This window comes from Hevea brasiliensis, chromosome 10 (genome assembly GCF_030052815.1).
Source record: "Hevea brasiliensis isolate MT/VB/25A 57/8 chromosome 10, ASM3005281v1, whole genome shotgun sequence".
Lineage (NCBI taxonomy): Eukaryota > Viridiplantae > Streptophyta > Magnoliopsida > Malpighiales > Euphorbiaceae > Hevea > Hevea brasiliensis.
The window spans coordinates 4,058,948-4,131,036 of NC_079502.1; the positions used below are offsets into that span (position 1 = coordinate 4,058,948).

At 31.6% G+C, this 72,089-nt stretch overlaps 2 protein-coding genes and 2 long non-coding RNA genes across 5 annotated transcripts in view; 1 reads left to right on the forward strand and 3 right to left on the reverse strand.

The window, feature by feature from the left end:
• Positions 1–20,474: 20,474 nt before the first annotated feature.
• Positions 20,475–24,992, reverse strand: LOC110645904 (protein DETOXIFICATION 29-like). Its single transcript, XM_058128960.1, has 8 exons — positions 24,524–24,992; positions 23,885–24,426; positions 22,489–22,575; positions 21,792–21,848; positions 21,312–21,550; positions 21,105–21,223; positions 20,837–20,923; positions 20,475–20,668 (listed from the first exon to the last, which is right to left on the reverse strand). Exons 1-8 carry the CDS (start codon positions 24,878–24,880, stop codon positions 20,603–20,605), a joined length of 1,554 nt encoding a protein of 517 aa, XP_057984943.1. The 5' UTR covers positions 24,881–24,992; the 3' UTR covers positions 20,475–20,602.
• Positions 24,993–39,005: 14,013 nt separating this feature from the next.
• On the reverse strand, positions 39,006–40,172 carry LOC131169693 (uncharacterized). The gene is made up of 2 exons (XR_009140585.1): positions 40,071–40,172; positions 39,006–39,149 (listed from the first exon to the last, which is right to left on the reverse strand). It is a non-coding gene; the product is annotated as an uncharacterized LOC131169693 (long non-coding RNA).
• Positions 40,173–47,811: 7,639 nt separating this feature from the next.
• LOC110645902 (protein DETOXIFICATION 29) lies at positions 47,812–61,125 on the reverse strand. Of its 2 annotated transcripts, XM_058128958.1 has the most exons (8): positions 60,517–61,125; positions 59,882–60,423; positions 58,683–58,769; positions 57,867–57,923; positions 49,200–49,438; positions 48,993–49,111; positions 48,333–48,419; positions 47,812–48,166 (listed from the first exon to the last, which is right to left on the reverse strand). In XM_058128958.1, the coding sequence occupies exons 1-8, from the start codon at positions 60,871–60,873 to the stop codon at positions 48,101–48,103; spliced, it is 1,554 nt and encodes a 517-aa protein (XP_057984941.1). In that variant the 5' UTR covers positions 60,874–61,125; the 3' UTR covers positions 47,812–48,100. The 2 variants fall into 2 exon arrangements, with proteins under 2 accessions (XP_057984941.1, XP_057984942.1); XM_058128959.1 differs by lacking the exon at positions 57,867–57,923 and having other exon boundaries at positions 60,517–60,958.
• Positions 61,126–71,307: 10,182 nt separating this feature from the next.
• LOC131169695 (uncharacterized) overlaps positions 71,308–72,089 on the forward strand; it is a 956-nt gene continuing 174 nt past the window's right edge. The window contains exons 1-3 of the long non-coding RNA XR_009140586.1: positions 71,308–71,540; positions 71,714–71,764; positions 71,895–72,089. The exon at positions 71,895–72,089 is cut by the window's right edge and continues 174 nt beyond it. This is a non-coding gene — a long non-coding RNA (uncharacterized LOC131169695). The remainder of the gene's footprint in view (positions 71,541–71,713; positions 71,765–71,894) is intronic.

Sequence of the window (72,089 nt, forward strand, 5' to 3'; positions counted from 1 at the left end):
TAGTCACTTTTTGGGCATGCTTCCTAAATGAAAATTGTGTCATTTAGTGCCTATTTTCATCCTCAATTGGTCCCATATCCATTGGACTTGTAAAATTTCATTTTTGATCCCTCAAAGTAGATTTTGGTTATGCTGCCAGCACATGACTTTATTCAATCCGAATTGACTTTTAATTCCAACACTTCTAACACACCTCATTTGGTCACAAATGATCATTTTTCACTTCACATTAGGTCAAAGACACCATTTACAAGTTTTTCATTTTTTTGGTCTCTAAACCCTAATGTCCAAACCCTAATTCACTAACCTCATGCATTTAGCTACCTTCAAAGCTTTTAATCCTAACCATTCAACTAACTAAAGTTCTTAAACCCATTCAAACCATTCAAATCATGCAAATCATCCTCGTAACCAAGCTGGCCAAAAATCAGTTTAGTCCCTCAACCAATTTTTCTTTTCATTTCAAGTTTGTTTCTATGCTCTTGATGCTATACATACACTAATTAAACTAAAAACTTGAAGTTTGCATTACTTACCTTGTTAGGTGTCTTTGAACTTTCACTTCCTCTCAATTTTCTTCAATTCTTTGATGACCAATCTTCCTCTCAAGTGATTAAATCAAGTTTTTGTGAAGCAAGTATGGGAGGATTTGGGGTTTAATGGTGGTTTCAAAGCTTGAAGCAAGCTTTAATGGAGGTTTACAATGGTGAGGGAGAGAGAAACGTAATTGGTGAGGAAGATGAGGCTTTTTACTTTTTTTTTTCTTTTCTTTTCTTTTGTTTTTATCCTTATGGAAGACTCAAAAATCCATTTAATTAATTTATTAATTATATGACTTATGGCATCATGCATGATATCATGCATGATGTCATCTTCCTACACATTTTTAACTTTTTCATTTTCTCTTCTTTTTTTTTTATTTTTCTATTAGTTCTTTAATTTAATTCTCGATTCCGAAATTTTCTTTTCTCCGATTTTATTTGACAGTTAGGTCAGGAGTCAGCTCTCGGGGTCAATTGACCAAATTGCCCCTCGCCGGTTCAACCCGGTTTGCAAATAATCCAATATTTCTTCCGGCTCCCTGGCCTAATTATTTGACTGGCTTAACAGTTCTTTTTCGTGATTTTCTCTTTTCCACTGTGTTCATAAGAGTCCTAAGGACCGCGGCGTCACATTTTACGGTTCGAAATTTGAGTTTAAATCGACTTCGCAGTCGTTCCCGAGAAGGTCACCCATCGCTGTGACTCTCGGCTCGTTTAACTTCTTATGTTCTATTTTTCTTGTTTATACTTAACTAATTGGACATTACTAATTATTTGTGTTTATGGTTTATCTAGTTGTCTTAAGTGTGGTTCTAATCCCTTTAACTGTCCAGACCGACACCGGTCACCGGAACAGTGAAATATACCAGGCTATGCAAATATGGGTGTTACAATTTTGAACCGTAAAAAGTGACGCTGCGGTCCTTAGGATCCTTATGGACACAGTGGAAAAGAGAAAATTACGAAAGAGAACTGTTAAGTCAGTCAAATAATTAGGTCAGGGAGCCGGAAGAAATATTGGATTATTTGCAAACCGGGATGAACCGGCGAGGGGCAATTTGGTCAATTGACCCCGAGAGCTGACTCCTGACCTAACTGTCAAATAAAAATGGAGAAAAGAAAATTTCGGAATAGAGAATTAAATTAAAGAACTAATAGAAAAAAAAAAAGAAGTTAGAAAAGTCAAAGGTGATGACATCATGAATGATGTCATAAAAGATTAATTAACTTATTTTATTAATTTGGGATTTTTGGTCTTCAAAAGGGATAAGATTAAAGAAAATAAAAGAAAAACAAAAATTATTTTAGCTTCCTTCTTCCTTGTTGTGCCGCCCCACCTTCTCCCTCTCTTCTCCATGAAAGTTTCTTCCATTAAGCTTACACTTAAGCTTAATTTGCTCCACTTAATCTTCATAAATCCCCTAAAAACCTTGTTAGAACTTGCAATCTCAACTTAAGCACAAGGATTACAAGAAGAAAGAGGAGTTAAAGATAGGGTTTGGAGGATTTAAGAAAGGTTAGTGTGCTAACTTTCAATTTTCTACTTCAAATGCATGTTTAGGTATTTAAGTGAGCTTAGAACTTGATTAAATGAAACAAATATGGGGAAGGACCATTGCTGAAATTTCGTCCAGCTTAGAGGGAGTATGATTTTGTATGGCTTGAGGGTTTTGAATGAGTTTAGGAACCTTACTTAGTTGATTGATTAGCATTAAAACCATTAGATGTAGTTAATTGCATGAAATGTATGAGTTAGGGTTTGAATGCTAGGGTTTGTGAACCAAATTTTGGAGAAATGCTTAAATGATGACTTTGGTCTATTATGAGATGAAAAATGGTCAATAATGACCAAAAGAGATGTGTGGGAATTGTTGGAATGAAAACCAAATTTGTAGGTCAAATGGTCATGCTGCTGGCAGCATGACCAAACCCACTTTAAAGGACCAAAACTCAAATTTTACAAATCCAATTGATATGCCACTAATTGGAGATGAAAATAGACATAAAATAGCATAATTTTCATTAAGGAACCATGGCCAAAAACTGACTAAAACTTGGTGAACCAATAGACCAAAGTGAAATGAGAGCAGGCTGCCACTGCACAAACTGACCAAATGAACAATAACTGTTTATTTGGTCATAACTCGAGCTAGACAGGTCAAATTGACCTGAAATTTGGCCACGGGTTAGAGGAGATATAGATCTAAAACTTTCATGAAGAACATCACCCCAAATTATGCCATTAACCCATTCAAATTATTGAGCAAAGTTGAGTTATTGAACCTGCAACTCTGCAGAATTGCCATTGAGCAGTAAAGTTCCAATGGCTATAACTCTTTCTAGAAAACTCCGATTTAGACGATTCTTGAACCGATGGAAACCTAAGACATAGTAGAACATTTCAAGTGAAGAAAGTTAGGCCAAATTATGAACTTAACTTGACCAAATTACTGAAAAAAGTTGGATCAAAAATGCGAACCCGGATACGGTATGAGCGATGCGTGAACAGTAAATTTATTTTGGCCATAACTTGAGCTACAAAACTCCGATTGAGGTGATAAAAAAATGAGAATACACTTAAGACGATAAAGAACATTTTCTATGAAGGAAGTTTTATCAAATTCCAACAGTAGATCGACCAATGGAACAGTGCAACTAAGTGCACCAAAACCAAAAATTGGCAATTTTGCCAAAATGACCTAAGCTTTGAGAAAATGACCAAAACCAACAAGTTTAATGACCAAAATGTGGTATGTGGGTGAAGTTGGAGTTCCCATACCTATTAAGCCTTAGAAAGTCAACTATTTGACTTAAATAGTGTAGTGAATAGTAACCCGAAACACAAAATTTAAAGAACGTCGAATTTAGCACGTTAGAACTAGGTAATTGTGAAGCTAAATTTATTTTGGATTTATTTTAAGTTCTAGTACTGAAACATTATAAAATTGTGTGTTTCAGTTGAAAAGAATATCGGGAAGGAACCCAAGGAACCTAGTCGAGGCTAAGGGACGACTCGTTTGAGGTTTGTGCACAACATCACTATGCTTTAAAATGTGTTGATAAAGTGAATGAAATATGTATTTTACATTTGCTTTGAATTATTGAGAATTTATTTGTGACATTAGTTATAATGTTTTGACTCAAATTATTGGAAGTTATTGTGTATATTTGAAATGACAATGTTTAACAAATTGTTAAGATAAGTTTTGAAACCACAGTATCATGACCATATATTTGAACACCTCACTAACACGATTAGTGGGGGTAATTAGTTTCGAATTTTGATTCCTTCTCTGGAGAAGTGTTGAGGTGTGCCAGTAAAAGAGGATGTGAATGGATATCCATATATTTGACCTAGCTAGCCTTGTAATGTGATTTCTCTTTAGCCTCTGGCTATTGAGATTCTATTTGTTTCGAATGGCATGATCTAACTGTGGGTTTTATGAAATGTGTTTTGATACTTTGAAATGAACCTGGTTTGCATTAAAATCTCATAATTTATGTTTTGTGTTTAATGCTTATGTTTAGTCAAATTTTTGAATAAATGTGATTTAAGTTTTACATAAAGATTATTTTAGTATATTGTGCACCATTGAGTCCTAGTACTCAGCGATAGCTTCTATTGCTGTCGCAGATACAGAGATTAGAGGAGCAGCAGACTGAGCTGCTGAGGATTAAGGATCGTTCTGCTTTGAAGCTATCGGGTATAATTTATACCCTGATCGTAAATATTTATTTTGATGTATGTAATGCACAGAAATGTATGGACATGTGAAGATGGGTTTTGAGCAGCTTGTACAAAATCTGTATAAAATTTGTAATAAACTTTAGTTTGGATTTTCTTAATGTAAATTTTTGTATGATGTATACATAAATTGTTATCTTTAAAGAAATATGAATGTATGAATTTGATTGATTGTACCTTGAGGACTATTGAATTTTGAACTTGAGAAATTTATTGAAATGATTGTGAAATTGATTGAGTTTGATTGTGAAACCGAAGTAGTGGTTGAGAAAAACTTTTAGAAGTGCTTTTTACAGGTATTTGAAGAACGGTTTTTCTCAAAATACAGAGGAAACTCTGTCAAAATTTTTATAGAATTTGCAGAAAACTAAAATGGACCAAAAATATTAACTAGTTTTAATTTTAACTAAATGTTTTAAGTACTTACTAGAAAATGCTCACCACTTGTCAAAAATAAGAAAATTGTTTTAAAATCCCTTGTAGGGTACCTAATGAGTTATTGGTAGGTGAAGTTTGGTAGTTCATTAGATATTCTACGGGATCATGTTATACCTTACAGAGGGGTAAGGTGTGACAACTCACACTCTCAAGCTTCAATAGGTGCTTGTACAACATCTCTTAAATACAATTTAATGTTTTAACACTCACTCTCACTCAATATAAATTAAACTATAAAGAAGAGATGAATTGATTTGCCAATGGTAGCTCAAACACTTTAAAACTCTTGAATGAAAGCAATAAATGAAAAATTAATATTGGAGTGCAATTGTAAGCTTTTATCAAAATGTAAAATGAAGTAAAAGTATATTTATAGTCCCAAATCATTTTAAACTATTTGAAACCTTTTTAGAACGTTATACATTCTGTTCTAGGCAAAATAGCCGTTATTTTGTCTTTTTATACGAAGTTGAGCAACTCTGATCATTTAGTAAACTAATGAAATTTTTGGCGACAGTAGTAAACTAGTTAGCAAACTAATATTTTAGCAAACACATTAGCAAACTAATATTTTAGCAAACAAGTTAGCAAACTAATTTATTAGATGCCTGTTTTAAATTGTAATCTTTAAAAATCTAATTTAGACCTTAAAAAAATATATATTCCAATAGCAATATCCAAGGTCATGATGAAAGAAAATTTTATAAAGTAATTGAAAGAAAAATTAATTTTGAGCTCCATTTGACTAAAACTTTCATCTATTCTTTTTACACAAGTTCTAAGACTCAATTTCGAACTCTATGACTTTCATACATTTACTTTGAGTTTTAGCTTTCATAATCTTGTTCTTTCTCAACTTTGATTCATCTTAAAATGCCTTTTAGTGCTCTTCCTCATTTGATGCAATGTCAAAGATTCTTCATGAATAAAAGAAAGAATCTACACATCACTTAAAATTGAGTTAGATAGATTCTATTTGAGTTTTGTTATCATCAAAATCAATGCTCATTTTGAGCTACACGGGGTCAACAATCTCTCTCTTTTTTATGATGACAAAACTCAATTGAATCATCAATCAAGAATAAATAAAAGTGTGCGTAAGTTTATGTATAACCAAGCATGTTAGTATGCAGGAATTGCTCCCCCTAAATGTATGCACACAAGTTTAAAAAGTAAAAGTATTAATAGCTATACAAAATTCCCCCTAAATTTATGCTACAAGAAATACAGTTTCAATATGCAAAAAGTTAAACTTAATAGTTTGCGCACATAAGCCACAATAGTTTGCATACACACTTCTAAAACATAAGCATACTTCCATTTTCAAAATATAAGCACACGTCCATTTTTCTAAAACACAAGCACACATCCATTCCATCCTCCCCCTTTTTGTCATCATCCAGAAAAGAAACAGGAGATATTAATCCAAAAAGAATCAAGTAAGCACAAACTGAAAAGCAATATGGTAAACAGTAGCAAACAAAAAAACCATTCAACAACAGTAGTAAACATATTAGTAAACTAAAAATCATTTTCTAAACATTAAGTCTTTTGCTCCTTCGAATAGCTTTGGAAGGCACCATCTTCTTCTTAGAGGGTTTAGCAGCAGGTGGCTGAGAAACTTGGTCAGCCAAAGGTTCATGCTCCCTGTGACTCATCCTCATCAGATGGGCTTTGAAGGGCAGCAGCCAGAGTCTGATATGGATTGGACACCGTAGACTTAACTCTTTTCTTGCTCTTTTTAATCTGAGAAGCTTCAGTTGCAGAAGGTTTAGGTGGAGCACTCTCCTGCTGATCCTTTAGAGAGTCTTCCTTCTTCTGTGTAGACTCAACTATAGGTTCTACAAGTTGTTCTCTCTCAATTTCAACAGTAGGCTCAACTACAGGTTCTACAACCTATTCACTAACATGCTCAACAACAGGTTCAACTGCAGGTTCTACAACCTGTTCACTTTCATGTTCTATAGCAGCAGTAGACTCACCAAGCCCAGTACCTCGACACTCAACATTACCATGATAAAAAACATGATCATCATGAGTAGAATGGTCACCTGCAGGTACATCAGTCTCAACTTTGGTTGCAAATTTAGTTTCCTGTGCTTGCTTAAGATCTGCAATCTGTTTCTTTAACTCCTCATTTTGAGTAAGTAAATGACTTACTTTGTAATCAATAATATCCACAAATTTTCTCAGAAGTTCAATAGACTGATTTGATGCACTGAATTTCTCATTAATAAATGTTCTTAGCCTTTGAAGCTCACTCATAATCTCACTTTGGGAATCTGAATCAACTTTAGCTTTAGAAGATCCACCTTTTTCAAAACGTTTCTTTCTTCCATCAGTATCAGAATGAATTTCTCTAAGCACAATTAAATCTGCCCTAGAACTCTCCTTAGAGATATTTATCTCCAATTCTCTAAACAAGGCAGTTAAGAGGTGTGCATAGGGTAATTTACCAATCCCATAAGCTGTACACATATTCTTAAAAATCAGATATGCCAAATTCATTCTTACTCTGTTAACAATATGCCATATGATACACATATCCAAGTAACTCAAATATCCATAGCTGCCAGATTTAGGACAAAATATATAATTCACTATACTATGAATAATCTTAATGTGCTGAAAGGCTTTAGTGCTAGTGGATTTTTCACTAGTGGCAGTGTTGGCAGGAAAAACTTCACTTTCAAATTCAGTTAAATTAAAACCTGGAACTCTAGCAACATCTCTATGAGCAGAGATTCTATTTCCATCATTCGGCAATTTTAAGGCTTTAGCAATTAATTCTACAAAAATGTCATATGCTCTGTCATTCAAAGAAACCTCAAATCTGTCTTCTTCATCAACTACTTTTAAAGTTCTATAGAATTCTTGGACTAGTCTAGGGTAGTAAACATCAGTGCATTCACAAACATTCATCCATTCTTCAAATTCAAAGTGTTCCTTAAATTGAAAATCAACTTGATCAAAATTGTCCCATTTAATGAACTTATAGTCTAGAAGTGCTTTGCCAACAACAGAGCCCGATGATTTTGAAGCACCCTTTTAGTGTTGAATGTCAATCCCACGCACTTTCCTTCCCTTTTTCTTTTTTGGTGTCCTCACAGCAGGTTCGACTTCCTCAGATGGGTCAGAGGATACACTATTGGACTCAGTTTTTAGTGTTGAATGTCAATCCCACGCACTTTCCTTCCCTTTTTCTTTTTTGGTGTCCTCACAGCAGGTTCGACTTCTCAGATGGGTCAGAGGATACACTGTTGGACTCAGTTACTGGTGTTTTCCTCTTTTCTTTCAATTTCTTCTTGAATGCGGCAATAGGGAGTTCTTCACATGAAGAAGAGGACGGCGAGGCTACAGCAACAAGGGTTTTTCGTTTGGTGTGAGCCATAGATGGTGAACTAGAGGCGATGGAGAATTTGGAATTTAAAATGGGTTATGGCGTAGTGAGGAATGAATGAGGGATTATAGTTTTAAGTGATGATTAGAGAGTGAGATAGGCGCTTTGATGAAAATGGGTCAGTGTTAATGATAAAAAACTTATAAGAGTAGTACCATGAATCAATGCAGAGGAGAGAGAGAGTCGGGTATGGTGAGAGAGAGAGAAAAAAAAAAGAGTGTTGATAGGTAAAGGTTTCGTGTAGCAGTGGGTAAGATTGATTTTTCTTAAGTCTTGCGCCTTCCCTCTTCTAATTTGTTTTATTTGAATTTTATTTTTATTTTAAATGTGTATATATATATGTATATGTATATTTGACACAACGAAGAAAATGTGAATGGGTAAGTGCATTGATTGGCGTACAGAAAGTTCAAAGCACAATCACTTTTTGGCTTAAAATTTCAACAGTACACGATACAACAAACTAATTTTAGGCACGCAACAGTAGCATACAACTTAGTAAACTAATTTCATGAGTACAAAAATAAGTTAGCTACTGTTATTTAGAGTTTTCTTAGCAAATTAATATCATAGCAAATTACTCACTCATTAGATAATATGCAGATATATTAAATCTATATGAATTGAATTTCAAGCAAGTGGTTCACTCATGCCAATTTCCCTTCTAATTTTGCAAAAAGTTTCTTCATTAAGTGGTTTTGTAAAAATATCTGCAAGTTGATTTTCAGAGGCAACAAATTCATTTTTATATCTCTATTTTGAACATGATCTCTAATAAAATGATGTCTGATCTCAATATGTTTTGTTCTTGAATGTTGGACTGGATTTTTGATCAAGTTTATGGCACTTGTGTTGTCACACCTAATTAGAACAAGATTATATTTTAAACCAAAATCTTCCAATTGTTGTTTCATCCAAAAAATTTGGTCAACACAACTACCAGTAGCCATATATTCAGCTTCAGCCGTAGACAGAGCCACTGAAGTTTGTTTCTTACTATGCCAAGAAACTAGTGCAAAATCAAGAAATTGACAAGTACTTGAAGTACTTTTTCTATCTAATCTACTTCCAGCAAAATCTGAATCACTATAACCAATAAGATTAAATGATTCACATTTTGGATACCATAAACCAATTGAGTGTGTGCCTATAAGGTATTTGAAGATTCTTTTAACTGCATTTAGATGAGATTCTTTTGGACATGATTGAAATTTTGCACACAAGCAAACACTAAAATGTATGTCTGGTCTAGATGCAGTAAGATACAAAAGAGAGCCAATCATACCTCTATAAAGCTTTATATCTCCTTCTTTACCTTTTTCATCATTGTCCATTTTAATTGTTGAACTCATAGGAGTGCCTATGCTCTTCAAATCTTCCATTTTAAATTTCTTCAACATATCCTTGATGTACTTTGATTGATTTATGAAGATGCCATCTTTTATTTGCTTAATTTGAAGTCCAAGGAAGAATGTGAGCTCCCCCATCATGCTCATCTCAAATTAATTCTGCATAATCTTAGAAAATTTCTTGCAAAGAGATTCTTTAGTAGCACTAAAAATTATATCATCAATATATATTTGCACAATGAGCATATCATTATGATGCTTCTTAACAAAAAGTGTTGTGTTTACTTTGCCTCTTTGGAAATCATTTTGTAAAAGGAATTTACTAAGCCTTTCATACCATGCTCTAGGAGCTAGTTTTAAACCATATAAAGCTTTAGTAAGTTTATAAACATGATTTGTATGCTCATGATTTTCAAAGCTCGGAGGTTGTGAAACATACACTTTCTCATCAATATAACCATTTAAAAATACACTATTGACATCCATTTTATAAAGCATAAAATCCTTGTAACATGCAAAGGCACACAACATTCTAATAGCTTAAATTCTAGCAACTGGAGCAAAGGTTTCATCAAAATCAATACCTTCCTTTTGGTTGTAGCCTTGACCCCCTAGTTTAGCTTTGTTTCTAATAACATTGCCTTTTTCATCCATTTTGTTTCTAAAAACCCATTTAGTACCAATAATTGAATGATTTTTGGGCTTAGGCACCAAATTCCAAACTTTGTTTCTCTCAAATTAATTGAGTTCTTCTTGCATGGCAAGAATCCAACTTTCATCATTTTGAGCTTTTTCAAAACATTTAGGTTCAATTTGTGAAACAAAGGCAACATTACAAAAATATTTTCTCAATTGTGCTCTAGTCATCATCCTTTGAGATGGATCATCAATGATGTCTTCTTGGGGATAATTTCTATGGAATCTCCATTCTTTAGGTAAATCTTCATGTTGGGGTTCATTCACTTGTAATTCTTTCAAATTTGGCATTTTTTCATTGATTTGATCATTGTTGGCATTATGGACATCTATTGTGGTATCTCCTTGAATTTCTTCATCTTTGTCATCTTGTTCCATTTATTGACATGATTTTACATTATATTTTCCAAACACCTGCTCATTATTATCATCAAAAACATCTTTCCTTCTAATAGAAGGGTTAGCCTCATCAAACAAAACATGAATAGTTTCTTCAATAACTAACGATCTTCTATTAAACACCCTATATGCTTTACTCTTTGTTGAATACCCAAGAAAGATTCCTTCATCGGATTTAGCATCAAATTTCTTCAAGTTATCCTTCTTGTTATTTAAGATATAGCACTTACATCCAAATGCTATGAAATATGAAATATTTGGTTTTCTTCATTTCCAAAGCTTATAGGGGGTTTTTTTCAAAATTGGTCTAATCAAAATTCTATTCAACACATAGTAAGAAGTGTTAATAGCTTCAGCCTAAAAAAACTTTGGCAAATTATTTTCATTCAACATGGTTCTAGTCATTTCTTGTAAAGTCTTATTTTTCCTTTCTACAACCCCATTTTGTTGTGGTGTTCTAGGAGCTGAAAAATTATAGTTGATTCCATGTTTATCACTATATTTCTGAAATAAATGATTTTCAAATTCAGTTCCATGATCACTACTTATAGATGTGATACAAAAACCTTTTTCATTTTGAACCATTTTACTAAAAGAGGTGAATTTCTCAAAAGTTTCATCTTTGTGAGCAAGGAAGAATGGCCATGTATATCTTGAATAGCCATCAATAATAACTAAAGCATATGTCTTCCCATCAAGACTAGTAGGAGACACGGGTCCAAACAAATTAAGATGAAGGAATTCTAATGGCCTAGTGGTAGAAACAATATTTTGAGATTTAAAAGATGCTCTAGTATGCTTTCCTAGTGCACATGCCCTACATTGAAATTCATTTTCATAGTTAATCTTTGGAAGACCTTTAACAAGTTCTTTCTAGGACAATTTTGAGAGTATATGCATGCTTGCATGTCCTAATCTTCTATGCCATAAATAACTAAAATTATCAAAAGTTACTAGACATGTACCATGATTAGTTTCAAAGCTATTCATGTCAAGCAAGTAAATATTATTAGATCTATTGGCAATGAACAATGTGTCATTATCTAAGTTATTGATTGTACAAAGAGAAGAAGTGTACTTTACCTCAAAACCTTTATCACAAAGTTGGCTTACACTTAGCAAGTTGTATTTCAAACCTTCAACAAGTGACACATCTTCAATGCAAGGTTTGGTTCCAATTGTGCCATTTCTAATTATTTTTCCTTTTCCTTTATCTCCAAATTTCACATGTCCTCCATCTATCATTGTGATTTTTGAAAACTTGTCCTTTTCACCGGTTATGTGCTTTGAACAACCACTATCTATATACCATTTTTCACTTTCCTTCATCCCTTTGAAACAAACTTGAAATTTAATCATTTAGCTTTAGGTACCCAAGCAATTTTGGGTCCTTGGGGGTTAATGACTTTAGGTAAGGTTCCCTTTGGCACCCATACCTTCTTTACCTTAAGGAGACTCTTCCTAAGTGCACAAAAACTAATCATATGACCTCTTTTATTGCAATAATAACATGTGACATTAGGAAAGGAGGATGTAGATGCTTTAATAAAATGATTCTTGTATTTACCATAGTTCATGAAACCATCAAAACCAATTCTATATTTTTCATTTGAAATTCTTTTGTTTCCAAGAAGTACATCTAGAGTTTCTTTTCCTTTTGTAAATTTTGCCAAATCATTTGTCAAAGAATCTATTTTAGCTTCAAGAACCTTATTTTTCTCAATAAGCTTTTCACAAGTTTCTTTTGAGTTTTTCAACTCCAAATCTAGCTCTTTAAACAAAGCAATTTGTCCTTTGTAAAATTCATTTTCTTTATACACATTGGACATGGCAATATTTTGTGATCTCAATGATTCAATGTCTAAATTCATTTTAGTGGACTTTCTCTTATAGTTTCTATATTCATCATATACTTTAGAAAATGCAAATTCAAGTTCCTTTACATTAGGAGGTTCAAGAGAGTTTACCTCATTATCACTTTCTTCTTCCTTTTGTGAACTTTTGACTTTCTTTTCAAATGCCATCATACAAAGATGAGTAGTCTCCTTGTCACTTGATTCATCATTTGAAGATTCTTCACTGTTGCTCTATACTACTTTCATAGCTTTCTTGCTCCTATCTTCTTTCCTTTCTTCTTTTTGAGCAATGGACATTTGGGCTTGATATGTCCTAGTTTGTGACACTCATAACATACAATTTCTTCTTTTGAGTCCTTGAAACGTTTATCCTTGGGAGTATACTTTTTCAAGAATTTCTTGTATTTACTTCCTTCCTTCTTGAAAGCTCTTTTGAATTTCCTTGCAAGCACAGCCATTTCATCATCATCATCACTTGAAGCACTTGAGTTATCACCTGAGTCAACTTTAAGTACAACTCCTTTCTTCTTATCTTCATCCTTATTTGACTTGAGAGCAATGCTTTTCTTCTTCTTTTGCTCATTTTCAACTTCATCTTTCTTATATACCATCTCATGTGCAATGAGAGATCCAATGAGTTCATCATAGGTAAATGTTTTAAAATCCTTGGTATCTTAGATAACTGTAGTCATCGCTTCCCAAGATTTTGGAAGTGATCTAAGAATTTTCTTCACAAGTTCAGCTTCCTCAAATCTTTTACCAAGTGCTTTAAGAAGATTGACAAGATCGGTAAACCTTGTACTCATATCCGCAATTGATTCTCTTGGCTTCATTTTGAATAGCTCATAATCTCGGATAAAGAGGTTAGCTTTGGACTCCTTGACGACATTCGTTCCTTCATAAGTGACCTCAAGCTTATCCCAAATTTCCTTAGCAGATTGACATCCTGAAACACGATTGTATTCATTAAGGTCAAGTGAGCAATGCAAGATATTAATAGCTTTAGCATTTACAGAAATCTTCTTCCAATCATTGTCATCATATTCATCTTCATTTTTATGAACTTTAGTATTTCCTTGACCATTCTTTTGAGGAACATGTGGACCATTTTTAATAATTCTCCATGCATCAATATCGATAGATTGTATGAAATTTCTCATTCTGACTTTCCAAAATGAGTAATTAGTGCCATTGAAGAGTGGTGGTCTAGTAATTGAGTAGCCTTCAGCTAGTAGTGTGGGTATACCGGCAGTGTTGCTAGAAGAACCAGCCATTAGAGATCACTCCAAGGTTGCGACACCTTAAGCAAGAGAGACAAGCTCTGATACCAATTTGTTGTTCCAAAATAGTCTAAGAGGGAGTGAATTGGACTTAAACAATTTTTCGGCCCTTGCTTGTAGCCTAATAAAAAATTGTGGCTTTGTTCAACTAGGTGCTCCTTTATATATAGTGAAAGTGATATGTGTTTTCAATAATGTGTCCCTAAATTGCAATTCAAGCTTCAATCAATATTTATAGTAATTTTTGACATAACATGCATCATAAGATATTCAACTAATTTCTTAACCTACTCAATATATCTTCAAGTATATCAACTTAATCTATTCAATCAACATTCAATATCATGCATAGAAATTAAATTACACAAAAGTAAAGAGATTAAGGTTAGAGAAATCAAACACAATGATTTTTATAGTAGTTCGGCTTAACTAGTCTACATCTACTCTCTCAAAGAACCCTCTTTGAGTATTTTCTCTACTATTTGCTCTTTTAAAGGTAAGAGACCAAAAACTCTTTACAACTTTTTCAACACCAAGCTTTTACCAAGGTAGCTTGAACCCTTGACAAGTGCTATATCGAGCACTCACACTCTCAAGCTTCAATAGGTGCTTGTACAACCTCTCTTAAATGCAATTTAATGTTTTAACACTCACTCTCACTCAATATAAATCAAACTATAAAAAAGAGATGAGTTAATTTGCCAATGATAGCTCAAACACTTTAAAACTCTTGAATGAAAGCAATAAATAAAAAATCAAGATTGGAGCGCAATTGTAAGCTTTCATCAAAATGTAAAATGAAGTAAAGAATGTGTATTTATAGTCCCAAATCATTTTAAACTGTTTGAAACCTTTTTAGAACGTTATACATTCTGTTCTAGGCAAAATAACCGTTATTTTGTATTTTGTATGAAGTTGAGCAACTCTAATCATTTAGCAAACTAATGAAATTTTTTACGACAGTAGTAAATTAGTTAGCAAACTAATATTTTAGCAAACACATTAACAAACTAATATTTTAGCAAACAAGTTAGCAAACTAATTTACCAGATGCCTGTTTCCAATTGTAATATTAAAAATCTACTTTAGACCTTAAAAAAATATATATTCCAATAGCAATATCCAAGGACATGATGAGAGAAAATTTTATAAAGTAATTGAAAGAAAAATTAATTTTGAGCTCCATTTGACTAAAACTTTCATCTATTCATTTTACACTAAATCTATTCTTTTTACATAGGTCCTAAGACTCAATTTCTAACTCTATGACTTTCATACCTTTACTTTGAGTTTTAACTTTCATAATCTTATTCTTTCTCAACTTTGATTCATCTTGAGATGCCTTTTAGTGCTCTTCTTCCTTTGATGTAACCTCAAAGATTCTTCATGAATAAGAGAAAGAATCTACACATCACTTAAAATTGAGTTAGATAGATTCTATTTGAGTTTTGTTATCATCAAAATCAATGCTCATTTTGAGCTACACGGGTCAACAGGTTCCTTCTTTATCCATCCAAAATTGATCGTCTTTGAAAAAAAGTGTTGTCTTCATTTCATTGACTAACAAAGGGCATGTATCCCTGAGCCATTGAGTTTCTTGAAGCCGCACTAATCATTCCAAGGCCCACTTTGAGATTGGATTTCTGATGACCAAGAACGACATCTTCTGGGCACACTTTACTATATTTCGATCACAAACTGCATTGCTCTTTACCAGCAATTGGAAAAGCAAGAGCCCAATCTCAATATCCGACGCCAAGCTGCAGATCTTCTCTATATTTTGCAAGCACCCAAGCTCAAGATATCCCAGGAAGAGATGGTTGTCGTTCCACTTATTGGTTCCAGTTAGGACAGGTAAATTTTGCTACGTCTTTATGTTCGATCATCTTAGGGTCTTTATGCAGAAGTGACAAGTAAAAATAGTTGTTGCTGCAAATGTAAAAATATATAATGATATTCTCTATTTTCTTATCAATTGGGTTGCGTTAAATGGTAAATTATCAACTTATTTTATATAGCTTCCGCGCATGCTATATTAAATTATCTCAATTCTCTATTGATTAATTTATTTTTCGTTTGCATCGAGAATTTCTTGTTTGTGACATGAGCTTCTTACATTTTTTTTTTCTTGGAAATGGTAATCCTATCATAGTAAAAATATCGTGGGGTCATCTTTTTTATGATTAAAAAAATAATAATACATGCTAATTTTTTATATGTAATAAAAATAGAGCAAAAAATAAAAAAAAATAATTATGTAAAATAATAAATGAAAATAAATCATTTGAATTTAATCTTGCTAAAATCACTTTAATATTCATCTTATTAAAATAACTAGTAGCCTCTTAAAGTTATAAACCTATGACTACAATAATGGCTTGATGAATTTTTTATAAAAGCATAAAATTCATATTTAAAATAATTATATTGTGTTTTTTTATAATAATATAAAAAAAGATAAAATTAATTGATAAAGATTAAAAAAATAATAATAAAATAAAGAGATGAGATTGGGGAAAATAAAACAAAATATAGCATTAAAATAATTAAGTCTTTCTTGAAAAATAATATTAATTAAGAAAATTTTTCATTTTCTTTTTTTTAGTTGACTTAAAATTTCACATAAATATATAGGGAAAATCTTTTTAATCCGTGTTTATTGAAGGTACATCAACTTTTATATAATTATTTAATTAAAAATTAAATGAATTATTATATTTTGTTATTAATTTCTGTTGGGATCATTAATAATGTGTAATGAAATTTTCATAATTTATTTATAGAATTTATAAAAATTTGATAAATTCAGTGAGCTTAATTGATCCTATTTTTATTTTCTCAATTGTTTTGAAAATTAATGTGAAAAAATATATTTCTTACATTTAGATATAAATATTTGAAATATAAAATTTATAGATAAATATATTTGAGGGTTAACTCTATCTTAAAAATTAACTCAAATAAAAAAATTTACTTAAATTTTATATTTAATATAAATATTTTATGCTAAAGCAATATGGGACATTATTATTATTTAATTTTTTTACTCTGTACACTCAATCTTGTCATCTTCTTCTTTAATTGCATATGGCTTCAAGCATAATAATGAGCAAATGGGAGAGATTATATATATATATATATATATATATATATATATATATATATATATATATATATATATTCAAAAAGTACATCATAAAAAATTATATATGTTTTTTTCTTAAATTTATCACGTAACATCTTTTATAAATATTTTTATTTATGTTAATTATTATTTAATTTTTTTATTTTTTTTAATTATTATTATTTATCATATTACTTTAACATTTATGATTCAAATTATTATTTTTTTTAAATTTAATTTTAAAAAATTAAAATTTTTATAATTAAATACAATATTTAAAAATTATTTATATTATTTTATAAATACCAATTATTATTTAATTTTTTATTTCTATTTTAATTATTATTATTTATAATAATATCTTAATATTTATGATTTAAATTATTATTATTATTTAAATTTTATTTTTAAAAAATTAATACAGGTAAGATTTAAAAAATATTTATATTATTTTTTTATAAATTTATTTATAAAAAAAATTATTATTTGTCACATGTTACTGTTTATAATAATAATAATCATAATTTAAAATAAAAAATAATTTAAAAGATAATAATAATAATAATAATAATAATAATAATAATAATAATAATAATAAAACTCATTGATAGCCATAAGCCTTTTTTATTTTATTTTAATTATTATTATTATTATTTATAATACTACATTAATATTTATTATTTAAATTTTTTTAATTTAATTTTTAAAAATTAAGACCTTTTATAATTAAATAAAATATTTAAAAATTATTTATATTATTTTATAAATATTAATTATTATTTAATTTTTTTTTATTTCTCTTTTAATTATCATTATTATTTACTGTAGTACTTTAACATTTGTGATTTAAATTATTATTTTCTTTAAAATTTAATTTTTAAAAAATTAATACCTGTTATGATTAAATGTAATATTTAAAATTTATTTATATTAATTTTTTTATAAATTCATTTATATAAAAATATTATTTATCACATGTTTCTCTTAATAATAATAATAATAGGCGACTGATAGTCATTAATTTAAAGAAAATAGACTATTAATTTATGATCTTATAATCAATGATAAATATTTTTCTTTTTACTAATTTTTATTCAATTTTTTATTTTTCTTTTAATTACCGTTGTTATTTACAATACTTCATTAACATTATGATTTAAATTATTGTTTTCTTTAAATTTTAATTTTTAAAAAATTAAAACATTTTATGATTAAATGTACTATTTAAATTTATTTATATTCTTTTTTTTATAAATTTATTTATGGAAAAACATTATTTACTACATGTTACTCTCTATAATAATAATAATAATAATAATAATAATAATAATAATAATAATAATAAAGGTCATTAATAGTCATTAGTTTAAAGAGAATTGACCATTAATTTGTAATATCATAATCAACTATTATATAATTTAATCAACCTTAAATTATTTCATATATTTAATAAATATTTTTATTATATTATTATATTTTCTAATATTTTATTGTGAAATTTTTATTAAAAAATTTAAGAGACAAAAAATGTAGTTTACATAAAAAGTTATAAAAATAAAATATAGAGATTTGACTTATTTATAATTAGTATGTATTATTTTTTATATTAATAATTTAATATTCTTTTTAGTTCACTTTTCTAATATTAGTTAATGCTTATTATTATTATCATTATAGCTAACTTATGACAATTTAATTGAAACAGTCAAGTAAATAGGAAATATTTTAAGATTATAAAAATTGAATTTGAATGTTTGTTATCTTTTTTAATTAAATAATATTTAATTATAAATTTATTTTTTTTATTTAAATGACTTTTATTTATTTATCTATATATAGTATGTCATATAATGCATTTAATACACATAAGAAATTTTCATTTCACTTAAATACTCTAATTTTTTTTATTTACACTCTTTTTTCTTATTTCTTTCAAAAGTTATTAGTTATTATTCTCAAAATTTATTTATTTAAATATATTTAATTAATATTTATTTAATTATTAATTTTTTTATAAATTTTTTATTTAATATTTCTTAAACTTTTGAATATTTTATTTCATTATAATTATATATCAAATATAATGATAATTAATATTTTGATTTTTCATATTTTATTATCATTAATTTTTAATAGAATTATTTTAAATTTTAATTAAATATTTATACTTTTAAACATAAATTATCTCTCAACTATATTTTTATATAAAAGTAAAATTTTAAAAATAAATTGTAAATATAATTATATTAAAAATTTAGTTATAAATAAAGATGATTAAAACCAATTAAAGTTATAATATTAAAATTATAAAATCTGTTTTTTAAAAAATAATATGTAGTTTTAATATTTATTATATTAATAGAAAATGATGATAATTTAATATGAAATATATTTATTTTATATTATAAATTTATGTAAAGTGATAATATTTTTGTCAAAGAATTATTTTATAAAAAATATATTAGATTAATAAAAAAGAATTTATAGAATGTTATTTTAATTAATAATAATGTTATATATTTTTATTATTATTAAAATTAAATAATTTAATTTATTATTAGTAATTTAATTTTTTATTATATTAATAACAAAAAATATTATATTTATATATTTTTAAAATAATATTATTTTCTCATTAATTTAATGTATTTTTGGTAATTTATAAAAAATAAATATTGATTTATATAAATTATAAAATAAAATATAAAAATTTCATAAAATTTAAATATTTTTTGAATAAAGTATTTTTATTACATTTTAAACGAAATAATCATGAAAATTATTATTAATATATGTATAAAAAAAATTAAATAGGCATTTTAATTAATTATATTATAAATTAATTAAAATTTATTATTATAATGAATAAAAATTTATTAAATTAAATTAAATAAAAGAGAAATTTTAATTTAAAATTAATTTAATAATAATAATTTATCTTATTTAAAATATAAATAAAAATAAAAATTATAAATTACCTATACATAGCATGGACATTATAGTAGTTAATTTAATTAATATGATATGAGCTTAATTAATTATAACCTTGAATGAGATCTCACAGACAAAATATTATAATAATTAAGATTTTTCTTATATATATTAAATTTATTATAAATTTAAAAAATAAAAAATATAATAAAATTTATTTATTAAATGCATAAATTTTATATATTTATAATTTAAATATAAAACTTTTCCAATTAATTAAATAAGCTTTTTCTGTGTTGTTTCCTCTTTCATTCTAGTTTATAATTTTATACAATTCTTGCATGAAATATGTCACAAATCACTCAAGATTTATATGTTTAAACTTCGAAATAAATTTAAAGTGCAAATAAATATACATATTTATATATTTTTTTTATATCTAAATTTCGTTTTGCATTGAAAATTTTTAATTAATAAAAAAAATAATTATGATTAAACTCTATATATTTTAATTTGAGATATTTTTATAATATATCAATAAATTTTCAATTTAAAAATTCATATATATATATATATATATATATATATATATATATATATATATATATATATATAACACACTAGAGCTTTGCATTCAATATGCGTATCTTGGAACAAGGCAATTTAATTTTACATTTCTAAACTATTTATTTTTATTATTATCCGTTGAAACCTTTTTTTCTAAACGAAAATAAAAAAGCTTTCTGATGAGATTTGTCCTGAGACATTATCGACTCCCTCGGAGTCAGAGAACCATAATTTTGGCAAAATCCTTATCACTTTCAAGACATTGTTATTCTTTTCTATGTAAACCCTTCAGAATCTTTGTGTCCTCCCCATCTTTTTATCCTATCTTCAGCAATAGAAGCCTGCATTTCACACAAAAATTTAACTCTGTAATTTTCTTTTTAATTCATTCACTGTTGTATGCATATATATTTCTACTAATTAATTAACAGAGCTAATGAGAAAATTCTATATCTGAAGAAAAAAAAATACTATGTTAAAATACTTCTATCAAATGTTAAATTAGTTACCTCTTTGTTCCAGTTTGTTCTATAAATCATCAAGAAAAGGGCAAGAGTCTGTACCACAGTCCCTGATATCATTCCATACCAAATCCCCTAATAATCACCAAAACAGCAAAATTATTATTAGAATTATAATAAACCAGGCCATTTTTATTTTTCCAAAAAGTAAATTATAATTAAATTCCTGATCCCTAATCTCTTATTCAAGACATAGACTTAATTATAATTTATCTTTTTTTCAAAGAAAGAGTAAGAAATGAGAGAAAAGACTTACACGAACACCCATATCAAGTTTGTAGCCTAATATAAGACCCAGAGGAATCCCAAACACATAGTAACAAGCTATGTTCAGATATGCCACAATGGCTTGCCATCCAGCTCCAATAGCCACACCTATGATAACAATAATTAAGCACAAATGCAAAAAGCAAATTAAAGAGAAAACCAGTTTCAGTAATTTGCATGAAAATTAATTAATTACCAGAGAGAACAGGTTGAATATTGTTAATGACGATGCAGAAAGCAAGCAGAGGTGTAAGCTCATTGACAAGTTCTTTGACTTGAGAATCCGAGGAAAACAAAGATGGATACTTAGTTCTTGTGAGGATGAGAATGAGAGAGAGAACGACGCCAATCATAAAAGATGATATAACAGCCACCACTAGTGAAAATTTTGCTGTTCTTGGATGAGCTGCGCCTAGTTCATTTGATACTCTCACACTGCATCATCATCCATCATAAAATGCAATGCCTAGCCAGCTTAGCTCTTTGCATGCTTATATTAATTAAAATTCTCGCTTATGTGGTGAATGGAATAGGAAATTCTTATATAGACTTAATTTATCATGAAATCAAAATATAAATACATAGAACTTATGTATCTAATAGTTGAATTTTACTACATATCTTATATCGATCGAGTTTATGTAAGAAAAAATCCTGTTTATATAAAGTAACAAACCTTACAGCAGCATTCACTCCAAAAGCTACCATGAGCGTCCAGCCCAAAATGTTCATGCTGCAATTCAACAGTTTAAGCGTGCGTTGTATGCATTAAGATCTTCTTGCTTTATAATTAATGCAAAACAAAAATAGACTCCATTAATATCCACAACTATGTATTGTTTTCATTTTTACAGCAAATAAATGCAGAAAATGACATCGTATTGGGATTATGGTCCATCCCCATGGGCAGATGATGTTCTCTCCAATAATGTTAATTAAATGAGCAGAGAGAACGTGTGGCTACTATTTGTGTCTTTCTCATCTTAGTTCAAAGTCTGCTGGGATTGACGTTGAGAGCTAGAAAGAAATATATATTTTTTAGAAAAAAATAAAATTTTAAGTATTTTTTATTAATACTTTTAAAAAATTTTAATAATTATTTTAGCAATATAACATCGAACAAAATCTAAGCAACTTTTTAAAAATTGGACAGTAAATGAGAGCTAATTGGCTTTCAACTAATTAGTTTACATAATAATAATTTATATAATTTATAAATATATGAAGAAGAATATTTATTTTGTTTGAATTATTAGTTTTTTTTATGGTATTTATAATTATATATTTTTTATATTATAATATAAGTTATTATATTAAGAAAAATAGATATTGGATAAAAAAAATAAAAATAAATAAATAAATAAAATTCTGACCATATGGACAACGCATCCACCGAGACCTCTGCGTTCTTTAAGTATCCAGCGAAGAGTATTAATGCCATAAAATACCAAATTTCCAAGCTGCACCCACAAATAAAAGATTTTAATTATATATATATATATATATATAAAGTTAAGCACATTATTTGGTAAGTACTTATTTAAGCTAACAAACATAATTAATTAATAAATTACATGTTTATATTATTAAAAATTAATTTTATAGCTTTATCCTGATAGAGCATATAAAACATGTAATTTATTAATTAATTATGTTTGTTAATTAAATAAGTATTAATAAATAAATATTAACTTTAAATATTAATTTATATATATATATATATATATATATATATATATATATATATAAATTAAAAGTTAAGCACATTAATTATTTGGTAAGTACTTATTTAAGCTAACAAACATAATTGATTAACAATAGCTAATAGTGCCAATGTATAAGTACTAATAACATGAAAAAGAGTTTGCATGTTTTATATGCTCTATCAGGATAAAGCTATAAAATTAATTTTTAATAATATAAACATGTAATTTAACTCTTAATTAATTTTTACATTTGTACAATTATAAATAAACATGTATGATATAAATTTATTTAATTGATTTAGTCTGTAAATTATATTTACCTAAAAGCTCTCTTTTACAACATCAAAGATATCTTATTTAATTATACTATATGAAAAATTCTTGATTAAATTTATTATGAACGCAATAGAAAAAAAAAAGTCTAAATAAGCTCTTATACTTTTAATAGAGGGTCAAATAAATTCAAAATTAAATTTTAGATCAAATAAGTTTATGTACTTTCCAATAAGGTTAAATAAGTGTATATCTAATAAAATATTATTTTTTAATAATAAAATATTATATTTTCCTAATTTTAAGTATTAAAATTTATTTATTAGTTTTAACTAAAATAAAATTTTTAAAAAGAAATCCACAAACATGGTGAACAAAAATTATTTAAATTAAAACTATTATATTTAATATCTTATTATTTAAAAATAAAAAATATTTTATTAAATATGGATTCATTTGATCTTAATTAAAAAATATATAACTTATTTAGTTCAAAATTTAATTTTTAAACATAATATATAATATATATATAATGAAATTTATATATATTTATAGTTTGAATTCATACTAAACTAGTTTAAGCTAAAATTTTTCCTGCTACATCCCAGTCACGCCAGAAGCCAACATGGTGTAGCTTATATGCGGATGTAATTGTTCTGTTTTTTTTTTTTCTCGACGGATCTTAGTTAAAGGACTCAACAACAACCAGTCCACTGCGTGTTAAATTTTGATGCTTACACATGCAATGTCCTGATAAAACAACAATTAAATTTGGGAAACGATAACTTACCAAAGCATAACAGCAGATGCAAGGGACAACCGAACAAAACCCCACAAGTTTTGAAAGGCCTTCCATGAGAATCCATTCCAAGCTCGTCCACAAGTTCCACTGATAATATACAAAAACTGAGCTAAATCAATCAACCACCAAGAAGCATTTAATACTATTGCAGCTCCAACCAAACCCCATCCCAACTTCAGCATCAATAACCAGCTGAAAAATGTGTGTAAGACCAAGGCTGCAGCAGCGATCAAGGCCATAACCATGATCTTGCTTTGAGCCTGCAAGAATTTTGCCATGGGGAAGTTTAAAGCATAAGCGAATAACTGAGGTATCATCCAGATGGAGAATATCCCTGCTGCTTTTGATATGGCTGCTATTTGTCCAATCAACTTCAAAAGTTGAGCTGCGAAGATATATAGGAAGGAGAGAAGAGCGGATGTAGTGCCAAGAATGATCCATGATCTTTGCAAATAGATTCCAAGCATATCCAGTTTCCTTGCTCCAAATGCTTGCCCACATAGGGTTTCAAGCGCGCTTCCCATTCCAAGCTGTTTAATTATCAACCAAAAACTTATCCTTACTCGTATATATGGAAAGTGAAAACCATTGAACACGTAAATAAATAACGTCATGATGATATCATACCATGGCGCCGAAGGAAAAACCGGCGATGACAGAGTTCTCAACGGAGACGGCGGCGAGTTCGAGGGTTCCAACTTGGCCTGCAAAGACTTGAGTGATGGCGCCGAGGGAGTACTGACAAATGGAGGTGAAGATGGCAGGGCCGGCCAGGTACCAGAGTTTCTTGGACTCCCTGTAGAATTCTCTGAAGAAATCACGGATGCCGTTGATAGGAGGGATGTCATCGGCGTCGGGGACGAAGGAACTAGTGTTTGTGGTTGATCTGGGAAGTAAGTGTAGCTGGTCTTGATCCTTATCAGGGGGATTGTTTTGGTTTTGGTCGTCTCTTGGAGAAAGAAGTGGCTCTCTTGAATCTTCCATGTCAAGGACAGGGGAGAGATGAGTTTTTCCTAGAGAGACTACGAATGATGAGTAATTGAGTATGGGTTCAGTATTGCATTTGCATGAAGTCCAGTCAAATATAAAGGCTCCATTCCATATGGTTCCACTTGGATTTTTTATTAGCAAAATGCAACTTTTTAGCCCTTAACACTATGTTTAGGAAGGGAGAAAGGAAAATAAAAGAGGGAAGGAAAATAAAAATGAGAAAGTAAGGAATGAAAATAAAAATTATTTTTCTTCCTCTTATTTGAATTCAAAGATGAAAATATTAGAGGAAAAGTTGTTTAATGAATAGTAAAATTATAATTTTATCCTTAAATTAAAAAAAAATATTAAGTATAGGGATATTTTTATATTTTTAAATATTTTTTTCCTACTTCCCCATTTAAAAAAAAAGGAGAAAAAGATAAAATATTTTTATTTTCCCTCTGATATTTTTCCTCCTTCTTTATTTTCTACTCAATCTAAACAAAAGAATGAAAAATAAATTTATTTTCTCCTCACATTTTCCTTACCCTCTTACTTTCCTCCCTTCCCAAACATACTCTAAATTTTCACATTGAGTGTACATTTTCTTATTCAGTGAAGGCTGGATATATCATGTAATAATTAATGGATTATAGATTCTGAGTAAGAAGTAGTTTTTTTTTTTTATTCACTAGAGTATCGGGGCATGTGTGTTTTACAGTCTATAAAAAATTAATTTCTTTAAAATTTATAGTTATTTCTTTTAATAATATCTTTTTCAGAGATATAATCTTTTTTAGACATGCAGTGAGTTTTACCATACACCCAACACTTGTAATTGGTTAGAAAGTAATTTTTTTTTAACATAAATATTTATAATATCAAAATAGATAAACACCTTTTTCTTTTATTGAGGAAAAGCATATTTCATTGATAAAAACTAAATTATATGGTCCAAAGCCTACTATTCAAAGAAAGTTGATTTAGAATTCCAATATCAAGATTCAATACAGACTAAGTCCCAAATTAGGACAAACTAAAACCTCGCTTCACTATGAACCCTAGGCCAATCGAGTAAAGGATTCGACGATGTGGCAACCAGAGAGAGTGAACCGTCTCTTTTGCCACTAGTAGAGGGATATAGAAATGCTGCTATAGAAAAGTCGTCCAACACTCAGATCAACACAAACAAGAACTCCTCGATCAGAAGGAAACATGCAAGCTAAAATAGCACTTCCAAACACCAAAGGAACCCCAACACACTAAGATAACTTTACAACACATATGGGCAAGGAGACTTGTGCAAAGATCAAAGAGCAAGGACCATGGAAAACAGGCAAATCGAGAGAGGTCGGCAGTGTTCAAATGTCTCGCTCTTGTAAAGCCTAAAGGGATCAAAACCCAACACCACACGATTGATACTGCATTACCCAACACCACACGATCGATACTAGATTAGCCCTTAATGTGCCTCCTAAGCAGGGGGAAGCCCCTGAAACCAACCACTGAAGCTTCAATCAAGAAGCCCACGATTCACACAAAGTAAACCCTGAAAATAGTCTTTGAACTTTCAACTTCATCACCGTTTAATCGGTGAGAAAGAGACAAGACAACTAACAGACTAAAAAAGAAGAGAATCGATAAATAAAAGTTACACCTTAAAAATAAAAGAAAATCAATTATATTATTTTTTTAATTGAAATAATTTTATATGATTATATTCAATTTTGTATAATGATTAAATAATAAAAAGATATTTTAATTTTCACAATAAATTTTTAAGATATCTACTTCTCAAAGATAGCAAAGATATATTCAATAGTTACGTAACCCAACAAAAGAAGTTGGCAAAGAATCTGAGTCCTCTTCAGCCCAACTCGCAACTCCCATTATCTTAACGATCCAAGTTTACTAATCAATATTAACCTTTTCTTTCCTCTTATTGGTAGGTGTTGAAGATTTAAATTACATAATGAATACAATTAGAAACATAGCAGAAGCAATAATATGAAAGGAACCAATCGATCATAATTAATCTCATTACCATGACCAAAAAGATCAATCATGATCTCATCACATATAGCCAAACAGAAATCAATACCTAAAAAACAAAACAAAAATTAAAAAAAAAAAATTAGAGACAAAAAAATAATTTATCTAAAAGTATATATGATGCAATTCAAATACATAATAAGCATTTTATTGACCATTTGATAAAGATCAATTATAATTTTCTTTTTGTCCTAATCAATAAGTCCATTCCATATGAAGAATCATAGAATTTATCCATCATGACTCATGGATTATGTTGGACGCAGAATTATTGTTAAGTTGAAATTTGAGGTGTGTGTATATATATATATATATATTAATGATTAAAAATGATTTTTTTATTTATATATATATTTAATGTGTATAAAATAATTTATGCCGCTATCATAAATGAAAAAACAAATATATATATATATATATATATATATATATATATATATATGTATATGTTAAACATCTTGTCTGTCCACCGAAAAAAAAAAACATCGTCTCATTCTGCTATTATTTTTGCTTCACGACAAAATTAAATTAATACTATAAGGACAAACACAATAAAAAAAAAAAGCTAAACTCCAGAAGGAGATCAGTCATTTCTTATGAGCCACACAAAAATCTTAAAATCACTATTTTTTTTTTGAAAAAAGTAAAATTTTTAATTGAAAGATATTAAAAATTAAATTTAATATAATTTTATTTTAATAATTTCAATGAAATTATATTTTTTAAAATTATATGTTCAAATATTTAAAATAGATTTTTTAAGATTAGTTAAAAAATTAAAAATTAATATATTAATAATCTAATTATATTTAATAATTAAATACAGATTACCCACTTGAGTCAGAGGAACTCCAAAAACAAGAACATGAGAAAAGGAAAAACGCTAAGCAGCACAAAATGACATACAGAGAAATGGCAACCATCCCTACTGATCTTGCAATTTGTGTCATTGTTTTCTAGAATGTTGGGCATATAGAGGTGGGAAATTATTTGACTCAGAATTATTCAGATTATGATTAAAGTATTATATATATATAAAAAAGATTTAGGATTAAATTTTGGATGGTAATTCATTTTAATTACAGCTTAAATTGAATTATTTAAAATAATATTTTTTTAAAGTAATTTTGGGTGCCAACACTCAAAATCAATCATTGATTGGATGCCACTTGCGGGTTGTCGCCCTATAAGTTATTGTCAATTTGTCATAAATGGAAGAAGAGAAAGAGAAGTAGAGATCAAACTCCCAGCTAAAGTTTCTTGACTTTTGATGAAAAAAAAAAAAAAAATTAGACCACCGTGAGGATGACGATGATGATGATAATAATAATAATTTATTATAAAATTTTGAAATATATCATTCCTTTTGGTGTTTGTATCATGTATTGTTTTAAGTACTTGGGAAGTTGCTATTGTGTCTCAGGATGATCAAGTTGTGTGTGTGTTTTAAGTTCATCAGCGATACTTCTGATGGTTAAGATGGTGATATAGCCTACAATTAAAAGAGCCGAGCTTAATGAGTTTAAAATATCTAGATCTAAATTTCAAATTTATTTTGAGATATGAACTAAAGTAGTAAGGCGATTTCTAACAAAATTCAGACTCAAGAACACCGATGAAAAGCAACACCTTAGATATTGAGCCTAGGTAATGTAATGTTTGCGTGTTAATATATATATATATATATATATATATATATATATATATATATATACATATTCAATTAATTGGTCATCAAAATAAACAGCAGTGGATATATCTAATATTAAATAGCTATCTTTATGTTCCCCATCTCTTTATTTTTTGTAATAAAAAAATTGAATCATCAAATAAATGATTAGATAAATATTTGAGGAATTCCATTAAAGAAATTTATTTATAAAAATTTCATTATTTAATGTTTTTGTAATAATTATAAATTGATAATAATTTTTAATGGAATTCATTAATAAAATATGAAAATTAATTTTTAAATTTTAATTTTAATTTTAATAGTGTATTTGAAATAATATGACATTTTTAAGTAATAATTATATTTTGTAATTACTATGATAAATTTTGTCATATAATATATGGATTTATATATTCATAAGATTATATTTAAATTTGCGGTTTTATGGTATTTTAGTTTATTTTGCTTGTTTATATATAGATATATATTTTAAATTTGGCAATTTATTTATAAGTATCAGTACAATATAATATTTAATAAAGAAAAAATATATAAACAAAGACAATTGAAAACTTCTATTTATAAATGATATGATAGATGAGAATAATTTTTTGAGTAGTGAATAGTCATTTTTCACTTTGCACCACAAAAGAAAACTTTTATAATATTGTCATTTCGATAACCTTTTCACCCATGTGACTTGTAAAAGAGTTTAAATTGGCAAACTTCAATAGACAAATAGTCATATTACTAAATTCAATTCATAGAAGCTCATTATTCGCATTTGAAGATCTAAAATCTCCAATTAAAAATATAAAAAATCCACATTATATTTTAGCAATTCATCAAATAACGCAAGAAACAAAAACAAAATAAAACCCCAGTAAGGAGATATAAGACTCTCGATCTTGACTTCGGGGAGAAATTTCAGATTTATTCTTAATGGATACAAATATCTGAATATAAACTCAAATTTATTAAAAAAAAAACTAATCTAGGGTAGGTGACTGCCTAAATAGGTGTAACATCCCTAATTTTTAATTTTATTATTTTGTGGGTAAATATTAATATTTTATTTTATTTAAATTTTAGGAAATTATTTTAAAATTTTTTGAATTTTAGAAATCGAGTTCGATTTTTTGAAAATATAAAATTTTGATGATTTTTAAAAATTAATTTAAAGACCACGTGGTAAAACTAAAAATATATTTGGACTCTACGAATTTTTCTGAGTTTTCTAGAATTTTTATCGAAATTTTTGGGTCTCGTTTTCGATCCCAAGGTAGAGTAAAAATTTAAAATTTTGTATCCTAAATCGGACCGACCTAATAGAACCGGACTGGATCGGACCGGTCAAATCGAACTGAGGAGGCGGGGTAGGAGGCCTAGAGCTACTCAAGTTGAAGAGCAGCTGCCACCAGTTCAGGATCAGTCTTTTATGTCGCAGCGTTCCATGGACCTAATGGCAGCTACCCTAGCCGAATTACAGAGAACCATCGATATGATGGCACAGTATATGGTTCACCCTCCCCAACAGTAGCAGCCCACCGCACCGAGAGAGGAGCCTTACAAATAAATAATTAATTTTAAGAAGTTAGTGCCTGATACTTATGATGTGTTAGACGATGCCTATCGGGTTTTGGATTCCAACAAACAGGCAGGGATGGAGTTGCAGTTGACTGATAGGAGGCTTATAGAGTGTGTGCAGCATGTATTGAGGCCAGTGCCAAGACAGTGGATGACAGACTACGTACTACCTCATATTGAGGGATTATCTTGGACCCAGTTTGTGGAACTATTTATCAACAGGTTTGTGCCAGAAAGTTTTCGAGATCAAAAGCAGTGGGCCTTTGAGGCCTTAAGGCAGAATAGCAAATCTGTAGATGAATATACTACAGAATTTCTGGAACTGAGCAGGTATGCCCCTACAGCAGTGGCTACAGAAAATATGAAGATAAAGAGGCTTCTAAAGGGGCTGGACAGGAGATATGCAAACCTGGCCATGATGTCTGATCAGTCTTTTGATATGGTAGTTGATCGAGGCCGACAGATTGAGATTAGCCATGCAGGAGATGATAGTAGAAGAGCAAAGAAGAATAGGGCAGAAGGTTCCTCAGGTGTCCCCTACACGGGTACCACGGATAGTGGCAGCCAAAGTCACTCCAGAGGAAGAGGTAGAAGCAATAAGAAGGGTGGTTTTAAACACAAATCTCGAGGATTCAGACCAGGGTATGTGTTACACTCATTTCATATAGGCATTTTAGGGTAGTTTTGCATCCATTTTGCCTTCATATTTTAGTATATTTTATGTTTTTAGCTTTATTTTATCTTATTTGTTAATTTTAGATACTTTATATTTGATTTTCGTAATTTTGTTGTTTTTGATAGGATTTTGTAGCAAATTGAAGATCAATGAGTGCAATAGGAAATAATTTGAAGAGATTTGAAGTTCTTTAAGCATGGAGGAAAGTTAAAGAAATTAAGCCTTGAAAGAGCAAACTAGCTAAAATTTGCTTGAGACTTTGCTTAAGGTCATGCTTAGGGTAAAGCGGCAGTGCTTAAGGTGCAGCACAGTTCAAGCATGAGCAGAAAAGTCTATTTTACTCTAAGTCTGCCGAGATTTGCTGAAGGTCTGCTTAACCTTAAGCAGACAGTGTGACCAGAGGCTGAAATTTGCTAAGAAGCTGCTTAGGGTTAAGCCGAACCCTAAGCAGACTGCCCAGAACGTGAATAGTGCTGCTGACTTGGATAATTTTACACCTCATTTCCTATCCACTCCTTGGCTCTTATTTACTTTTAGGGCAACTTTTTGGGACCATATAAATTCATCATTTCCTAGTTTTTGCCACAAGAGAAAACGGGAAGAAACAAAGAAAAAGAAAAAAAAAACGCAAGAAAGAATAAGAAGAAGAAGGAGCACACCATTTCTGCTGGAGAGCTGCTGCCAAGTGATGTCCACCTGCAGTTTTTCAGAGTTTTGGGCTCTCCTTCCCCTGGGTTTTTCTATTTCTTAGTCTATTTTTATATTTCTTTTGCTAGTTTTATCATTTCCTCTTGTAAATTTTATCATGATAGAATAGTTTTTCTAAGATTTCAGAGTTGGGTTGCACTATTTTGAATCTATTTGTGGATTTGGATTGGGTTTTATCTAGATTTATATAAATATGAGTTTTGATTCTTTTCCTTGTGTGCTTTATGACTTACCTAATGTTGGATCCCATTGGGTCTAGTTTTTAATCTTTGATTGAAGGACCGAAAGGTGAAAATCATTGATAGATAATCAAGGATTAGAACTTGAAATCCCCTAGATTTAGAAATAAACTAGGGTTTTAAGAGGATTCATTGATTGATTACAAAACTTAATGGGTTTTAAGTTAATCAAATATCGTACGAAAGTAGGTTTGGTTTTCTTAAAATACTCTTTGGTTTGCTTGAAAAAGATATCAAAGGATTTTAGAATCAATCACCTTCAAACTCTATTTTCTTTTAAAATTGGATGACCCAAGACAAATCCCAATAGACTTAATTCATAAACCCCAACTTTGGAATCAATTTTACTATTAATTAGTCTTTGTTTTTTCTTACCCATTATTAATTTAGTTAATTTTTGCTTAGATTAACACTTTATTTACATTACCCATTACCTATTTTCTTTATTTTCTACTTAAATTGCTGCATTTAGTAAAATTAGTTCTTACAAATTGTCATTAGTCTAAATAATCGAAATAACCATAGTCTAGTACTCAAACATAATTCCTCGTGGGAACGATACTTTACTTATCACTCTATTACTTGATACGACCCGTATACTTGCGGATTCACCACATCAGTACGGATCCAGCAGTGGTTACAGTTCGGGTTATAGCAATTCTGGGTCTGGTTCAGGATCCTCCTTTGCACCTTGCACATAGTGTGGAAGAGGACATTCAGGACCTTGTATGATGGGTTCGGGAGTATGTTTTCGATGTGGCCAGCAAGGTCACTTTGCTAGAGAATGTCCAGTGTTCAGCGAGCAACAAATGGGGGTCACAGGGTTCTGTTGCAAATGTTCCTCGTCAGTTGTTCCTAGTGCTTCTAGCATGGCAGGCAGTCAGTTTAGTGGCCAACAGGGCTGAGGACAAGGAGGACGTGGATTTGGAGGCAGATCAGGAGGTAGAAGTCAATATCAGGGTTCTGCAATGCAAGGTAGGGGTCAAGCTCGAGTTTTCACCCTGACCCACCAGGATGCTTAGGCTTCCAATGCAATTGTGGCAGGTATTCTTCTAGTCTGTTCCTATGAGGCTCGTGTTTTGATAGATCAGGGTGCTACACACTCATTTGTCTCCCCAGTGTTCGCCATGAGATTGGGTAGGAACCCTACAACTTTAGAATGCCCTTTGTCTGTAGCTATCCCACTTGGTGACAACATAGATGTAGATATGATTTTTCCGGGTAGTCCAATAGTAGTGGATGGAAGAATCCTCCAAGCAGACTTGGTTTCTCTACCAGTAATGGATTTCGATGTAATTTTGAGAATGGATTGGTTGGCAACTCATTATACCACTTTAGACTGCAGGAACAAAAAGGTGTATTTTCACATACCTGATGTGGAAGAGTTTAGCTTTGATGGTGACAGGAGCGTAGCTCCATATAATTTGGTGTCAGCTATTAGTGCTAGAAAAATGTTAAGGCGTGGATATCAAGGGTATTTGGCATTGGTGAGAGATACATCTGTAGAAGGTGTCAACATGGAAAATATTCCTGTTGTCAGAGAATTCATGGATATCTTCCCTGATGAGCTTCCAGAGTTGCCACCAGGAAGGGAAATAAAGTTTTGTATTGATGTTGTGCCGGGTACAAACCCCATATCAATGTCGCCTTACAGGATGACACCAGCAGAATTGAAAGAGCTAAATGAGCAATTACAGGAGCTTTTGGACAAGGGTTTCATACGTTAGAGCACTTCACCCTGGGGCGCTCCTGTTCTATTTGTGAGAAAGAAAGATAGGTCCTTGAGGTTGTATATTGATTATAGACAGGTGAACAAGGTGACTGTGAAGAATAACTATCCGCTTCCTCGGATCGATGATCTGTTTGATCAGCTTCAAGGGGTTAGATTCTTTTCCAAGATAGACCTACGATCAGGCTATCATCAGTTGAGAATCAGGAATGAGGATGTGTCCAAGACAGTATTCAGGACAAGATATGGTCATTTTGAGTTCTTGGTGATGTCTTTTGGACTCACTAATACACCAGCAGCCTTCATGGACTTGATGAACAGGGTATTCAGGCCATTCCTGGATCGTTTTGTCATCGTATTCATAGATGAGATTTTGGTATACTTTCAGACCAAGGAAGAACACGTGTGGCATTTGAGGATAGTGTTGCAGACTTTGAGGGAGCACCAGCTATATGCCAAATTTTCAAAATGCGAATTTTGGCTAGAAAGCATCTCATTCTTGGGACACGTGGTTTCTAGTGAAGGCATACAAGTGGATCCCAAAAAAATTAAGGCTGTAACTAATTGGCTTAGGCCTACAATAGTCACTGAGGTGCGAAATTTTCTGGGCCTAGCTGGCTACTATAGGCATTTTGTGCAGGATTTTTTCAGGATAGTAGCTCCCCTAACTAAGTTAACTCAGAAGAATGTTCCATTCATTTGGATAGATGATTGTGAGGAGAGTTTCCAGAAGCTTAAGGAGTGTCAAACCACCGCCCCTGTGTTGACATTACCAATGAGTGCTGAAGGATATACCGTGTACTGTGATGCCTCCAGAGTTGGCTTTGGGTGTGTTTTGATGCATAAAGGAAAAGTAGTGGCTTATGCTTCAAGGCAGCTAAAGAGGCATGAGCAGAACAACCCCACCCATGATTTGGAAATGGCGGTTATAGTCTTTGCACTAAAGATCTGGAGACACTACCTGTATGGTGAACTGTGCGAGATATACACCGACCACAAGAGTTTGAAGTACATCTTCCAATAGAGGGATTTAAATTTGAGACAGAGGAGATGGATGGAGCTTCTGAAGGACTATGATTGTACCATCTAGTACCACCCTGGGAAGGCCAATGTAGTAGCAAATGCTTTGAGTAGAAAATCTTCTGGCAGCTTGGTGCACATATCAACGGAGAAGAGACCGTTGATTCAGGAAGTACATGAGTTGATGGATCAAGGTCTGATTTTAGATCTTTCAGATGAGGTGGTATTATTGGCCCATTTTTCAGAGAGGCCAGACCTGGGAGACAGAGTCAGAGTTTCCCAGCACATAAACCAACAATTAATGAAGATCATAGAAAGAGTACAGCAGGGTAAAGGTGGCAAGTTTGGATTTGCCAATGATGGCGCCCTTATGCAAGGTTCCAAGATATGTGTGCCCGAAGTGGACAATCTTATAAATGAAATCATGTGAGAGGCACACTATACACTGTACAATGTCCACCTAGGCTCCACCAAAATATACCATGATGTGAAAGATAGCTATTGGTGGAATGGCATGAAGAGAGACACAGCAGACTTTGTGTCCAAATGCTTGACTTGTCAGAAGGTGAAGTTTGAACACCATAGGCCGTCAAGGAAGCTGCAAGAGCTCCCTATCCCAGAATGGAAGTGAAAAATGATTACTGTGGATTTTGTGACTGGGTTGCCTCGTACCACGCGGGGATATGATTCGATATGGGTAATTGTAGACCGTCTGATTAAATCAGCTCATTTCTTGCCTGTAAAGACCACATATTCTGTTGCACAGTACGCCCGGCTCTATATTCGAGAAATAGTCAGATTGCATGGAGTTCGTGCTTCCATAATATCTGATAGAGGGCTCCAGTTTACTTCTCGATTTTGGTGAAAGTTGCAGGAGGCACTTGTCACAGTTGAACTTTAGTATCGCTTTTCATCCTCAGACAGATGGGCAGTCCGAAAGGACAATCCAAACACTGGAAGACATGCTTCGCATGTGTGTTTTGGATTTTGGAGGTCAATGGGATGGTCAGCTACCCTTGGTGGAGTTTGCCTACAACAACAGTTACCATTCCAACATAGGGATGGCACCCTATGAGGCACTATATGACAGAAAGTGTAGGTCTCCTCTGTGTTGGACAAAAATGGGAGAAGCGAAGGTGCATGATATAGACCTAGTGTAGTACACTTCAGAGATAGTTCCTTTAATCAGGGAACGATTGAAAACAGCTTTCAGTAGGCAGAAGAGTTATGCAGATCCCCGACGGAGGGATGTAGAGTTTGCAGTAGGTGATTACGTATTCCTAAAGGTTTCTCCGATGAAGGGAGTCATGAGATTTGGAAAGAAGGGCAAGTTGACACCTCGGTATATTAGACCTTTTGAGGTTACTGATAGAGTTGGAGCAGTTGCCTACCGATCAGAGTTACCACCCAACCTTTCTCATGTTCATCCTGTATTTCACATCTCCATGCTCAGGAAATATATACCTGATCCTTCTCATGTGTTACAACCGGATATAGTAGAGCTAAAGGAAGACTTGACATTTGAGGAGCAACCTGTAGCCATAGTAGACTACCAAGTGAGGCAGCTAAGATCAAAGCAGATTCCTATGGTTAAGGTTTAATGGAGGAGTCAGTCTATGGAAGAGTGCACCTGGGAGTCAGAGTGAGATACGCGTAGCAAGTATCCTTATCTATTCAATGTGTAATTCTGTACTTTATTCTGCCTTGTGTAAAATTCGAGGACGAATTTTTTATAAGGGAGGAAGAATGTAACACCCCTAATTTTTAATTTTATTATTTTATGGGTAAATATTAATATTTTATTTAATTTTTAGGAAATTATTTAAAAATTTTTCGGATTTTAGAAATCGGGTTCGATTTTTCAAAAATATAAAACTTTGATGATTTTTAAAAATTAATTTAAAGACTACGTGGCAAAACTAAAAACATATTTGGACTCCACGAATTTTTCTGAGTTGTTTAGAATTTTTTTTCGAAATTTTTGAATCTCGTTTTCGTTCCCAAGGAAAAGTAAAAATTCAAAATTTTGTATCTTGAATCGGACCGGCCAAATCGAATCTGACCGGATCGGCCCGGTCGAATCTGATCGGCCATTTCTTTTTCTTCCTCCTTCCGCGCGCCCGCCCGACGCTTCCTCTTCCTCTTCCGTTTTCTCCCTCCTCTCTCCTCCTTTCACTGGGCCGCCGCCACCCTAGCCTCCCCCACTAGCCGGCGCGCTACCCCAGCCCCTTCCCACCACCGGCCAACGCTCCAGGCCACCGGAAAAGTTGCGCGAAACCTCCCATTCGCGCAGCGCGCCGTTTCGCCTTCCCGGCCAAAATTCGGCCGATTCGACTACCAATTCAATCGGGTCTTATGTCAAACCTCTTCTACACCTCGAGAGCTTTCCATAGACACCAAGACACCAAAATCCATCAAGCGGTTTGCCCAATTTTTGTCTAGAAAATTTTAGCCCATTTCAATTTTTGGGCTAAATTTCTCGCAAACCGTGAACCCCACAAGAAAACCGAGAGTACCGGAGTGCTCCACTTGTCGAGAGCTTCGCAACAATATCAATTTCAAAATTTTTCGACACCATTTTTCGGTGGGTCCCGCGAAACTTCGTAGTATTTTTCCGAACACTAAATGAGTTTAGAAAATTCCGTAAAAATTATATACTAACCTTCGTGTTGTGGGCTTCGTGTAGGTACCTTCAATTAGCGGAAATTCGACGGTTGTCCGGGTCTGTAAATTTTGGATCGGACAAACAGGCTATCGAAAAAGTCTTGGAATTGGGTTGAGATTTTGGCTACCCCACCATTGTCAGACGTCCCGAGCGCATTCCCGATGTCGGAATCAGCATAGGTAAACCCAAACCTTACTTTTTCTTAATTATCTAGTGCTTGAATTGGATTAAAAATCCATAAAATATTTGTGGTAGCTTAGAAAATTATAATTTCTTTTGCATTAGCTTAGTAATAATGATAAGGACCGCGGGGCAAAGTTTTAGAATTTTTAGAGCTCATTTGGATAGTTTTTGCAAAAGGGTTAATTACAATGACTAAAATGTAAATTTTCATATTATGATTGTTGACTGTTTGGATGGGCCCAGGAAGGGCTGTGTGATGTGATTGAGTTGTGGGTGTATGGTTTGTGGATATAGAAGTGCGTTTTAAGCCCTTTTGCAGGTTGGGTAAGTCCTAAGTATAAGGGAGACTCTGTCGGATTTTCGACACGACTTAAGATATCTTTGGTCTTTTCTTAATTTGTATTGAGTCAAATTTATTAAATAATTATAATAAAATTGTCAGATAAGCCGGGACAGCCTTCCTCCTCCGCCCAGCCGCTACAGTGACTTTAGTTGAGTCTGTGAGTAAAATATTAATTTTAATTGAAATTTCGATATTATTATATGTTCAAGCATTTCCATGTATCACTTATAAATATGTAACTATGTAGTTAAACACTAGGCACGTTTTATATTGCATTCATAATTGTTGAAGTGCTATGATGTTATTTGTGGTAATTTGGAGTAGTATGTGTGCATGGCGTGCGTGTGGTATAGTAGTGGATATGGACAGGAAGGGTAGACACGGCTTGAGAGATACTCGCTGGGACCCGGTCCTTCGGGGTAGACACAGCTTGAGAGACACTCGCTGGAACCCCATATTTGGTTTATTAAGCGAAAGTCCGGCTTGAGAGACACTCGCTGGTAGAGGTTGGATTAAGAGGCTGTATAGGGGATCAGCTCCCATATATGTACTGTTTGACAGTGTTGGGTGTGTGAGTGCTCCAAATTGCCTTTTTACTGTTATGATATGAAAATATTAAGGATGTTGCATTTCACTCCACAGGGTGTATTAGCTTTAGATAGCTATAGAGATTATGGTTAAAATTGATATTTTACTCTTTGAGTCGAACGCTCACTCCTGTTCATCTATTTTTCTAGGCTACTGGAGGATTATTTGTTGTGACTAACCTGTTCTTCTTCTTTGCAGGTCCATTAATAGTAATGAATATATTCTGTATAATTGAGTTAAATTTTTAGACTCCGCATGTGTTAGAAGTACTTATTTTATTTTGGGCCTGTATTATAAAAGTTATGTTGGACTTGTAAAATTATTAACTGTATGCATGATGGGATTGGATGAGGGAGCTGAGCTCCCATGTGGGTCATTACATTTTGATTATGTGGAGGGTGAGCTGAGCTCCCCAATTTATTATATATTGTGTTTATAGGTCGAGCGAGTCAAAAACTCCCCGTTAAATGGTCCTTTTTATGGCCGGATTCAGTCCGGTTCAATTCTTGAAATTAGGATCAAATGGGCCTTGGAGTTGGGTTGAGGAATAGTTAGGCTTACTACGGGCCTCGGGGGCTTTAGGCTGACTCAGGTCCTAGTGCCGGTCTGGCCCATAGGTTGGGTCGTGACAATAGGAGATTTAAATGGGAAAAGGAAGAAATAAAAGGGAAATAATGAAGAAAGACTAAAATGGGTAAGAGTTTATAGGGGGATGATACTTTTTTATAATATAATAAGATACAGTAATTGAAGATTAAAAATACTCTGGGTAGAAAAGATCGACGCTGTCAGCAAATGTGGTATTGAGATCTCCGAAACCTGAGCCAAGCACATGAAGAATTTAGTGAAAAAAAATAATTAAGAAAACTATATTATGACAGCTTATCTTCAAATAAAATTAGCTACACAAGTTACTTCAAAGTTCAACAGAATAAACCCCAATGCAAGACCAGCACCGGCGGCCAAAAATATAACCTATCAGGGAATCTTAGGTTTCGTCTGGATGGGTTGAAGGGAGGTTTACTAAAATAAGATAAGAAAATGTATGATATGATAAGATAAGATAATAATTTTATTTATATTCGAGAGGAAGGTAAGGTAAATAAATGTTTTATAATTTAATTTTGTTTTGTTGAATGGTATTCGAAGGTAAGTTTAAATATAAAAATTATAAAATTATTCTTTTTAAACTTATTATTTTATAATAAAAATGAATAATTTATACTTTTTTTAAAACCAATATGGACAATCTAAAAAATCAACAAATAAAAATTTTTTCAACCCTCCCCAACCCACCAAATTGATGGGTTGAAAATTGAAGGGTTTTGTTGGTTTGGGGGGGAACTCTCAATTTCCTTGACCCTTTCCAACCATCCTTCTTAAGTTAAAATTTTCTTAAAATCATCCCTTACTTTCCCTTACCACAAAAACCTCTCAATCCAAACAAAGGGTTATGTAATGGAGGTTTTACTTCAACTATTTATGTTGCCTATGCTTCAAGAAAACGAAATTATGCCAGTATCGAATTCCACTACATATTAAGTTGCAGCCTTGGTAAAAACTGAATCCACAGCACAAGGAAAAGACCAAAAAATCCAACCTCCAACCCAAAAATAATCATGCAGTGATATCATTACCCCATATATATATATATGAATAATGTCTGTTATGCAATTCGAATCACATAAAGGGTTCCATAAGTGGAGGAAAAAAGATAAAAGAAAAATTCAGAATACTCACTGCTGCAACAGTTAGAGCAGAGAAAGCGGCGAAAATAACCCAAGGATCATAGGCAGCCAATTGCCACACCCGACCAAGTGCCCGTCACATGGTCACCGGTATTAGTGAAACTACGTAACCACCGTTCCGATATACTGCAGTCTTTTCACCAAAATTAACCCCCCAATTTTTTTTAGCTTGGAAACACAATTTTTCCAATTCAAGGAATCATTGATGGTACTGTGCAACACCACCATCTACAAAAAACCTTGCTTGATCCTAACTGTTTCTCAATTTCTCAACAAAGCCAAAGCCTTGGGAGATGAGCTTTCTAGGAAACCTCTCTCTCTCTCATTTAATGTTGTTCAAACTCCTCTCGCTTCTCTTTCTCTAATACATGCATGCAACAAATCGAAATAATAATAATGGGGTGTAATAATATAATCAAAATCAATAAAGGGGGGGGGACTTGTCAAAATCAAATGTGTAAAAACCATACCGCCAATGTTTGTGTGTCGGCGTTTTTTTCTTATTAATTGACACAATCAAAGTCACGTTTGTTCAACATCTCGTCTTCGTCCTTTTTCGAATTCGATCTTGTTAATTATCTTCTTCTCCATCTTCTCTCTCTCAATCTCTTCTCAAACATCGGGTATCCTATTCACTAATTATAATTTTCATATATTACTCATCATTGCAAACATATAGTTACTATCTGTTCAAAAAATTTACCATGATAATTTCCTTTTTTTTTTTTTTTTTTTTTTTTTTTTTTTTGAAGGACCAGGACCAAGAGGGATGGGGCCATGCAAGGATGAAATGATCGCTCTGATTGCCCACCATGGATGATTGGCATGTCCGTTAGGGTCATCCGGAATGTGACAAGTTTATATTAGTTCAAATGGTTATTCAATCATTTAATACCAAAATTTGCTTTTTTTTTTTTTGGGGTGGGTGGTGAGTAAATTGGTCATCGCATTGCTTGTCCTTATACCCATGAGCAAAGCGGTATGCGGAAAGGAAAAAAATCATTTTTGGTTGACTTACTCTTACTTTTTTTGGCTCATGCCAACTTGCCCTTTTCATCTTGAGAATCCAAAATATTCTTTTTTTCTTTTTTTTTTGGTATATATATTTTTCCTTTATTGCTATAATACTATTTTTCCATATGCCGATTATCTTCTTCCATTCCTGTCCCACGTCCTATTCAAGAACATGGCTTTAATATTACTAGTTTTTTTCCTTCTTTTCACAAGTCTCATTCATCTCCTTCTTCTTAATGATGCACCCACCTTGCCATCATCTCCAATTTTTACCGACTCCTCTCCAAATTATTACTGTTGACACTCACACCACTAAATCGGCCTAAGTCTTATACCTCTTGTCTACTACCCCCGAACACCACACACCACCAAACTCAACCAATAGAACACATCCTATGCTCTACTACGACCCAACCAAAAAAAAACAAATGAAATCAACTGGTGAACCTAAAACACGCTAAAACAAGCTATACCATATGCAGAATGGGAGGGTAGATGATGCAGATGAGCTTCTACTTCTTCAAAAAAAATCGTTTTGGTCTTTGGTTCCCATTGAAACAAGAAACAAGAATGTGTTTGTGGATTTGGATTTTTTTAATTCATTCGTTACAAGGGCTCGTTTGGTAGCCAGGTATTATTCAGCAGTGGTATTGATTATTAACTTTTTTTTTTTTTTAATTATTTATAAATACAACGGGACGATACTTTCTTCTTCTTTCTTCACCATTAAGCAGTTGACATATCAATGCTTTTCTTCATGGCTTCTTTCATGATGAGTTATATATATATGCGCCCACTTTTTTAAATTATCGTCGTTTCTGATCATGTTTGTGTTTTCAGCTTTCTTTATATTATAGCAAAGGCCCCCTGGCCAATGGTTTATGTTAACTTTGATTTATGTGGACGACATAATTCTAACTTGTTCCAAATTCAATGAGTCTGACGACTTCAATAATTGGGTTCGTTTTTTCGTTGAAGGAAGCACCGGTATGGCCAAAAATTTAATCTCCACATCCTCAGAGAAGCTACACCAATTTCCGCCAGGCAAAATTGACGGAAGAAACTCAAAAAACTTCCTAATTCTCCCATGCAGCTCAAAATTTTCTTCTCGCTGCTCTCCTTCAAACTGCTCTACATGATCATTTTTAGCGATGGAAAATCCGTTAATTGAAGAAGACTTCAGAGGACAGAAACAACGTAGTCCACTGCCAAGGGAAAATTCAGAGGGAGAGAATCGGAGTTTAGTATTGGCAGCTGGGCGGATGCTGAGAGGTCGTTGATTCTTGCAGTGAAGCAAAGAGAGGAAGCGACGCTGTGCTAAAGGATTGCACAGCAGCAAAGCCATGGATTCTGCTCTGTTTTCAACTATTCTAGTCCCTGTGGTGCAGGAGATTTTTGGGAAATTTAGAGGAGGCGTAAGAAATTTGCTTTTTCATGAACGAAAGAGCTCCAGAGAAAATGCAACCCATCGAATTTCGCTTTTTTTTTTTTTTCCTATTTTAATTGTTTAAAAAATTGATGGTTAAAAAAAATTATAGGTATAAAAATATATATTTTTATTAGTTATTAATTTTTTTATAATTAATTTAATTTAATTCGTTAATAATAATAATAATAATAAATTAATCGGTTTATGATATGAAGGATTGAATTAAAGAAATTATTCATGAATCGATTCATCAAATGATGTTTCACTCCTAACCATTAAACGACATCATTTCATTTTTTTTTTCGACCGGTGCAATATTTTGACACGAGTACGTAAAATCAATGTTCGGCTTCCGTGTGCCGATTCACGGATTGCAATATTTTCCCGACACGGCTCTCGTCTACATAACGCCACGTTGACATATTTTCAGATGGAAGTACCCTCTTAGATTCGCCAGATTGTCATGGCTACGACAAGGATATTTTAGTCATTACATATTTAAAACTCGCTAAATGTCTACACCAGTTTTGTCACCTATAGAACCTCGCATCACACTTATCCTCTCTCTTCGTCTGTTCCCCGGCGACGCCAACATGGCCGGGGTTGTTGGAAATTTAGCTTTATTTCTAGCCTTGGCCTCACCTTGGCCTGTAATTCAGGATCGGAAGACCCAACCGGTAGTTGTAGACTTTGTTTTGAAGCTTCCGATGAGGGATCCTCAATCCTACGCTACTTCTCTGGCAGATAAGAGCTTCAAATCGGACGGCGAAGCTAGGAGACAGCGAGTGGTGGCTAGAGGAAAAGCGAATTCAAAAGTGAATGGCGTGGATTTCGATAGCGATGAAGAGAACGGGAATGGGAATGGGAATGGAGTAGGGGAAGAAGAGGAATTTGATTGGGAGAACGAGAGTGAAGGTGATTGAGGAGATGAGAGAGTTAGAGAAGAAGGCCGAGGAGTTGCTAAACAAAGTGGAGGATAGCGAAAGTGAGGATAGATAGGAGGATGAAGTAGAGAAGAAGATGAGAGTGAGAAAAGAGCTCGAAAAGGTTCCTTCTTTATCCATACAAAATCGATCGTCTTTGAAAAAAAGTGTCGTCTTTATTTCATTGACTGACAAAGGGCATGTACGCATGAGCCATTGACTTTCTTGAAGCCGCACTCAATCAATCCAAGGCTCACTTTGAGATTGGATTTCTGATGACCAATAACGACGTCTTCTAGGCACACTTCACCATATTTCGATCACAAACTGCATTGCTCTTTACCAGCAATTGGAAAAGCAGCAGCCCAATCTCAATATCCAACGACAAGCTGCAGATCTTCGCTATATTTTGCGAGCACCTAAGCTTAGGATATCCCAGGAAGAGATGGTTATCATTCCACTCAATGGTTCCAGTTATGACAGGTAAATTTTGCTTCTTTTTTGTTCAATCACCTAAGCTTAGGATATCCCAGGAAAAAATAGTTGTTGCTGTAAATGTAAAAATATAATGATATTCTCTGTTTTCTTATCAATTGGCAATGGTAATCCTATCATAGTAAAAATATCTTAGAGAGTTGCCACAGAAGGCGAGCATAGAGAATTCAACACTCTGCTCAGGGTTAATTTTATTTATTATTATTATTATTACTTTTTAATTTTCTCTCTGTACACTCAATCTTGTCATCTTCTTCTTTAATTGCATATGGCTTCAAGCATAATAATGAGCAAATGGGAGAGATAATTAATTTGATTAATATGATATTGTAATACCCTAAAATTTTAAATTTTATGAGCATTTTTGGTATTTTAATTTTATTTAAATTTTAGGAATTTTTTTGAGATTTTTTGGATTTTAAAAATCGGGTTCGATTTTTCGAAAATATAAACTTTGATGATTTTTAAAAATTAATTTAAAGACTACGTGGCAAAACTAAAAATATATTTAGAGTCTACGTATTTTTCTGAGTTTTTTGAAATTTTTTCGGAATTTTTGGACCTCGTTTTTTGTCCCGAGGCAGAGTAAAAATTCAAAATTTTGTATCCTGAATCGGACCGGCCGAATCTAACAGGACCGAATCGGACCGGTCGAATCGGACTGCTCCCTTTTTCTTCCTCCCTTTTCTTCCGCGCGTCCCGACCTCCTCCTCTTCTTTCTTTCTTTTCTCTCTCCTCCCCCTCGTGGCCGACCACCTCCCCACCACCACTCACCACGGTAGCCTCACCGTCGGTAGGCCAGGCCGCCCCAAACGGCCGGAAAACGGGCGCAAACGTCCTCCCCTGCGCGCGCGACGTTTCGACTTCCCCGGCCAAAATCCGATCGATCCGGCCACCAATCGGACCGGGTCTTGTGTCTAAAATCATCTACTCAACGAGAGCTTTCCATAGACACCAAGAATACCGAAATCCATCGAGCGGTTTGTCCGATTTTTGCTCAGGAAGTTTTAGCCCATTTCGACTTTTGGGCTAGATTTCTCACAAACCGTGAACCCCACGAGAAAACCGAGAGTACCAGCGCGCTCCACTCGTCGAGAGCTTCGCGGCAACGTAAATTTCGAATTTTCCCGACACCGTTTTTCGGTGGGTCCCACGGAACTTCGCAGTGTTTTTCCGAGCATTAAATGAGCTTAGAAAATTCTAAAAAATTTATGTACTAACCCCCATGTTATGGGCTTCGTGTAGGTATCCTCAATTCGCGGAAATTCGATAGTTGTCCGGGTCCGTGAATTTCCGGCCAGACAGACCCGTTACCGGAAAAGTCTCCGAATTGGATCGAGGTTTTGGCTATCCCCCCATTGTCAGACGTCCCGAGCGCGTCCCCAAAGTCGGAATCGACAAAGGTAAACCCGAACCTTACTTTTTTTGTAATTTTCTAATGCTTAAATAAGATTAAAAATCCATAAAATATTCGTGGTAGCTTAGAAAATTATGATTCTTTTTGCAATAGCTTAGTAATATTGCTAAGGACCGCGGGGCAAAGTTTTAGAATTTTTAGAGCTTATTTGGGTAGTTTTTGCAAAAATGATTAATTATAAGGACTAAAATGAAATTTTACATATTGTGATGGATGACTGATTTGATGGGCCCAGGAGGGGCTGTGTGATGTGATTGAGTTGTGGATATATGGATTATGAGTATAGGAGTGTGTTTTGAGCCCTTTTGCAGGTTGGGTAGGTCCTAGGTATAGGGGAGACTCTGCCGGATTTTCGGCACGACTTAGGACGTATTGGTCTTTTTCTTTGTTTGTATTGAGTCAGATTTATTAAATGATTGTAATAAAATTGTCAGGTGAACCGGGACAGCCTTCTTCCTCAGCCCAGCCGCCTCAGTGACCACCGTCAAGTTTGTGAGTAAAATATTAATTTTAATTGTAATTTCGATATTATTATATGTTCAAGCATGCCCATGCATCACTTATATGCATATATTTATATAGTTAAAGTTTAGGCACGATTTATGTTGCATTCATAACTGTTGACGTGCCATGGATGTTGTTGTGGTAATTTGGAGCAGTGTGCGTGCGTTGGTGTGCATGTGATGTGGTGTGGACTATGGACAGGACGGGTAGTCACGACTTGAGTTCTTCGCTGGGACCCGATCCTTCGGGGGGTAGTCACGGCTTGAGTTCTTCGCTGGGACCCCCGATTTGGTTTATTAAGTGAAAGTCCGGCTTGAGTTCTTCACGGCACTGTGTTGGATTTAAGAGAGCTGTATAGGGGATCAGCTCCCATATATTATGATTGATGCTACAGGGTGCGTGAGTGCTCCAAATTACCTTTTTGCTGTTATGATGTGAACTTATTGTTGATGTTGCATTTCACTCTACAGGGTGCATTAGTTTTAGATAGTTATAGAGATTATGGTTAAAATTGATATTTTACTCTCTGAGTCGAACGCTCACTCCTGTTCAAAAATTTTTCCAGGCCACATCATGAAATTTTTGATGTTAAACTGCTTTCTCCCTCGCAGGTCGATTACTAATGTTTGTATAAACTTGTTAAATCTTAGAATTTCCGCATGTGTTAGAAATGTTTATTTGATTTGGGTCTGTAAACTAAATTATTATTTTGGACCTGTAAACGTAATATTCTATGTATGTTTGATGGATTGGATGAGGGAGCTGAGCTCCCATTTATTTTTATGCTGATGAGTATGTGGAGGGTGAGCTGAGCTCCCCAATTGAGTATTTATTGTGTTTACAGGTCGGGTGAGTCGAAAACTCCCCATTGGAAAGTCCATTTTATGGCCGGACTCTGTCCGTTTGGTTTCTTGAATTTGGGCCCAAATAGGCCTTTGAGTTGGGTTAATGAACAGTTAAGCTTACTACGAGCCTCGGGGGCTTTAGGCTGGCCCAGGTCCTAGTGCCGGTCCAGCCCATAGGTTGGGTCGTGACAGATATGAGGTTAATTATAATCTTGAATGAGACCTGATCGACAGCCTACGTAATATCATAATAATTAAATTAGCTTTTTCTAGTTGTTTCCTCTTTCATTCTAGTGTATAATTTTATGCAATTCTTGTATGAAATATGTCAACAAATCACTCAAATTTATATGTTTAAACTTGGAAATAAATTTAAAGAGAAAATAAATATACATATTTATTTATTTTATATCAAAATTTCGTTTTGTATTGAAAATTTTCAATTAATTGATATGCTATGGCCTAAAACCTAAACTAATCTCTAATGGATCAAATCCCCATGATTCGATCCAATAGAGATTGGATCCAACATTGAAACAGTCCAAAAGATGAAAATCTGACAGCAACCATAATGTGGTAAGTCTAAATATAAGGGGATTGGAAGGACCGGTCGGATAAACTAGTTCGAATAAAGCTCAAATAGGTAAGAATAAGATCGAAAAGACGTTGACAGGATAAAAGCCGTTAGGATAGGAAGAGGGATTACCGTTGGAAATCACGTTGATAAGATACGTTTCCGTAGTGTATGAAGGCATATAGCTTGACACCGATTAACAAAATTCTAAAAATCATATTGGTATATCTCTTACTACTATATAAATGGGTTTTCAATGCTTACATAAGTAAACAACTTATTCTTAGTCTTTACTTTATTTTATTACTCTCAAAATACATTCTATGAATTACCATCTGACTTAAGCATCGAAGTGGCTGTTCTCAGGTCGCCGATTTTATTTTCTTTGTGATTTTAGGTAATTAAAAGTTTGATTACATTTACTAGATGATTGGAGAATATAGGTAGCATCATTAATAAATAAAAATAATTATGATTAAAGTTTATATATATTAATTTGAGATATGTTTATAATATATCAAGAATTATTCAATTTAAAAATTCAAATATATATATAATTGTATATGTATTTAACACACTAAACTTTGCATCCAATATGCGTATCTTTCGAAGAAGACAACTTAATTTTACATTTCTTAAGAAGGAAACTATTTTTTTTATATTATATTATCCATTAAAATTGGTGCAAATCTTTTTTTCTAAACAAAAATAAAAAAAGCTTTCTGATCAGATTTGTCCTCAGAAATTATTGACTCCCTCAGGGTCAGAGAACCACAATTTTGGCAAAATCCATATCACTTTCAAGACATTGTTATTCTTTTCTATGTAAACCCTTCAGAATCTTTGTGTCCTCCCCATCTTTTAATCCTATCTTCAGCAATAGAAGCCTGCATTTCACACAAAAATTTAACTCTGTAATTTTCTTTTTAATTCATTCACTGTTATATACATATATATTTCTACTAATTAATTAACAGAGCTAATGAGAAAATTCTATATCTAAAGAAACAAATACTATATTAAAATACTTCTATCAAATGTTAAATTAGTTACCTCTTTGTTCCAATTTGTTCTATAAATCATCAAGAAAAGGGCAAGAGTCTGTACCGCAGTCCCTGACATCATTCCATACCAAATCCCCTAATAATCACCAAAACTACTATTAGATTTGTAATAAACCATGCATATATTGGCCATTTTTATTTTTTCAAAAGAGTAAATTATAATTAAATCTCTAATGTATAAAAAAATTAATAGGTTAACAAATTCTGTTAACAATTCTGTTAACAATTCTGTTAACAAATTAGTTATGGTCGTTAATTGTTTTTTAATTTAAAATAATTTAATTTTAAAATTTTATTTTATCAACAAAATACTCTATATATCTAAATTTTATATTTTTTACTATTTTACATTTAAATAATTATAAATATAAATATAATTAATATTTAATAAAATATAGAATTATTCAAATATAATATAGACTAGTTTGTTAATAAAGCAAAACTTATATATTAAATTGTTTCAAATTAAAAAGTGACGGTCAATTTAAACGGTAAGAATTGATTTATTAATAGAATTTAAATTTGAGATCAAATTATTATTTAAAAATAAATTAAAGACTGATATGTACATATTTCATAATATTTTATAGACTTATTTATAATTTATATTTTTTTAAACAAAAAGTAAGAAATGAGAGAAAGTACTTACACGAACACCCATATCAAGCTTGTAGCCTAATACAAGACCCAGAGGAATCCCAAGCACATAGTAACAAGCTATGTTCAGATATGCCACAATGGCTTGCCATCCAGCTCCAATAGCCACACCTATGATAACAATAATTAAGCACAAATGCAAAAAGCAAATTAAAGAGAAAACCAGTTTGAGCAGTTTGCTTGAAAATCAATTAATTACCTGAGAGAACAGGCTGAATATTGTTAATGACGATGCAGAGAGCAAGCAGAGGTGTAAGCTCATTGACAAGTTCTTTGACTTGAGAATCCGAGGAAAACAAAGATGGATACTTAGTTCTTGTAAGGATGAGAATGAGAGAGAGAACGACACCAATCATAAAAGATGATATAACAGCCACCACAAGTGAAAATTTTGCTGTTCTTGGATGAGCTGCGCCTAGCTCATTTGATACTCTCACACTGCATCATCATCCATCATAAAATGCAATATCTGTTGAGAACTGATTCAAACTTTAGTTTTTTCTATTCCTATTTTCCTGCTGTGTTCCACGTTTTCTTTTCTGTTATTTGAGTCATGCACATGATGTTGAGTGATTCCTTGTTTTTCTGAATTAGTTTGTTATTGTTATCTTTTTTTGCCTATTTAATAGGTAGTCTTAGTATCAAATAAAAACACAGCAGAGAGAAGTTTATAGCAGAAACTTTTGTGCTTATCTGTTATCTTTCAGTGTTTGAATTTTGTAAAAACTCTTTTAAGTTCCCAACAAAATTGGTATCAAAGCCTGGTTGGGTCTTGCATTAGGCGATTGAGAAAAGTGAGTTACGAGAGAAATATGAGAGATTGAGCAATGGCAGCAAACACTATCTCTTCCTCTCAGCCTCTTATACCTGTCTTCAATGGAGAGAAGTACGAATTCTGGAGTATTAAGATGAAGACTTTGTTTAAATCTCAAGACCTTTGGGATTTGGTTGAGAATGGATACACTAATCCAGATGATGAAGCTCAGCTGAAAGAGAACAAGAAGAGGGATTCGAAGGCCCTGTTCTTTATTCAACAAGCAGTACATGAGAACATATTTTCAAGGATTATGGCAGCAACTACAGCAAAGGAAGCCTGGAGAATTTTGCAAAAGGAGTTTCAAGGGGATGCAAAAGTTATTGCTATAAAATTGCAGTCTCTTCATCAAGATTTTGAGACATCAATCATGAAGAAAGAGGAGTCAGTGCAGGACTTCCTCTCTAGGGTCTCTGCAATTGTTAGCAAAATGAGATCCTTTGGTGAGACAATTGAGGATCAAACAATTGTTGCAAAGGTTCTAAGGAGTCTGACCCCGAAATTTGATCACGTCGTCGCTGCCATAGTGGAATCCAAGGATATGTCTGTATTTTCATTTGAAGAATTGATGGGATCCTTACAAGCTCATGAAGCAAGATTGAACCGCACAATGGAACAAATTGAAGAGAAGGCTTTTCATGTGAAGGGAGAATCTTCAAACAAACAAGAAGACTTCAATCAGTATGACGAATAGCCTTGGACCCGTGGAAGAGGAGGATTCTGTGATCGTAGCCGTGGCAAAGGAAGAGGCAGAGGTCAATTTGACGGGCAACAAAGGCAGTCCAATGAGCAAAGAAATAACAAGAATGGCATTCAATGCTATCACTACAAGAGATATGGTCATATAAAAGCTTATTGTTGGTACAAAGATCAACAAGTGAATTATGCAGAGGAGGAGAAAGAAGAGGAGGAATTCAAGCTTTTTATGGCTAAACTTGAAAAAACAGAAGTTTCAGGTGACATTTGGTTTCTGGACAGTGGTTGTTCTAACCATATGACAGGTCTGCGTTTGTTGTTTAAAGAGCTAGATGAATCTTATAAGATCAAGGTGAGGCTTGGAGATGATAAACAAATGCAAGTGGAAGGAAGAGGCATTGTAGTAGTTAGTAGCGATGGAGACACAAAGCTTCTACACAACGTGTTTTTTGTTCCCAATCTAACACAGAATTTATTGAGCGTAGGACAATTGGTGGCCAATGGCTTCTCAATACAATTCGAAAACTCTTCATGCGTGATCAAAGATCAGAAAACAAACCAGATTGTAGTTGAGGTATGCATGACTCAAAACAAGCTATTTCCCCTTGAAATCTCTTGTATTGAAAAACATGCTTTAGCTGTTAAAGGAAAAAATGAATCTAAATTGTGGCATTTAAGATATGGGCACTTGAACATGAAAGGTTTAAAATTGCTACATCAAAAAGAAATGGTGTCTGGGTTACCTAACATTGAATCAGTAAATTTGTGTGAAGCATGTGTATATGGGAAACAAAGTAAAAAACCATTTCCTATTGGTAGATCATGGAGAGCTTCAAGTAGTCTAGAACTTATGCATGCTGATCTATGTGGCCCTATGAAAACTGAATCCTTTGGAGGAAGTTGGTATTTCTTATTGTTTACATATGACTATAGCAGAATGAGCTGGGTGTATTTTCTTCAACTCAAATCTGAAGCTTTTGGAGCATTCAAGAGGTTTAAAGTGCTAGTAGAGAAGCAAGGTGGCAAGTGTATCAAGGTGTTACGAACTGATAGAGGTGGCAAATTTACCTCCAAAGATTTCAATGATTTCTATGAAGAGCATGGGATACATAGGGAGCTGACCACACCATATACACCTGAGCAAAACGGGGTGGCAGAACGAAAAAATCGTATGGTAGTTGAGATGGCAAGAAGCATGTTACAAGCAAAAGGATTACCGAATTAGTTTTGGGGAGAAGCGGTGGCTACAGCAATTTATATATTAAATTTGTCCCCAATAAGAGCAGTACCAAATCAAACACCATATGAAGCCTGGACGGGAAGGAGACCTTAGGTAAGTCATCTAAGAATCTTTGGTTGCATTGCATATGCATTGGTTGACTCCCATAAACGCAGTAAGCTTGATGAGAAATTCGTCGAATGCATTTTTATGGGTTACTGTTCTAGCACCAAAGCCTATAGACTATACAATTCTATCAATAGTACAGTAATCATTAGCAGGGATGTTATCTTTGATGAAGAAGCAAGATGGGAATGGCCTGAAAGTGAAAATGGAGTGCAATTTGAAGTTTCAACAAGCATGGAGGCTCATTTAAATGAAAGACAATTGCAAACACCTCCAAGATCTCCCTCAACTTCAACTTCCCCAAGCATGTCAGCCTTGACAAGTCCAAGAAGTAGCTCCTCCTCGCCACAAAGTTCATCCGATAATACTCCTCCACGAAAGACAGGGTCTCTAAGAGAAATCTATACAACAACACAAGCTATGTATGTGGCTAATCCAACTACCTTTGAAGAAGCAGCAGAGAAAGAAGAATGGACAAAAGCAATGAATGAAGAACTTGCAGCAATTCAAAACAATAAGACTTGGGAGTTGGTGGATCTTCCCAAAGGCAAGAAGGCCATTGGTGTAAAATGGATTTTTAGAACAAAGTTTCATGCACATGGGAGTATACAGAAGCACAAAGCACGATTGGTAGCAAAGGGATACTCACAGCAACAAGGTGTGGATTATGAAGATACATTTTCTCCTGTTGCTCGGTTCTAGACTGTAAGAACCTTACTTGCCTTAACTGCTCAATTAAATTGGCCTATATATCAGTTTGATGTTAAATCTGCTTTTTTAAATAGAGAATTAGAATAAGGAATTTGAAATGTCAGATTTGGGTTTATTGAATTACTTTCTTGGAATTGAAATGAAACAGGCTGAAGGAGGAGTGTTCATCTCACAAAGAAAATATGCTGCAGATCTTCTTAAATGATTCAACATGGAAAATTGTAAAACGGTAGCGAATGTGAATGAAAAGTTACAAGTTGATGATGGAACTGGATCAATGAATGAAAAAAATCTTTAGGAGTTTGGTTGGTGGACTAATCTACTTGACACACACAAAACTAGACATTGCATTCTCAGTGGGAGTGATCTCAAGATTCATGCACTTTCCTTCAAAGCATCATTTTGGAGCAGCAAAAAGAATTCTGCGTTATGTAGCAGGAATAATTGACTTTGGTATATGATATGGTTATGAATCAAATCACAATTTACTTGGGTTTACTGACAGTGATTGGGCAGACTGCATGGATGATAGGAAAAGCACTTCAGGGTACATTTTCAGTCTTGGATTAGGAGCAATGTCTTGGAGCTCAAAAAAACAAGCAACCACTGCACTATCATCCTCAGAAGCTGAATATGTGGCTGCAACTTCATCAGCATGTCAAGCAATCTGGTTGAGACAACTTTTATCAGATCTTGGTCAGGAATAAAAAGAAGCAACTGAAATGTTTTGTAACAACAAGGCTGTAATTGCAATGTCAAAAGATCCAGTCCATCATGGAAGAATGAAGCATATCGACATTCGGACTTACTTTATTCGTGATCTTGTAAAAGATGGAGTAGTAGCCTTGAAGTATTGCAGTACAAATGAGCAAGCAGCTGATATTCTTACAAAGTCACTTGCCATGAGCAAGCATGAATACTTAAGAGCTCATATTGGAGTCTGCAAGTTTGAATCAAGGGGGGGGGTGTTGAGAACTGATTCAAACTTCAGTTTTTTTGTTCCTATTTTCCTACTGTGTTCCACATTTTCTTTTTTGTTATTTGAGTCATGCGCATGATGTAACACCCCTATACTAAGCAGTCTATACATGCTACTGTTCCGGTGACTAGAGCCTGTCCGGACAGTCAAGATGTCTAGACCTATATCTATGTCACCCAGAAAAGCCCTGAATAAAAATTTATAGAAATTATATGAAGGTGAAATGGAAATAAAGAAAATAAAGTATAATTGGTTAAATGAGCCAAGGTCACAGCGATGGGTGACCGTATCGGAAAGTGACTGCATGGTCAGTTAATGCCCAATTTTCGAATGGGACCCTATGGAACCCCAGGCCTAGAGATAATTGCGAAGCTAGGAAAAATATGAAAACCACAGAAAAGAATTGGGAACAAGCTCAAATAATTAAATTAGGGTTCAGGAAGCAATCTAGTTTTATTGGAAAAACGGATCAAACCGGTAAGGGGCAATTTGGTCAATTCACCCTTAGAGGTGATTCTTGGCCTAAATGTCCATTAAAATGTAGGAAATTAAAATTATGAAAAATATATTAGAAATGAAGAGGTTGGTGAAAGAAATGAAAAAGAAAAGAAAAGAAAATGGAAATTATGACATCATCAATGACATCATAAGTAAATTACAATTTTAATTTAAGAAATTAAGGGATAAATATTACAAAAATAGGACAAAAAAAAATTTAAAAGCAAAATTGGTCTTCTTCCACCCACAATCGTCGTCCCTTCTCTCTCCTCTCTCTCTCTCTCACCATTTTCTCCTAAATCCACCATTAAAAATCCTATTGTGAGCTCTTGAAACCCTACTTTATCCCCTAATTTCCCCTCCAAAAGTGATAGAAAACCTTTAATTGAGCTTCAAGGAGAAGTTTGGAAGAAGGAATTTAAAGAAAACCAAGAAGAAATTGAAGTTGGAAAAGAGCATCATTAAGGTATGTGAATCAAATCTTCTCCTTTAGTTTAGGTGATTGAAATTGAGTTAGTTTTGATGAATTTGGGTGAGAAAATTTAAAAAATCATGCTTGTTAGGGAACTTATAAATTTCAGCTAGCCATAGATTTATGAGAACATGAGGTGTATTAGTCCAAGTAAATGTGTAACCATGCTTAGATGAATGAGGATAGGTGATTAGTACATTTTAATTTCAGAAATTTTGGCAATTGGACACTTAGGGTTCTTGGCAATTGGAAATTTGGGGGAAAATTTGGGAGTTTGGTGAATTGATGCCAATTGACCTAATTGAGGCTTAAATTGGTCAATTGGGGTGATTTGGAGTGTGATTGAATGATTGAAATTGAAAGTGAATTGTGAATGGGTAATGTCCAATTCTGGACAGCCTGACCATGGTCCACTTAAATGATCATAATTGAAATTTTGTTGCTCTAATTGGTGTGAGACCAATTGAAAATGAAAATTAAGACCCAAAGCAATAATTTTCATGTAGAACCTTGCCCTCAAACTGACCACAAGTTGGTGTAAAATTTGGTTAAATCCAGATTAGGTACCCTGTCATTGGACAAAATTGACCATATAAACAGTACATGTTCAAATAGTCATAACTTTGTGTAGAAAGGTCCAAATGACCTGATTTTTGAGTCATTGGAAAGCTAGGACATAGTAGAACAACTTTCATGAAGAACACAATCTCAAATTCTGACCATAACTAAATCAAATTGCCAACCAAAGTTGGATCACTAAATCTGCTAGAACCTAAAATTGCCTAGAATTCTGGAATTGACTAATCCAGCTAGTTATGGTTAAATGGCCATAACTTGAGCTAAAAAGCTCTAAATTGAGTGATTCAAAAAGGGAATTAAACTAGACATATAAAGGAACAACTTTGATGAAGAAAAGTTGGCTAAATTTTTACTGTAGAAGGTCAATGTAACAGTAGAACTAAGCGACCCAAAATTAAAATTTTGGAATTTCACTTAGGGAGTTTGGAATTTCAATTGGCAATCAATGCCCACACAATTGTAACCTAAAATGTGGTATGTGGGAGTAATTAGAACTCACATAACTATTAAGTATGAAAAAGTCAACATTTTAACCGATTGGTCAAATGAATAGTAACCACAAATGCACCTAATGCAAAAGATTCAAATTATAAATCTTATTGGGGTAGATTAAATTTACAAAATTTAAATGTTGAATTACTTATTAGAAATAAGTTGAATAAGTATTAAAACACTTTAAATTGTGCGTTTCAGTAGAAAAAGACACTGGGAAGAATAAAGAAACAGTGAGTCAAGGCAAAGAGGCGGCTCATTAGAGGTTTGTGCACAACAACTAAATGTCTTTTGATTTTCAAATTAAATTTGGAATTGAATATGTGGTGAAATAAATTTTATGGCCAACATTATATTGAATTCTTTAATTGATAAAATTTTGTGTTGTTAGCCCAAATTTGGAAAACTAATTTGAATGTGAATTGTTTGATATTTGATACTTGGAAAATTGCTGAAGTGGTTTGAAACCACAGTGTCATGACTATATGTTTGAATTTCTCACTAGCATGCCTAGTGGGATGAATTAGATTTGTATTCTCTCTCTGGTTGAAGTATTGAGATGTGTGCCAGTTGAGGATGAATTAAATGAGTACTCATATTTTTGTGCTAACTAGCCTTGGTATTCCTCATTAGCCTATGGTTATTTGGATGAATTGGAAATCGTGTCATGATCAACACTGTGTGTCTTTTATTGAATTTATTCTACGATTGATGGAATGAAATATGTTTTTATTGAGTGATTTTCTGGCCTTAGAAATAAAGCATGATTTATTATGTGTTAAAAATTCAATTGATTTAGTTTGGAAAAAGGATAAATTGATTGTTTCGTAATTTACTATTTACTTTAAGTTGTGCACCACTGAGTCTTTGGCTCAGCGATAGCTTCTTATTGATGTCGTAGGTAAGGAGACAGATAAAGCAGCAGGGTAGGCTGCTAATGACGTGCAGTGATCCTTATTTTGGAGATATCACCGGGTATATAGATTATACCTGTCACGACCCAGGGATGGGGTTGGGACGTGCTTGTTCAACCAGCTACGCACTGGGGTGGAAACTTCGTGTCCCACATCGGAAACGGGAAGAAAAGATTTGGGCCATATATGTGGAAGCCTTCCTCACACAGTCGGTAGCGCTTTTGGGAATGAAACCTCCCAAGGGACAAATCCGTGAGGCCCATGGGCCAAAGCGGACAATACTAACTGGAGAAGGATCGGGCTGTTACATTTGGTATCAGAGCTGGACTCCCTCTAGTGCGGTGTGTGGTGCGAGGACGCACCAAGCGGAAGCTGGTGGGCTTGTCACGACCCAGGGATGGGGTTGGGACGTGCTTGTTCAACCAGCTACGACCGGGTGGAAACCGTGTCCCACATCGGAAACGGGAAGAAAAGATTTGGGCCATATATGTGGAAGCCTTCCTCACACAGTCGTAGCTTTTGGGAATGAAACCTCCCAAGGGACAAATCCGTGAGGCCCATGGGCCAAAGCGGACAATACTAACTGGAGAAGGATCGGGCTGTTACAATACCCTTGTTAATTTTTATTTTGATGTATATGTAGTTATATGTAAGTACATTAGACTTGAGTAGTTGTGTAATAAATTTTGGGATTTGTTTTTGATCTGTGTAAATGGTTGTAATGTAAATCTATTATTTTATTTAATGAAATGCTTCCTTTTATTTTTTTGACATTTGCTTGAAATGATGTTGAATATTGGAGTTTGAGATTTAAATGTATATTGGGAGTATTTTCACAGGTTTTTAAAGAACTATTTTATCAAATTATAGACGACACTATACCGAATTTTCTGTAAAATTTACGGATATTTTAAATTAATTAAAAATTTGATTTATGACTTAACTTCAATTAAAGGTTTTTAATACCTATGTAAAAGTACCCACCACTTGAAAAAAGAAATGAAAATTGATATAAAATCCCTAATAATATATTTAATGAGTTATCAATGGGTGAAGTTTGATAATTTATTAGGCATATTACGGTATCATATTATACCTTATGTAAGGATAATGTGTGACATATGATGTTAAGTGCTTCCTTATTTTTCTGAATTAGTTTGTTATTGTTATCTTTTTTTGCCTATTTAATAGGGAGTCTTAGTATCAAATAAAGACACAGCAAAGAGAAGTTTCTAGCAGAAACTTTTGTGCTTATCTGTTATCTTTTTTGAATTTTGTAAAAACTCTTCTAAGTTTCCAACAATATCTAGCCAACTTAGCTCTACGTAATTATGATAAATCAAGTTTATATGGAACAGTAACAAACCTTATAGCTGCATTTACACCAATAGCTACCATGACTGTCCAGCCCAAAATGTTCATGCTGCAATTCAACAGTTCAAGCGTACGTCGTATGCATTAAAATCTTCTTGCTTTATAATTAATGCAAAACAAGAATAGACTCCATTAATGAAGACCTGATACGTCAAAGATTATTGCAAAATCTAGTTTTAATCGATCTGTAACATTGGTTTTAGGCATACCTAACTAGGGTTTCTCACTTCGATCTGTTGTGCATAATAAAGACTGTCAGATTAAATGATGAAATTTATATAAAATTAATATCTACAACTAATGCTAGAACTCATCTGTTTATTGTTTATACAGCAAACAAATGCAGAAAATGACGTCGTAGTGGATGGGCAGACGATGTTCTCTCCAATAATGTTAAATAATTAAACGAGCGGAGACAACGTGTGCCTGCTATTTGTGTCTCCTCATCTTAGATGTTGAAAGCTAGAAAGAAATATAAATTTTTTTGGAAAAAATAATATTCTAAATATTTTTTAATTAATACTTTTAAAAAATTTTAATAATAATTTTAGCAATATAATATCAAACAAAATCTAAGCAACTTTTTAAAAATAGGACAGTAAATGAGAGCTAATTGGCTTTCAACGAATTGGTTTAAATAATAATAATTTATATAATATATAAATATATATGAAGGAGAATATTTATTTTGTTTAAATTATTCGTTATTATTTATGATATTTATAATTACATTTTTTATTATAATATAAGTTATTATATTAAGCAAAATAAATATTGCATAAAAAATAAAAATAAATAAAATTCTGACCATATGGACAAGGCATCCACTGAGACCTCTGCGTTCTTTAAGTATCCAGCGAACAGTATTAATGCCGTAAAATACCAAACTTCCAAGCTGCACCCACACATAAAAGATTTTAATTATATATAATAATTAATTTTTTTTAAATATATATATATATAAAGTTAAGCACATTATTTGGTAAGTACTTATTTAAGCTAACAAACATAATTAATTAACAATAACTAATAACTAATAGTTTCAATGTAATTGTTAATAACATGAAAAAGAGTTGCATGTTTTATATGTTCTATTAGGATAAAGCTATAAAATTAATTTATAATAATATAAACATGTAATTTAACTCTTAATTTAATTTTTACATTTATATAATTATAAATAAACATTATGATATAAATTTATTTAATTGATTTAGTCTGTAAAATAAATTTACCTGAAAGCTCTCTTTTACAATATCGGGGATAAATTTTTTAATTATACTGCAAAATTCTTAATTAAGTTTATTATAAACGCAATAGAAAAAAGTTGAAATAAGTTTTTTTATACTTTTAGTAAAGGTTAAATAAGTTCAAAATTAAATTTTTTGTCAAATAAAATTATGTACTTTCTAATAAGGCCAAATAAGTACACATCTAATAAAATATTTTTTTTAATAATAAAATATTATGTTTTCCTAATTTTAAATATTAAAAATTATTTATTATTAGTTATTATGTAATATATATATATATATATATATATATATATATATATATATATATATATATATATATATATATATATTATTAGATATGGACTCACTTAGCCTTAATTAAAAAATATAGGATTTATTTGATTCAAAACTTGATTTTTTACTTATTTGATCTCTTGACTGAAAGTATAGGACTTATTTAATATTTTTTTCGATATAATATATAATAAATATAATAGAATTCATATATACAATAAAGAACTCACATATTTATATTTTAAATTAATGATAAACTAATTTAAGCTAAAATTTTCCCTGGCACGTCCCAATCACGCCAGAAGCCAACAAGGTGTAGCTTATATGCAGACGTAATTGTTCTGTATTTTTTTTTTTTTCTTGACGGATCTTATTTAAAGGACTCAACAACAACCAGTCCACTGCGTGTTAAATTTTGATTCTTGCACATGCAATGTCCTGATAAAACAAAAATTAAATTTGGGAAACAATAACTTACCAAAGCATAACAGCAGATGCAAGGGACAACCGAACAAAACTCCACAAGTTTTGAAAGGCCTTCCATGAGAATCCATTCCAAGCTCGTCCACAAGTTCCACTGATAATATACAAAAACTGAGCTAAATCAATCAACAACCAAGAAGCATTTAATACTATTGCGGCTCCAACCAATCCCCATCCCAACTTCAGCATCAATAACCAGCTCAAAAATGCGTGTAAGACCAAGGCTGCAGCAGAGATCAAGGCCATAACCATGATCTTGCTTTGAGCCTGCAAGAATTTTGCCATGGGGAAGTTTAAAGCATAAGCGAATAACTGAGGTATCATCCAGATGGAGAATATCCCTGCTGCTTTTGATATGGCTGCTGTTTGCCCAATCAACTTCAAAAGTTGAGCTGCAAAGATATATAGGAAGGAGAGAAGAACGGATGTAGTGCCAAGAATGATCCATGATCTTTGCAAATAGATTCCAAGCATATCCAGTTTCCCTGCTCCAAATGCTTGCCCACATAGCGTTTCAAGCGCACTTCCCATTCCAAGCTGTTTAATTATCAACCAAAAACTTATCCTTATATATATGGAAAGAGAAAACCATTGAACGCGTAAATAAATAACGTCATGATGATATCGTACCATGGCGCCGAAGGAAAAACCGGCGATGACAGAGTTCTCAACGGAGACGGCGGCGAGTTCGAGGGTTCCAACTTGGCCTGCAAAGACTTGAGTGATGGCGCCGAGGGAGTACTGACAAATGGAGGTGAAGATGGCAGGGCCGGCCAGGTACCAAAGTTTCTTGGACTCCCTGTAGAATTCTCTAAAGAAATCACGGATGCCGTTGATAGGAGGGATGTCATCGGCGTCGGGGACGAAGGAACTAGTGTTTGTTGTTGATCTGGGAAGTGAGTATCGCTGGTCTTGATCCTTATCACGGGGATGGTTTTGGTTTTCGTCGTCTCTTGGAGAAAGAAGTGGCTCTCTTGAATCCTCCATGTCAAGGAGAGGAGAGAGATGAGTTTTTCCAAGAGAGACTACGAATGGTGACCGATCGAGTATGGGGTCAGTAATTTATTCGCATGAGAGTCGAGTCAAATATAAAGGCTCCATTCCATATGGTCCCACTTGGATTTTTTATTAGCAAAATGCAACTTTTTAGCCCTTAAATTTTCGCATTGAGTGTACATTTTCTATTCAATGAAGGTTGGATATATTACGTAACAATTAATGGATTATAGATTCTGAGTAAGAAGTAGTTTTTTTCTTCTTTTATTGACTAGAGTATCTTGATACGTGTATTTTACAGTTTATATAAGATTAATTTCTTCAGAGTTTTTTAGCTACTTCTCTTAATAATGTCTTTTCCAAACATTCAATCTTTCTTATAAATACAATGGGTTTTACCATACACCCAACGCTTATTGGTTAGGAAGTAGCTTTTTCTCTTTTTCAACATAAATATTTATAATATCATATTTCATTGATAAAAACTAAGTTACATATGGTCCAAAGCCCACTATTCAGAGAAAGTCGATTTAGAACTCCAAAATCAAGACTCAATGCAGACTGAGTCCCCAACAGGACAGATTAAAACTTCGCTCCATTATGAACCCTAGTGATACTTATTTGCAAGTATACAAAATAGCACAATTAATAAAGAGTTAATAAAGTATCATTTTCATGATAATTACTTTTAATTATCAAAATTTATGTTAATTTTACTAATATCTAGTCTATCAAATTGCATTAAATTCAAGAAATTAAAATTAAACTAAAAATGAAATTAACTATAATTAAGAAATGAATTAGAAAGAGCAAATAAAACTTTGGGGTTAAAACCAAGTAAAAAAAAAAGGCTAGGGATATTAAATTCATTTGATCCAATAGTTAATCTCAATTAATTTTGTCTAATAATCAAATTTAACTATTCTTACAAGGGTTAATAATAAAAAATATTTAATAATCCCTTCCGGGCATCATTAAACCTTCTAGTTAATGAATTAATTTATATTTTCGAATAGAGAACTGCTCAATTAATTAGAGCATTAAGAGAAATATTATTTCACAAAACCCAATAGACCCAATCTTAGATTCCACTTTTAATTGAAATTTATGATAGTTGCTATAAAACCCAACATTATCTCTCAATAATGATAATAGAAGAAACTAAGATAAAGAATTGAAAAGAATAAAAAAAACTCTATTATTAATACCAAGGTCTTCCTTCAAGCTTCCACAAATCTGCTCTCTTGACTCTCTTTCTTTTTTCCAAATTTTGAGAGAAAAATGAGTGTTTAAAAACCCCCAAATCTATTCTTCTTCTTCTCCTCCTAGTAAAACCCCTCTAACTAACCCTTATCTTGGTCTTTCTTATCCTTTCGATGAGTTGTCAAAGGCTGATTGGGCAAAAAAGAGTTGAAAATAATATTTCTCAAGCATATTGTGCAATTCTGATGATTCTCCTAGGCAGGTCGTACGCCTTTTTACATCTCCCAAGCAGGCTGTGCGATTTGGCCTAATTTCACAGGCAAGTCATGAGAAACACTGTCAAAAAAATGACCTCACAATTTTTCTCTTTTCTTGACCTGGTTGTAAGATTTCTTCAATTTTCATGGCCAGGGTGTGAGATACACTGCTTAAAACACTCAATTTAACCTTCATAATTTCTTATTCTCCAATTTTCAACACTAGATGGCTCTTTTAACTCAATCCTTGCAATGAAATAATAAAAACTAATTAAATGAAATAAAATAAATTTGAAACTAATTAATCTAAAAATATTAACAAAAATTAACTAAAACACCAAAAATGATAATATAAACATAAATAAAAACTATATTAAAGAACTATGTATCACCTAGGCCAACCGAGTAAAGGATTTGAGGCTAAGGATCTGGCAACCAGAGAGAGTGAACCGTCTCTCTTGCCATCGGCAGAGGGATCTAGAAATGCTGCTATAGAAAAGTTGTCCAACACTCAGATGAGCACAAATAAGAAGAACTCCTCGATCACAAGGAAACATGCAAGCTAAAATAGCACTTCCGAATACCAAATGAACCCCAACACACTAAGACAACTTTACAACACATACGGGCAAGGAGACTTCTGCAAGGATCAAAGAGCAAGGACCATGGAAAACTGGTGAATCGGGAAAGGTTAGGCAGTGCTCAAATGTCTTACTCTTGTAAAGCCTAAAGGGATCAAAACCCAACACCACACGATCGATGCTAGATTAGCCCTTAATATGCCTACTAAGCAGGGGAAGCCCCTGGAACCAAGCACTAAAGTTTCAATCAAAAAGCCCATGATTTACACTAAACAACTCCTGAAAATAGTCTTTGAACTTTCAATTCCATCACCCTTCAATTGGTGAGAAAGAGACTAGACAACTAACAGAACAAAAAAAGAGAGAGTCGATAAGAAAGAGTTACACCTTAAAAATGAAAGAAAATCAATTATATTATTTTTTTTAATTGAAATAATTCTATACGATTATATTCAATTTTGTATAATGATTAAATAATAAAAAATTTATTTTAATTTTCACAATAAATTTTTAAGATATCGACTTCTCAAAGATAGCAAAGATTGGCTATTCAATAGTTACGTAACCCAACAAAGGACATTGGCAAAGTATCCGAGTCCTCTTCAGCCCTACTCGCAACTCCCATTATCTTAACGATCCAAGTTTACTAATCAATATTGACCCTTTCTTTCCTCTTATTGGTAGGTGTTGAAGATTTAAATTATGTAATAAATACAATTAGAAACATAGCAGAAGCAATAATATGAAAGGAACCAATCGATCGTAATTAATCTCATTACCATGACCAAAAAGATCAATCATGATTTCATCACATATAGCCAAACAGAAATCAATACCCAAAAAACAAAACAAAAATTAAAAAAAAAAATTAGAGACAAAAAAATAATTTATCTAAAAGTATATATGATACAATTCAAATACATAATAAGCATTTTATTGACCATTTGGTAAAGATCAATTATAATTTTCTTCTTGTCCTAATCAATAAGTCCATTCCATATGATGCAACATAAAGTTTACGTATATATATATATATATAGACTTCGATTGAGACTTAAATTCCAATCAAAATTTAAAATTTTATATAAAATTTTATAGTTATATAAATGATTTTAATATTACTGAATTAAAATTTATCAATAAATTTGAGGGGCTTTTTACAAATTTATGCAATTGGTTGGTACTACCAGCCATTTAAATTCCTCAATTTCACTTGTCAATATCATTCCAAATTCTTTTATATTCACCCACCGTTCCATTAGATTTTTATGAGTGAGATTAAAGATCACTCTGAAAATTTATTTAATTTAAATGTATATAAAATAATCTTAAAATAACTCTATCATAAATAAAAAAAATCATTTTTAATCATTAATATATATATATATATATATCTTGTCTTATTCTTATATTATTTTTGCTTCATGACAAATTTAAATTAAAACTATAAGGACATACCCAATAAAAAAAAAAACTAAACTCTAGAAGGAGATCAGTATTTTTTTTTTTTGAAAAAAATAAATTTTTTAACTGAAAGATATTAAAAATTAAATTTAATTTTAGTAATTTGAAAATAATTAGATTTTTTAAAATTATATGTTTGAATATTTAAAATAGACTTTCTAAGATTAATTAAGAAATTAAAAATTGATATATTAATAATTTAATTTTATTTAATAATTAAAGACATATCTCTTACTTGATAGAGTTAGATTTTAATATTGGATAACTCCATATAACGGCAGAGAACCTCCAAAACAAGAATATAAAAACAAAGGAAAAACGCTAAGCAGCACAAAATGACATATATAGAAATGGCAACCATCTCTTCGGATCTTGCAATTTATGTCATTGTTTTCTAGAATTTTGGTATATAGAGGCGGGCAATTATTTGACTCAAAATTAGACATGAGTAGTTTTTGGTGTGAATCGAAAAATTAAATTAAACTGAATCATTTTGATTCAATCGGTTTGGTTTTTTTTTTTCTGTTAGTGCGGTTCGGTTAGAGATTTTTAGTATATTTAGTTTTCGATTTGCTTTGATTTTTTATCGGTTAAAACCGACAAAATCAACTAAACTGAATAACAAATGGCACAAGTGATTTTTCAGCCTAGGATTGTTATTTTTATAAAGTGATGCTTGCTATTTTTATGGACTTTTATGTATTTTGGATTTATAATTTCATGGTATATTTTATGTAATACAGATTTACAATTTTATGGACTTGTGGATTTATATGTTATGTACTTTTGAATGAATTTTTATGTATTATTGATATTTATAAACATGTTTTTTTATAAGCGGGTTTATGATTGCTATCAATAAATTGTTGTTTATTAGATGTAAATAGTTTCTTTTGTAAAATTCTAATAGTTTCGGTTTAATGCAATAAAAACCGAATCAAACTGTTATTTTTCAGTTTGGTTCAGTTTTGTTATTTTTAGGTAATTAGTTTGTATCGGCTCACTTTTTTGAGTGATTCAGTATTTCGATTTTTAGTATTCGGCTCAATTTGGAACCGAACCGATCGAATGCTCCTCCTACTCAGAATTATTCAAATTATGATTAAACTATTATATATATATAAAAAAAAATAAGGATTAAATTTTAGATTGTAATTCATTTTAATTACAGCTTAAATTGAATTAGTTAAAATATTATTTTTTTAAGTAACTTTGGGTGCCAACACTAGGGTGTGCATTATTCGATTATAATAGAATAACCGAATCGATGAAATTCGGTTGTTTCGGTAAGAGTAAATTCAATTCGGTTTGATTTGGTTTTTGATTAGTAATAATAAAAATTTTTTGTTTTTGGTTATCAGTTTGGTTACCTTTAATTTGGTAACCGAACTAACCGAAATAACTGAATTTTAATTAATTATTATATTAATTATAATTTTATTAATATTATATTATTTATAATTATTATTTTTATGATTTTATAATAATATTTAACTTAAAATTATTATCTTATTAATATTAAATCATATTTATTATTTTTTATAAATAAAAAAGAATATAAATATATTTTTATTAATATTTTATTAAATAATTAATAATATAAAATATATATTTTATTTTTATTTCAATTAATTAGGTTATAACTGATAACTGATCGAATATTTTCAGTTTCGATTAATTTTAATTTTTTCTCAATTTCAATTATGTTTAATTAATAATTTTAAAATCGATTAATAATTTAAATAGTTGAAAATTCTGCTCGATTGGATTCAGTTAACCAAATACACCCAAAATCATTCATTGATTGGATCCCACTTGCGGGTTGTCGCCTTATAAGTTACTATCAATTTGTAATAAACGGAAGAGGAGAAGTGGAGATCAACTCCCAGCTAAAGTTTCCGGCCTTTTGATGAAAAAAAAAAAAAAAAACACTAGATGACGACGATGACGACGACGACAATAATGATGATGATAATAATAATAATAATATTATTATTATATTTTAAAATATATTATTCCTCGATTTTTGTATCAGCTATGATTTAGATATTCGGTAAAGTTGTATAGTGTCTCGACGATTAAGCTGTGTGTGTGTTTTAAGTTCGCTAGCGAAGCTTTCTAATAGCTAGGATAGTGATATAGCCTACAACTGAAAGAGTCAAGCTTGGTGAGTTCAAAATACCTAGGTTCGAGTTTTGAATTCATATCGAGATCCGAACCAAAATAGCAGAGCGATCTCTGACAAAATTTAGATTCAAGAACACTGATGAAAAGCAACACCTTAGAGACTGAAACAATCGAAAATCACGTCAAATATCATGCCAGATATTGTGTTTGAGATCAAGCACATAATTAATGTGTATAACATAATATAAAAATAAGAAAAAGGCGAAGATCTTGGACGGAATTGAAGGTGACTATTATTTATCCTTATATAAATAGGTTTCAAAATATGGTATAAAGTATATTCTGAAAGTTTCAAAAAAATACTATACATTCTATAATCTTTTGATAAAACTCCATTGCTGACTTGAGCATCAGAGTAGCTACTAGATAATCATCGAATACTAACTAAGTATTCAGAAATTTACAACAACATCAGATGATTTTGACTTCCTACATGTGTAGGAGTATTTGGTAGTTTATATATATATATATATATATATTCAATTAATTGATCATCAAAATAAACAGCAGTGGATATATCTAATATTAAATAGCTATTTTTATGTTCCCCGTCTCTTCTTTTTTTTAATAAAAAATTCAATTATTAAATAACAGATTAGATAAATATTTGGGGAATTCCATTAAAGAAATTTATTTATAAAAATTTCATTATTTAATTTTTTGTAATAATTATAAATTAATAATAATTTTTGATGGAATTCATTAATAAAATATGAAAATTAATTTTTAAAATTTAATTTTAATTTTAATAATGTATTCGAAATAATATGATATTCTTAAGTACTAATTATATTTTGTAACTACTATGATAAATTTTGTCATATAATACATGGATTTATATATTCATAAGATTATATTTAAATTTGGGGTTTTATGGTAATTTAGTTTATTTTGCTTGTTTATAATTTTTTTTTTAAATTTGATAATTTATTAATAAGTATCAATACAACATAATCTTTTATAAAGAAAAAATATATAAAAAAAGACAATTGAAAACTTCTATTTAGGGATGATGTGATGGAGGAAAATAACTTTTCGGGTAATAACTAGTCATTTTTTATTTTGCATGACAAAAGAAAATTTTTATAATATTGTCATTTTGAAAACATTTTATCTATGTGACTGTAAAAGAGTTTAAATTGGCAAGCTTCAATGGAGAAACAACTGCATTATTAGACTCGATTAATAGAAGATCATTATCCCTGCTTGAAGATCTAAAATCTCTAACTAAATGGAGTCAACAATCCATATTATATTTTGGCAATTCATCAAATACAGCAAGGAACAAAAACAAAACAAAACCCTAGTAAGGAGATAGAGGACTTGATCTCAATATTTGGGAGAAATTTCAGATCCATTTCCAATGGACACAAATATGAGAATGTAAGCTCAAATTTATTTTGAATAGACACAAATATCTAAGAGTTTATTAAAAAAAAAAACCACAAAAGAAAACAAAAATATTAATCTAGTGATAGCTCTCAGTTAGAAATTAATTAATGATTAATTTTAATTTGTGGTTTTTAAGTTAAATTATAATATGCCTATGTCTACTATTTAGTCCTACTATTAAGAAAGTCCTATTTTTAATTACTGAATTGGCATGAAATGACCTTTTTTTATTTAATTTAAATTATAACATTCTTGTAATTTAATTAAATTTACTATTTAAATTGAATTTAAAAAAATGTAAAATGTTGTTAACAAAAAAGTAATCTGTTTAGTCTCTTGTTATAAAAATAATATTTATTTCCTAAAAATAAATCTTGCAAGTTAGATGATTTAAATTCACAACTTAATGTTAAATAACAAGCAATCCAGACTATTGAGTTAATTAACATCTGAATTTTATTTTTTTTTTTTAAAACTCCATTTATTTTGTGAAAATATTTTTTTTAAACATTTTTAGCTTTTTCTAGTGTTTGAGGAATTCAAGAAATGAATAAACAAAAAATATTTTCTTGATCAGTGAAAAAATTGAGTAATTTAAAAAAAAAATCTTGAAAAGAGTAAGTTTTATAATTTTATTAAAATATGAAAACACTTGTATATGTATGACATAAATGTATATTTTTAATTTGACATTACAATCAAATAATAGAAAATATTTTTATTTTTTATAAAACAATTTCCACAAAAAATATTTTCTATATATAAGTTATTTTTTGCGAATAAAACTGTTCGAGCGTTTATTATCGTGTTATGGGTCGAAGGGATTTGGGCAGCAACATTGGCCCATTAAAATATCACCACTAGTGATAATAATTCTCCTATCAAACTCATGACTCGGCTCTGATTCTAATTATAGCATCAAATGCTTATTATTGTGCTAAAAATTTAAATTATTAGCAGAAGCGCATCTTTAATCTTCATAATATGTATATCTTCTAAAGCTTGAATTTGAAGAGAAGATGGTAACCTTGCGCTTGAATAGATATAAATTCAGTGCTTTAAATCTTGCTTTGCTCTATGTTCTTGGTATCCTGAATTATTTAGAGTCACATTGAAATTGGATTTTTTTTTTCAAATTAGATATTATTAAAAATAATTTAATTATTTTAAAATTTAATAATTAAAACATCCATCAGAACATTACCTAACGGCTTTTAAAAGTGTGGGGAAAACTAACGGTCAAGTTTCCTTAATAGGAGTGAATAGATTTCGGTTCAAACCGAAAAATTAAATTTAATCAAATTAATTTGGTTCAATAGGTTTGGTTTTATATTATAAAAATTTCAGTTATTTCGATTCGATTTGATTTGGAAAAGAAAAAATCAGTTAAACTGAACAAAAATGAATAGTAATTTTATATATTCAAATTGAACCAAATCGAACTGAATCAATTTTTGAATTGATTTATTTTTATAGGGAATTTATGAATTATATATATATATATAAATTGTTTAATTTTATTGATTAATGATTATTAGGTTCAAACCAAAATCAAAATTAGATCAAATAATTTGAAAATCAAGTCTAAATTAAAAAATCGATCAAAAATCAAAATCGATCGATTTGAACTAAACCGAATATAACGATTTAGTTTGATCCTATTTTTTATCTATTTTAATTTTATTTAATTTTTAAAATATATAATTTTATTTTTATAATTTAATTCAATTCGATTCGATTCAGTTCAATTAAAACTGAATATTAACCCCTAGTCCTTAAAAGGTTTTGGAATTTTCCCCTTGGAATGTTAGTTTGAGAAGCAATGAATCAACAGGGGACCATGGACAAGACGCAAACACAGAGAGCAACTAGTTCAAATTGCATGGGAAGGGGACCATATCTCTACAGATATTGACACACCATACCATTCTTGATCTTCTTTGTCGTCTTTTTTTTGGAACACAAGAAGCTAGCACATGCAAGAGGATGGAAATCTCTCTTGCCCTTTCTACGCTCAAACTATCATTTTTATTTTATTTCTAGAATATTGATGTTTTATCTCAATTTAAAAAAAAAATTAAAAATTATCATGATTGATATTTATAACTAAGCTCTAGACTCCGTTTCTTTTCATGAAAAATAATGGTACGTATTTATGTATTACATATTTATAAATTTTTTTATATTTTAATAAAATTATTAAAATTCAGATAAATAAATTTTCTATTTGATTTAAAAAATATTTTTTATTAATTTATTTTTTTAAGTGTCTAAATACTGAAAAATATAAAATATTTAAAATATATATATTTTTTACAAAGCAAATGGCCTTAATTTCATTTTTTTTTTCTCTTATGGAACATAAGATTTTTTTTATTTAAATATGGTCTATCATAAATATAAGATATAAGATGTATAGTAAAATCTATTTATTAAATATATGAATATCATATATTTATATTTTAAATTCATAATTCATCGGGTCTAGACAATGATTTATCATATAATTAGGAATATATTTTTATATGAAATTTAAGATATGCATTCCGCATTAATTTTTATTAGGTTTTTAAGTCATTTAGCTATAAAATTTTAAGTTTTAATTTCAATTTTGATCAAATAAATAAAAAAATAAGAGTTTGATTACAAAATTATTAGCTACTCCAAAAATTCAGTAATTATTCTAATAAAATTTAATATATAACATCTTTAAATTAGGGTAAATAACTAAAATTGATTGATATGTAGCAAAATTCACATTTATTTTATTATTTTTTGAAAATTAAATTATGTAATCCCTAAACTTCAGAAAATATTCATTTTATAACTAAAATAACTTTTAATCCCTCATTGTGATTTTATTCACTCATCTTTTCATTTTTCAGGGAAGAACAAGCAGTTTCATTTGAAAACTCAAGGAGAAAAATGTTTTCAAAATCCTATTAATGATTAAATTAAATAATATTTTAATTAATTGAAGGATGAAAGTATTATAAAAAATTAAGAAAAAAATTGAGAAATTTTAATAATTTCTCCTTCAAATTATTAACTTTATGAACAAAAATGAAAACAACCAAGTAAATATATAATATATAACTTCTGAAAAACTAGGAAAGAGCAGCCCATCTGGTGGTACATGCTTTGGGCACACACATCTGAGCTCTAGGCTGATGAGCCCTGAAAACATTTTTTCTCCTTATTAATATTTTTTTTAGTTATCAATCATTTATTTAATTATTAAATATTAAATATTAATAATTAATTATATATAATAATTTTAAAAAATATTTAATAAAAAATAATGTTATTTTCTTTATGTCAGTGACAAGTGTTACGGTGGATACGGCGAAGTTGCTGTCCCTTTACAATGGTCACAGCTTAGGAAAAGGCAACGCCTTCTTGTTGCACTCCCGCCAAATCTTCCTCTGCCACCGCTGCTGCTACTGCATCTGAAGTTTTGACCCACCACAGGATCCGATCATAAAGAGAGCAGCTACCATGTCGTCCCTGATCTGCCCTGTTAAGTCCCTCAATGTCAATGATCCTCCTCCACCTAACCCCACTTCTGCTAAAAGTAATAACAAAACACTTACTTTGATTTTTTTTGTTCCTCTTTTTAAGAAATGTAACATACATTGTATTTTTTTTTCTTAAATTACTTTTTTGGGGTTCCTTTATTCCTTACATTCATCTAAGGATACGCCTGATTGATCCGGTTATTTTCTTGTCAATCCAATGGGTTTACAGAAAGCAGTTAACCCTGGGAAGGGAGTCCAAACTTCAACACTGGGAGTTGTGGTGTGAACTTCTACATTATCTTACTGTTTGATAATATTAGTCCTATTTGAAATTTGCTTATTATGTTTGTTTATTTTCTTGCATAGGATCCTTTGGACCCTTTTAACAGCTGCTAAAATTTCTGTTGCAGTGGCAACTGTCAGGGCAGCTGGAGCAACTCCTGAGGTTAATTGCAGCTATGTTTATCTTGAATTGCGGCTTATAATTTGGTAAATTGCATTTACCATCTCGAGGTATCTTCAAATTTCACAAACACGTTTCTGTTTTGAAAAATACACAGAAAGCACAAAATAACTTTTGATTACCTGTTTTGTTGGTTTATAGG

Coding starts and splice junctions, on each gene's coding strand:
- LOC110645904 (XM_058128960.1), bottom strand. CDS start 24,880: ATGGAAGATTCAAGAGAGCCACTTCTTTCTCCAAGAGACGACCAAAAC. Junction 24,427..24,523: donor GTTTTTCCTTCGGCGCCATG/GTATGATATCAT, acceptor ATAATTAAACAG/CTTGGAATGGGAAGCGCGCT. Junction 20,924..21,104: donor AACTTGATATGGGTGTTCGT/GTAAGTCTTTTC, acceptor GGTGATTATTAG/GGGATTTGGTATGGAATGAT.
- LOC110645902 (XM_058128958.1), bottom strand. CDS start 60,873: ATGGAGGATTCAAGAGAGCCACTTCTTTCTCCAAGAGACGACGAAAAC. Junction 60,424..60,516: donor GTTTTTCCTTCGGCGCCATG/GTACGATATCAT, acceptor ATAATTAAACAG/CTTGGAATGGGAAGTGCGCT. Junction 48,420..48,992: donor AGCTTGATATGGGTGTTCGT/GTAAGTACTTTC, acceptor GGTGATTATTAG/GGGATTTGGTATGGAATGAT.